Below are 69,655 nucleotides of genomic sequence, written 5' to 3'. Positions count from 1 at the left end.
AACTTCAGACAGGCCTGTACATGAACCTTCTTGAGCAGAGGGACTTTGCGGGCACTGCAGGATCTCAATCCATTACGGCGAAGTGTGTTACTAATGGTTTTCTTGGTGACTGTGCTCCCAGCTCCCTTGAGATCATTGACAAGCTCCTCCCGTGTAATTCTGGGCTGACCTCACCTTTCTCAGAATCATTCTTACCCCACGAGGTGAGATCTTGCATGGAGCTCCAGAGCGAGGGCGATTGACTGTGTGTCATCTTGTATTTCTTCCATTTTTGAATTATCGCACCAACAGTGGTCTCTTTCTCACCAAGCTTCTTGCTGATGGTCTTGTAGCCCATTCCAGCCTTGTGCAGGTCTACAATCTTGTCCCTGACGTCCTTTGATAGCTCTTTGGTCTTGCCCATGGTGGTTGAGAGATTTGAATGGAAGAAACTGATTCTGTGACAGGTGTCTTTTATACAGGGACAGGACTAATTTGTGTGCCTCATGGGCACATAACCGATCTGTGGGGGTCAGAATTCTTGCTGGTTGGTAGGGGATCAAATACTTATTTCCCTTAATTAAATACAAATTAATTTATAACCTTTATTTAATGTTTTTTTTCTGGATTTTTTGTTGATATTCCGTCTCTCTCTGTTAAAATAAACCTTCCATAAAAATTATACACTGTTCAAGTCTTTGTAAGGGGGTAAACTTACAAAATCAGCAGGGGATCAAATACTTATTTTCCCCACTGTATATACGTATATACTGTATATACAGTGGGGCCAAAAAGTATTTAGTCAGCCACTGATTGTGCAGGTTCTCCTACTTAGAAAGATGAGAGAGGTCTGTAATTTTCATCATAGGTACACTTCAACTATGAGAGACAAAATGAGAAAAAAAAATCCAGGAAATCACATTGTAGGATTTTTAAAGAATTTATTTGTAAATTATGGTGGAAAATAAGTATTTGATCAATAACAAAAGTTCAACTCAATACTTTGTAACATAACCTTTGTTGGCAATGACAGAGGTCAAACGTTTCCTGTAAGTCTTCACCAGGTTTGCACACACTGTAGCTGGTATTTTGGCCCATTCCTCCATGCAGATCTCCTCTAGAGCAGTGATGTTTTGGGGCTGTCGCTGGGCAACACGGACTCCACAAATTTTCTATGGGGTTGAGGTCTGGAGACTGGCTAGGCCACTCCAGGACCTTGAAATGCTTTTTACGGAGCCACTCCTTCGTTGCCCGAGTGGTGAGTTTGGAATCATTGTCATGCTGGAAGACCAAGCCACGTTCCATCTTCAATGCTCTCACTGATGGAAGGAGGTTTTGGCTTAAAATCTCTGTTCATTCTTCCCTTAACACGGATCAGTCGTCCTGTCCCCTTTGCAGAAAAACAGCCCCAAAGCATGATGTTTCCACCACCATGCTTCACAGTAGGTATGGTGTTCTTGGGTTTTTCTTCTTCCTCCAAACACGATGAGTTGAGTTTTTACCAAAAAGTTCCATTTTGGTTTCATCTGACCACATGATATTCTCCCAATCCTCTTCTGGATCATCCATATGCTCTCTGGCAAACTTCAGACGGGCCTGGACATGTACTGGCTTTAGCAGGGGGACACGCCTGGCACTGCAGGATTTGAGTCCCTTACGGCGTAGTGTGTATACTGATGGTCCCTTTGTTACTTTGGTCCCAGCTCTCTGCAGGTCATTCATCAGGTCCCTCCGTGTAGTTCGGGATTTTTGCTCACCGTTCTCATGATCATTTTGACCCCACGGGATGAGATCTTGACCCCAAGGGAGATTATCAATGGTCTTGTATGTCTTCCATTTTCTTACAATTGCTCCCACAGTTGATTTATTCACACCAACCTGCTTGCCCATTGTAGATTCACTCTTCCCAGCCTGGTGCAGGTCTACAATTTTCTTCCTGGTGTCCTTCGACAGTTCTTTGGTCTTGGCCATGGTTGAGTTTGCAGTCTGACTGTTTGAGGCTGTGGACAGGTGTCTTTTATACAGATAACGAGGTCAAACAGGTGCCATTAATACAGGTAACGAGTGGAGGACAGAAGAGCTTCTTAAAGAATAAGTTACAGGTCTGTGAGAGCAAGAAATCTTGCTTGATTGTTATTGACCAAATACTTATTTTCCACCATAATTTACGAATAAATTCTTTAAAAATCCTACAATGTGATTTCCTGGATTTGTTTTTCTAATTTTGTCTCTCATAGTTGAAGTGTACCTATGATGAAAATTACAGACCTCTCTCATCTTTCTAAGTAGGAGAACCTGCACAATCAGTGGCTGACTAAATACTTTTTGACCCCACTGTATATATATATATATATATATATATATATATATATATATATATATATATATATATATAAAATTATACATATATATATATATACTGTATATATATATATATATATATACAGGGGTTGGACAAAATAACTGAAACACCTGTCATTTTAGTGTGGGAAGTTTCATGGCTAAATTGGACCAGTCTGGTGGCCAATCTTCATTAATTGCACATTGCACCAGTAAGAGCAGAGTGTGAAGGTTCAATTAGCAGGGTAAGAGCACAGTTTTGCTCAAAATATTGCAATGCACACAACATTATGGGTGACATACCAGAGTTCAAAAGAGGACAAATTGTTGGTGCACGTCTTGCTGGCGCATCTGTGACCAAGACAGCAAGTCTTTGTGATGTATCAAGAGCCACGGTATCCAGGGTAATGTCAGCATACCACCAAGAAGGACAAACCACATCCAACAGGATTAACTGTGGACGCAAGAGGAAGCTGTCTGAAAGGGATGTTCGGGTGCTAACCCGGATTGTATCCAAAAAACATAAAACCACGGCTGCCCAAATCACGGCAGAATTAAATGTGCACCTCGACTCTCCTGTTTCCACCAGAACTGTCCGTCGGGAGCTCCACAGGGTCAATATACACGGCCGGGCTGCTATAGCCAAACCTTTGGTCACTCATGCCAATGCCAAACGTCGGTTTCAATGGTGCAAGGAGCGCAAATCTTGGGCTGTGGACAATGTGAAACATGTATTGTTCTCTGATGAGTCCACCTTTACTGTTTTCCCCACATCCGGGAGAGTTACGGTGTGGAGAAGCCCCAAAGAAGCGTACCACCCAGACTGTTGCATGCCCGGAGTGAAGCATTGGGGGTGGATCAGTGATGGTTTGGGCTGCCATATCATGGCATTCCCTTGGCCCAATACTTGTGCTAGATGGGCGCGTCACTGCTAAGGACTACCGAACCATTCTGGAGGACCATGTGCATCCAATGGCGGTGCCGTGTATCAGGATGACAATGCACCAATACACACAGCAAGACTGGTGAAAGATTGGTTTGATAAACATGAAAGTGAAGTTGAACATCTCCCATGGCCTGCACAGTCACCAGATCTAAATATTATTGAGCCACTTTGGGGTGTTTTGGAGAAGCGAGTCAGGAAACGTTTTCCTCCACGAGCATCACGTAGCGACCTGGCCACTATCCTGCAAGAAGAATGGCTTAAAATCCCTCTGACCACTGTGCAGGACTTGTATATGTCATTTCCAAGACGAATTGACGCTGTATTGGCCGCAAAAGGAGGCCCTACACCATACTAATAAATTATTGTGGTCTAAAACCAGGTGTTTCAGTTATTTTGTCCAACCCCTGTATATATATATATATATATATATATATATATATATATATATTAGGGCTGTCGAAGTTAACGCGATAATAACGCATTAACGCAATCTCAATTTAACGCGATTTAAAAAAATAGTGCCGTTAACGCAGATTCTAGTTCATGTTGAGACTTGACTGGTAGAACTAACGTTTTAATGTCGGACTTGCCACCGTTGTTCATTTGCGGTTTGTTAAAATAATATAACTGAGCGTCGTAGGGATGCACTTGCATAATAAAGAAATAAATACACGCTATATTCACAAGTTGTCGGGAGCAAAACACTTTATTAACTTAATCTGTTACGGCACTGAATACCGGAGTCAAGCACGCTAGTCCATGAACTATGGAAGCCCCAAAAGGGTCAAAACACACTCACTTCGTGTAGAAACGTCCACTTTTCACATTTCACTTAAAAAACCTTGTTTTCTATAACATTTACACAGATTTTATTTAATGCGATTAATCGCGATTAACTATATGAAATTCTGAGATTAATCGCGATTAAAATGTTTAATCGTTTGACAGCCCTAATATATATATATATATATATATATATATATATATATATATATATATATACAGGTCCTTCTCAAAAAATTAACATATTGTGATAAAGTTCATTATTTTCCATAATGTAATGATAAAAATTAAACTTTCATATATTTTAGATTCATTGCACACCAACTGAAATATTTCAGGTCTTTTATTGTTTTAATACTGATGATTTCAAAAAATTAGCATATTTCATCCGACCAATAAAAGAAAAGTGTTTTTAATACAAAAGAAGTCAACCTTCAAATAATTATGTTCAGTTATGCACTCAATACTTGGTCGGGAATCCTTTTGCAGAAATGACTGCTTCAATGCGGCGTGGCATGGAGGCAATCAGCCTGTGGCACTGCTGAGGTGTTATGGAGGCCCAGGATGCTTCGATAGCGGCCTTAAGCTCATCCAGAGTGTTGGGTCTTGTGTCTCTCAACTTTCTCTTCACAATATCCCACAGATTCTCTATGGGGTTCAGGTCAGGAGAGTTGGCAGGCCAATTGAGCACAGTAATACCATGGTCAGTAAACCATTCACCAGTGGTTTTGGCACTGTGAGCAGGTGCCAGGTCGTGCTGAAAAATGAAATCTTCATCTCCATAAAGCTTTTCAGCAGATGGAAGCATGAAGTGCTCCAAAATCTCCTGATAGCTAGCTGCATTGACCCTGCCCTTGATAAAACACAGTGGACCAACACCAGCAGCTGACATGGCACCCCAGACCATCACTGACTGTGGGTACTTGACACTGGACTTCAGGCATTTTGGCATTTCCTTCTCCCCAGTCTTCCTCCAGACTCTGGCACCTTGATTTCCGAAAACAGTACTTTGGACCACTGAGCAACAGTCCAGTGCTGCTTCTCTGTAGCCCAGGTCAGGCGCTTCTGCCGCTGTTTCTGGTTCAAAAGTGGCTTGACCTGGGGAATGCGGCACCTGTAGCCCATTTCCTGCACACGCCTGTGCACGGTGGCTCTGGATGTTTCTACTCCAGACTCAGTCCACTGCTTCCGCAGGTCCCCCAAGGTCTGGAATCGGCCCTTCTCCACAATCTTCCTCAGGGTCCGGTCACCTCTTCTCGTTGTGCAGCGTTTTCTGCCACACTTTTTCCTTCCCACAGACTTCCCACTGAGGTGCCTTGATACAGCACTCTGGGAACAGCCTATTCGTTCAGAAATTTATTTCTGTGTCTTACCCTCTTGCTTGAGGGTGTCAATGATGGCCTTCTGGACAGCAGTCAGGTCGGCAGTCTTACCCATGATTGCAGTTTTGAGTAATGAACCAGGCTGGGAGTTTTTAAAAGCCTCAGGAATCTTTTGCAGGTGTTTAGAGTTAATTCGTTGATTCAGATGATTAGGTTAATAGCTCGTTTAGAGAACCTTTTCATGATATGCTAATTTTTTGAGATAGGAATTTTGGGTTTTCATGAGCTGTATGCCAAAATCATCAGTATTAAAACAATAAAAGACCTGAAATATTTCAGTTGGTGTGCAATGAATCTAAAATATATGAAAGTTTAATTTTTATCATTACATTATGGAAAATAATGAACTTTATCACAATATGCTAATTTTTTGAGAAGGACCTGTATATGCTGTCATAAAAAGGCATAGGACTTTTCCCCTGCTTACGTCATCGGCCCTGCATGGGAACGCGGTATTCCACAATGCAGTGCGCCCATTGCTGAAACAGTAATATAGGCTAAAAACAGGTTAATGGCTGAACTGTTGTAAAAGCGTTTACGTACAGTGAGATGTGTTCGGTGTAATGTAGGGCATAGTGCATTTTGTGTAGTTTTGTAAAATTACAGATAAAACAGCTGCTACTGCCACTGGATCACTGAGACAACAGCGGTGCAACTGGGGCTGACGTTGGAAGGGAAAACGCAGCAAGTGCTTCGGGATCGCGACAGTCTTGCGGCAGTCTCGCCGCCCTTACAGTGGCTTTACAAAGGCGGTTTGGTAGCATCCCAATGACAGAGGTCCACCAGGGGCGCTGTATGAGCGACGTCACGCTACAAACAAGCAGCTGGTTTTAGTGGCGAATGTGCTCACACTAGTCTGGCAAGCTTACCCCCGCTTTACCGCTGACGTGCAACAAGAGCTGGCACTCAAAGTGTTTGTGAAAACGATCAGTCCCGAAGCTCTGCACCGTCATGTACAGCTGGCCAATACTGCGACGCTCGCCCAGGTGGAGGCGGAGCAAGTGGAGACCATTCTCTTGCCCTGTCCTTGCGCCCCTGGCCTATCAGACAGATGTGCCTTTGCGGACGATGTGGAAGTTGCTATGGTTTTAGACAAGATAAAGCTTACGGATAGAGAGTTACAGCTCGTCTATTGGCAATGTAGGGAATTTGGGTACAGGGCGTGTGACTGTCACACCCCCCAGCCTGCGGAAAATGACAACAAGGCCGACCACTAAGAACAGGTAGGCTCCAGTCTTGGATGTGGAAGCACTGCCATCTAGTGGCGGGATGCGGTCACTTTGCGGGTCACAAAATCGGCATGCATTGTGGGAGATGCAGTTTATGTATGATTTTACAATGTATTTAGGACTATTATATGTTTTTTAAGCTCTTGCGGGCCACATAAAATGACGTGGCGAGCCGGATTTGGCCAGTGGGCCTTGAGTTTGACACATGTGGTTTAGAGTGTATGTCTACTGGCTGCTGTGGTTCCAGGAGCCTGAGGGGCAGGTGGCATGCTGGCTGGCGGTGTTGCAGGAATATAAATTCAACATCCAACATTGTGCCGTCCGTTTGCATGGCAATGCTGATGTGCGTTCTTAACAACCATGCCAGGAAGAAGCATGCCGTTATTGTGAGAGGCTGGACACTGCTCAGAGCTATGTGAAGAGGTGTGCTTCGGTAGACATGGCGGTGGCTAAAACAGTGAGTGTCAACTCGGCTACGGGCCCGACCAGTGCCAGCACAGTCAGAAGCCGGGTGCCCAGGTATGGCTGTTTAACCCAAACACTGTAAAGGGCTTAACTCCAAGCTTCAAAGCACTTTGAAGGGCCCTCACACAGTGCTTGAGCATCTTTAGGAGGTCATCTACCATGTCCAGATGTGATAGACTGGCACCATATTGGCCATGATTGGCTGAGGCCGAGTCCAAGCCCAAGCTCCCACCAATATCAGCGGGCTCCACTATGCCCGGAGCAGTGCCTGCCCTAACATCTCGCTGACTTTTGAATGTAGAGATTGTTGTGATGTGCCATAATGTTGCATGCTTGAGTTGTTATTTGTTGAGATGTCTTGCGTGTTTGGGCCACCGGGACGGCACTGTGTGGTAAGCAGCCGGCTCGCCGTCATAGAAAGGCAGGGGACGTACCCCCTGCTTACATCATCGGCTGTGGGAGCATGATATCCAACAATGCAGTGTGGTGATGGCCGAAACAGTAATACAGGCTAAACACGGGTTAATGGTTGTACTGTTGTAAAATCGTTCATGTTCAGCGAGACGTGTTCAATGTAGTGCATAGCGCATTTTTTGTTTATTGTAGAGATTGTGTATTTGTAGAGATTGTGTCACCGTTAAGTGTTGCGTTTGCTGATTTCTTACTTTTGCACATTAAGTGGTAGGGATCTGCCGTATGTCAGATCAGGCCTTTTTCCACGCTCTTGTTATGTACACGAAAAGGAGGAGTCGGTTTTGCTGTTGCGCCACAAGAGGGCAGTAAAGAGCCGCAGGGCTGCAAGTTGCCGGCCCCTGATTTAGGTGCTCACTGGAGTTTTAACTGGGACTGATTGCGAACAGACCACCAGGATGGTTGGTCCTTAAAGGGCGAGGTAAGGTGATTACCAGCGCTGGTTTCTTGGACATTATTATTATATTCGCAAATTTTCACTTTTCACAGTCCACGGTTTTTGTCGTAGCATCACGAAATTCAGCACAAATGTAGATGAATAGCATAGTTGTGCTTTTGGGAAAAAAGTTTTTGTTTGGTCAAGAAGGTAATTAAAATTAGCAATGGTTTAATGACAATAAAAAATGGCAACGATATAATGACCATATATAATTATTTTTCACAAAATCCACAAAATACAGAAAATTTGTATGCAGTATTAAAAAAAACAACTAAAAAAGTTGTAAGCTGAATATTGACAATATTTAGTATGACCTCCCCTTACACTTGGGCAAGAGCAGGAACCTGGCTCTCCTAAACCTTAATGAAATGAAACCCTAATTCAGAGCCTGCCTGTGGCATAGGCAGAATGCTGGGAGTGCCGTCCTGAGGTGCTGAAGGAAAAAATAATAATTCAAAATTTTACTATTTTTTTTAAAACAAATTCTATTTATGATAATTTTTCTCAAAATTACAAAATGTCTACAACATGATGACTTCATAGTGTAATAATATAAACCCTAAAATGTTTTCTTTTGATGAGTGCATCGACTGTCTGGCATCCAAATGGCACATCAACACCCCAAGCTCTAGTTAAACTTACTTACCTTTGAGGTAGGGGCGCCGGGAGCGAGTGACAGCATGTGATTAATTGTAAACGCAAAGTTTAGCCAACAGCATAAAGCCCAAAGCCTTCTGGTGCCCAGGGGAAGAAAAAGAATACTGTGTTTAATATTGATGATGTTTAATAATTATTGATGAATGAATGATGCAAGGGCCACTATGCAAAATCTTGCCCAAGGTACCACATTGGTCACACTGGACTCTGCCCTAGTTAATGTCACTGCTAACACCTGTATTTGTCCTACTATTTCAAGTCAAAATTGCTGCTGTGAAAAAAGTATTTTACACCAGGCTTGTTCAAGACATGCTTGAGAAAACATACACATGTTGTATGAATTGAATTTATTCGGAAGCTTGCTAATATGTATAAGACCAACTTTCTATCACATTCCTTTTAAAATGCTAAAGATCACAGAATTTGAAAGACATTTTGCATTAGCAAGGCCACACGCAAATTGAAATTAGCAAACAAATTGGATGTGGTATTCAAGCTGTTATAAAGAAATTTGAAGAATCAGGAGAGGTAAAAAAAATGACAAAACATTGGATACATTGAAGGGCAGGTGCTCTGGAATAATGAGTCAAAATTTTAAATATTTGGTTGTAACAGAAGGCAGTTTGTTCCCCGAAGAACTGGAGAGTGGTACAATAAGGAGTGTATGCAGGCAACAAGCGAAGCATGGTGAAGGTTTCTCTTTTGTTCATTCACTTTGCATTTTGTTAATTTGTAATTAAACTGTTAACACAACAATTTTTGAAAGCACACCTGCTTAAAACTTCTGACTAAAACTTCAGAATTTTGGTCATTTAGTTGGACCCACCATGACAGGGCGGCACGGTGGCTTAGTGGGTAGCACTGTCGCCTCACAACAAGAAGGTCCTGGGTTCGATCCCCAGGTGGGGCGGTCCGGGTCCTTTCTGTGTGGAGTTTGCATGTTCTCCCCGTGTCCGCGTGGGTTTCCTCCGGGTGCTCCGGTTTCCTCCCACAATCCAAAAACATGCCACCAGGCTAATTGGAAACACTGAATTGTCCTATAGATACCTAGCCGCTAGATGCACAAACCAGTGCATTGTAGTGCGGGATAAAATAGGGAGGGTTGTGTCAGGAAGGGCATCTGGCGTAAAAATTGTGCCAAATCGATGTGCGGATCATGATCCGCTGAGAGCTGACCCCGCAACCGAACGGGACAAAGGCCAAGGAAAAGAAGTTGGACTCACCATGACCCTGATCAGAATAAAATGGTGATAAAACAGACAGTGAATGCATAAATACAAACTGTGTAAATGATAGTAACCAAACAAAAACACCATAAAAAGCAATAAACAGGAATAATTAGCAATAATTACAGCAATCACAATACTAAAACTACTTCTGCTACTACTACAACTATTACTAATAAAGAACTAAATTTGTATTCTCCCTTGTTATATTAAGGTTTGTTTATTAGGATTTTAACGTCGTTTTTTTTACACTTTGGTTACATTCATGACAGAAACGGTCGTTATTTGTTACACAAGATTCATCAGTTCACAAGTTTAATGTCAAACACAGTCATGGACAATTTTGTATCTCCAATTCACCTTACTTGCATGTTTTTGAACTGTGGGAGGAAACGGAGCTCCCGGAGGAAACCCACGCAGACACGGGGAGAACATGCAAACTCGACACAGAAAGAATCCAGACCGCCCCACCTGGGGATCGGTAAATATAAAATTTTACCATGAAATATTAAATACCTAAACAGCTACAATGCCATTCATTATATTAATATTTTCCTATTTGAAGAGTATATATTTTAAGTTTTTTTGTTTGTTTGTTTACAGTATAGTAACTGTACTGTAATAGTAACTAATTGATATAGTAACTATCAAAGTATGTTATGCCAACATTTTTTGCACGCACCATTGTCTAAAAAAGAATACACACATTATCTCGCTTACAAGAATAACCTGAATAACGTTATTTAGCCAGCTAGCCACAGTTTAAGTATGACCCTTTTCGTCATGAGTGAACGGCATTACGTCGAGCCGCCTCAAACGCCTCCGTTCAGACTCCGTATTAAGCAGAAACAGGAACGTTAGGTTTTCTATTAAAATGGTCGAATGATATTAGCAACGCGCGAGTGTTCCAGGTTTTTACATCTAATTGCCAAAAGGCAGGACAGACTAGCGCATAAGCCAAAATTCGCACAGTAGGTTCGTACAGTACGCGGCCTCCAAGACAAGATTTGGCAAACGGGCAAAACCCCGAGGTAAGCAGGCATACTTTGTGTTTACCGGTCCGTTACCGTGCTATGGTTTTCGCTTCTTTTAATCTAGCAATATCTCTAACAGATGCTGGAAATAACTGACAGAATAAGCTACTGCTAAATCAGCTTTTAATTATAACGCGAGCTTTTTTACTCGAATTCGCCATTTTGCATGTCTGTTTAAAAAAAAAAAGGGACGTCGCCGGTGTTCTCTGAATACGGGTTCTAAACAGGATAGGTAAAGAAGAAACATTTACATGTTATGAGTGTGGCCAGTAAAACGTAAGTGTTCGTAGATTATCTTTGCTTATTGCTCTCTTGTGTCCTTGTTTTTACTCCTTTCCTGCATATTCTCTAATTCGTCATTACCAGACTGGGTGTTATTGGCCACACACGAAACTCGGGCGATTAGAAACTTGTAAGGATTCTGTCACATCTCACACCCCACGTGGGTGACCGCGGCTCAAGCGTTCGCATTTGCAGGTAGGTGTGGCCTTTTAGAAAAAAACGACTTAAAATGATTAGCTCTACAATATCCATAGAACACATGGCATTTAACTAAATCTGTTCCACACCCCGTGTGAGACTAAAAAGGGGACGTCACACACTGATCATATCGCAAACTTAATTGTCATCCACTTAATAATTTTATATATATTGTCCTGTTGTCTGTGTAAAATTCGGCAAATATTTCCAGCAGACTCAGAAATACCTCCAGTTTCTGACCCCATAAGTAATTTGATACTTTAATACTGATTACAACAATTAAAAATGGCATATTTAGACATGGGATATGTGCAAGCATGTTGGCATGAGCTGGACATTGTGGTGTCAATGTAAAACTTTAAAACACTGACAGGGGACACAAGTGCCTGCTGTCAGTAACAATTACCAACTGCACTTTCAGTGTTGGAAGGGCAATACTTAAGTCATAGCTATATTCATTACATAGCCTGAGCACCTAACAAACCTACTTTCACAGGCCTGTCTCACATTAAAATATTTGGAGTGTTATAAAACACAATACTCACATACAAAAAAGTGGACTTTGGACTGTACAATATACCAAAAAAGTCCAATTTGAGCCCTATGGTGGCTGTAGCCCACTTAATGATAATAAGTCTGTTTGTATTGTATTGTGATGCATGATAGCAACTCATCCCACCTTTCATTTAGACACGGCAGGTGACATTTGGTCAATAATCCAGGACATTTTAACTTTTTCTGGTTTTGCTGATATGTCACATGTTACTGCCTTGTAGTGTATAGACTAGGGGGTGTTTGGAACAAAATATCAATATAAACGCATTGTCTATTTGCAGTTTCTATAAAATTAGGAAAAGTCATGAAGTGTCAAGCTGATTAAAATATTTTGTAAGCTGTTAAAGATGCTCTTTAGGTCTCAGGGAGCCCAAACAGAATAAGAGGATTAATTTTTTGGACTTGCTTTCGTGCTTCGGATCATTGTCACCCAAATGTGCTTGAGCTTTAGGTCACAAACTGACAGGCAGACATTCTTGTTCAAGTTTTCTAACATAATTCATGGTTCCATCAATTCTGACAAGTCATCCAGGTTTCGTGGAAGCAAAGACCATCACACTACCACCACCTTGCTTGGCTGTTGTTATGATGTTCTTATGGTAGAATGTGGTTTTAGCTTTATTCCCGATGTAACGGGACATGTCTTTCGAAATGTTTCACCTTTGGCTAATTAGGCCACATAATATTATCCCAAAAGTCTTGGGGGTCATCTAAATGCTTTTGGCAAATGTTACTTGAATGTTACTTTTTGTTAGCACTGGTTTGCACTTTGCAACTCTAATATGAAATCCATTTTGCCCAGTGTCTGTCTTATTGTGTAATTGTGTATATTAACCTTAACTGAGGCAAGTAAGCCCTGCAGCTCTTTAGATGGCAGTCTGGGTTCTTTTGAGACCTCCTGGTTGAGTCATTGATGTAGTCTTGGTGAAATCTTGTTCTAAATTTCTCCATTGATGGATAATGGCTTTGTGGTTCAGTGGAGTTCCAGAGCATTGGGAATGGCTTTGTAATTCTTTCCAGACTGGTAGATTTGTATGACTTTGTTTTGCATTTGCATTTGAATTTCTTTAAAATGTGGCTTTTTACGCTGCTTTTTGAGACCTTTTGTGCTTTACATTGCCAGACAGGTTCTATTTAAGTTGTGTTAAGATTCAACAGGTTTGACAGTGATCATGCCTGGGTGTGGCTTGTGAAATGAAACCCAATTGTCAATTGAATTTGGTTAACTGATTTATTTGATTTAGTAGTTCGTTAATCTGAAAACAGAGGTGTGACAAATATGCAAAAAAAAATTTTAATTGGGAAAAGTTATTTACCCTGAAATACCCTTAGTACAGTCGACTTGAACTTGAAAAGTAAAAAATATGACGATTTTTAAAGTGTGCCCAGTCAGCTCTATGTATATGCTTCTTTTTCCCTTCCCTAATATTTTTCCCTCAATAGATCAGTTGTTTATGAACAGGTTTTTGGGCGTAGCAGAGGAGGACAGCATCAGGAGCAAGCATTATAAAAGTGTAAAAGAGCACACAAGAGGGTGCTGTGGAATATGGATGTATACGGACTGCCCGTTATCAACTCTCTTGAAGTGTTTAGCTCATTTGCGTACACCAAGTTGCCTGTTGATTGCTAGGCAGTTTGTAGCCTAAAACCTATTTAATCCCATTCCACAACTCTCATACCTTGCCTCACCGCAGATTGTCCTCCACTTTTCTTCTGTAGTGTCCAAGTTTCCAAGAGGGGGAAGTAATATTAATTACAAAAGCATTTAAACTTTAAATGCAGTGCCATCTGAGAAATCAAATATCATGGGCATTTAATATTGGTTTTTAGCCTTGCCCTTACACACATTTCTCTTAATCTTTTAAAATGCTAGTGACTATTTTGCAAAAATGGGAATATTGTAAAAATCTCATATTTGTTTATTATTTATTTAGGAGGAACATTTTCATAAATTGTATATTCGTTCTGTGTAAAGTGAAATATTTTCATTTATACACTCAATACTTAATTGGGGCTCCTTTATGACAAGTTACTGCATTAGTGTAGTATAACATGGAGGCAAGTAGCTTGTGGCACTGTTGAGATGTTACTGAAGCCCAGGTTGCTTTGATAGTGGCCTTCAACTCATCTGTATTGCTGGATCGGGTGTTTGGCACATTCGTCTTGACAATACCCCATAGATTCTTTATGGGGTTTAGGTCCAGAGAGTCAGCACAGTAATATCATGATCAGCAAACCATTTTGTAGTAGTTTTGGTAATTTGGGCAGATGCCAAGTTCTGTTGGAAAAAGAAATTGGCATCTCCATGAAGCTTGTTAACAGGTGGAAGTATGAAGTGCTCTAAAACTTCTGGTAGATGGATGTGTTTTTTCTTCTTAGCCCATTGTAAAGCAATTTTGCCATTGTCTCAGGAGTGGCTTGATATTAGGAATGTGACAGTTGTAGCCCTCTAAACCCAGAGATACAGTACATAGTGTTTATACTGTTATTTATACTAGTAATTTACTTACATTTAAAATGACATATTTTTATCATTTGAGGTATAATTTCAGATTTTAATGAGCTTTAAACCATACTGATTACATTAAACATTAAAACAAAAAGACTTACATTATGTCACATCACAGTTTACCTTTTCAAAATGAATTATGAAGCAAATTTATTTTTACAATAATTTTTTTCTCTGTTTTTCTCCTATTCTTGCTTTTAAAAGATTGTGCCTTTCATTAAACCACTGAATCCTCTTACTCCGTAGTACTCAGTAGTGGCATTGCTAGTATTCTTAAGCTTGTGTTTTCACACAAAAGACAAATTACTTTACACTGTACAATTTTTTGCTTTCTGTTTTTATTTGCACTTTATTTACTAAACCATTTTGGAATCAAAGATGTATATTGTTGTATAATGTATAGCACGTTTACCAAATTTTATAATATAAAATTTTCTTATTTTATTATATTTTTGTGTGCGCCCATATAGACATGAACTCCTTCAGTGGTGCCCATGTCTTTAAGCTAGCTTCTGGCATATCCAAAGGATGCTTGTGTGTGTGTATGTGTGTGCATGTGAGTTTATGTGTCTGAGTTTGAGTGTGCATGTGGTTTTTATAAAAGTTTCAGCTGTAAAGTGACAAAAGTTATTAATGTAATCTGAGCATTACTATTCTTTAAAACCTTACTTACTATATATTTTATTTGCTGACCCCTAAACAGCTGGATATGTTCCAATAACATTTTAATTACAATAACATTTATTTAATTCATTCATTCACTGTTCATTTTACCACTGCTTAACCCTGGCGAGGGTCACCGTGAGTCCGATTTATTGGGTGAAAGGCATGAAATGCCTCAGACAGGTTGCCAGTCCATCAGAGGGCACACACACACTTGGGGCAATGGGCAAAGCTACAGTTGGAATGACTGCATGTTTTTGGACCTGTGTGAGGAAATCGGAGCACCTGGAGGAAACCCACGTAGACACAGTTTGTGTGCGCAAACTTCACACAAAAAGGACCATGCTTAATTTTACCCTAATAAATACCAGTCAATACTTATAAAACATAATGTTGATTAACCTAATGCCTCCCTGATGGGAGGCCCATATATCATTTAACCAGTATTCCATAAATTGATTAGTTATGCCTAGGGACAGGTCTTAATCATTTTAGTCCGAGATCTAGCCTGTGATGTAATTCTTTACCGCCACACATGAAATAGTTAGCAAGTGATGGTGGGACTAAATGAAGAGGTTTCATGTCTTGGCCTATTTTTCAAAATTAGCCAGTATGAAATATAGGGCTGCACCTAACGATTATTTTCTTATCGATTAATCTAATGTTTTTTTTTTTTTCGATTAATCGATTAGTCTAAACTTATTTACTGTTTATTTTAAAGGGGTTTATGTTTGCGCTAACATAAAATAATGAAAAACAGAATTCATCTTAATGTTTCAATATTTTCTCTAATCTTTTCTTAACACAATATGCACTTCAGGGCAGTATGCAAAAAAATACCTCCAGTAATAGGTACCTTTATTTTAATGTCAAACATTATATCTCCCATTATATTAAAGGAAGAGCTTGTAAAATTCAAGTAAAGGAATATAGAATGCCTTTATTTGTAATATATAATATACACATGTGCAGTACAACAGGAATTCTTTCTTTGCATATTCCAGCTTGTTTGAAAAGTCATCCACACTTCTTTGCTTGACCCTTAAAAAGAGAAACAAAGCTTATCAGAATTACAGTAATGGGGGCATAATGACTACTGTGTTATCAGATGTCTCATCAGAAAAACACTAGACCCCAAATTCAAATTGCTGCAACTCTTTACCTGAAATATAGAATTAATGTTCTACTTAAAAACTAGACTTCAAACTTAAAATGGTTATATAACTGGGAATTACTTCATTCTGGTGTAATATGTAGTTACGGTAAACGAGGCTGCAGTTAGTTACTTATTCGCGGCTTCCGATTCGTTTGGTTACTTATTCGCAGCTTCTTATTTAGCGGCTGAAGTTGGTTCCTTATTCATAAAGGGAGCGTTCGCCATGGATATTTGCTGCACACTTTATATTTTACCGACATAAATCAACTAAATGAAGACGTGAACATAAATTTTTTTGGCTGATTCTCATCGTGATATTGTCAATGTAAAAATGTGATTCAAATATAATTAAAATATTTACTTTGTAAAATATTTTTTCAATTCATTCTTTCAGGCTGCATTTCCACTGTAAGGAAAACCTATTTTTATTCAGAAGCATACTGGTGGCATAATTCATGTCGGGCCAGACAAATAACAAATCCATCATACAGAACTGGTCCCTCTCTGTAAGAAAAAGTTGATTTTAGACTGGCCCAAGTTCATTCTATACCTAAAATCTATAGCCAACATGGCACACTCAGCAATGGTGCACATGAAAATTGATTCAAAGGGGCAATTTCAGAAGCATACTGGTGGCATAATTCAAGTCGGGCCAGACAAATAACAAATCCATTATACAGAACTGGTCCCCCTCTGTAAGAAAAAGTTGATTTTAGACTGGCCCAAGTTCATTCTATACCTAAAATCTATAGCCAACATGGCACACTCAGCAATGATGCACATGAAAATTGATTCAAAGGAGCAATTTCAGAAGCATACTGGTGGCATAATTCAAGTCGGGCCAGACAAATAACAAATTCATTATACAGAACTGGTCCCTCTCTGTAAGAAAAAGTAGATTTTAGACTGGCCCAAGTTCATTCTATACCTAAAATCTAACTGCCAACATGGCACACTCAGCAATGGTGCACATGAAAATTGATTCAAATTAACTGGCAACATGCTACATCTAGTGCAATTTAAGACTGTATTTTAAAGACGTTTAAAAGCTATACTGAAGGCATTATTCATGCATAGACAGACAAACAATAAGTCCATCACCATCAGGTTTTTCCCTGTACAAAAATCTTGTTTTACACTGACCTGCCAATTGTGATTCCATTCATCAAAAATGTATTCCTCAAATTCAATTTCCATTGGTATTTTCAAAGCCTATTTCAGCATCTGGCCAGATCTAGCCCTCTTCTCTCAAAAAGGACAACTAATTTCATACCTCCAAATCAGATATCTTGTGCAGAGGAATATTTTTTTTAATTCTCTTTGTAGGTTGAAACAAATGTGAAATATTTAATACATTGTTTATGTATCCTCTTTAATCATCTTGTTTTAGACAGACCGCTGTACCTCAACATGTTCTTACCTAGCATTGGGAAATTGTCTGGTAGTTATGGCTATTCTTTTTGATCGTTTTCTTCCCCTATACAACAATAGAACTAGCAAATGACTACCATTATTTCTTCTAAAGCAGGCTTTACACAGTTCAACTTTCCAGTAATTCTGGTTGCTTGAAACGTACCTTAAATTAAATTGCACTTTAATTTAAGACTGTAAAGTGCAATGTCAAGTTGCACAGAAATTATGCTACATGCAAGTAGTTGCATGAAAGTTTCACCATCCAAGAAACATCTAACCATCTTTACTCTTCACTCAAGTTCACTTCCTAAGTTGAGAGAGCAATATTCAAGAGAATATGACTAGCCAAGATAGTATAAAATGGAACATTATTTATCAAATACAGTATGCAACAAAATGTGCATCTTTATAAACATAGAACAGTCTACACATTACTCTTTCAATGAAAAGGAATGAAGCTTACACATTGCTTTATTTATACAAAATAGTCTAAAATCAACTTTTTCTTACAGAGAGGGACCAGTTCTGTATAATGGATTTGTTATTTGTCTGGCCCGACTTGAATTATGCCACCAGTATGCTTCTGAATAAAAATAGGTTTTCCTTACAGTGGAAATGCAGCCTGAAAGAATGAATTGAAAAAATATTTTACAAAGTAAATATTTTAATTATATTTGAATCACATTTTTACATTGACAATATCACGATGAGAATCAGCCCAAAAAAAATTATGTTCACGTCTTCATTTAGTTGATTTATGTCGGTAAAATATAAAGTGTGCAGCAAATATCCATGGCGAACGCTCCCTTTATGAATAAGGAACCAACTTCAGCCGCTAAATAAGAAGCTGCGAATAAGTAACTAAACGAATCGGAAGCCGCGAATAAGTAACTAACTTCAGCCTCGTTTACGGTAATCACTGGTAAATGTATTTTTACATCGATGAAGTGCAAATAAGAAATAAAACGATTTACAGGCTGTAGAGACAGGCTGTAATGTTAGTTTAATCTATTCTCTTTCTCTAACGCGCCATTAAAGTAAACAGAAAAAATATAAAACGGGTGAATAACAATCTTACACAATGCACGCTGCTACATTACGTAACCGCAACTGCAACGGTGCAGAAATTACTTCAATTGGTAGATTTATTTTACTAACATGGGGCGATGAAGACAGATAATCTACTACTAACAGCGACTACTTACTAACATTAGCACCTGAGCTACATGTGTTAATAACCCTAATATATAACGCTAGGGTGAAGAAGTAAATGTAAACAAACTTACCGGCGTGTTTTGCTGACGTCATGAAAATGCGCTTCGGGATGCTTGTGTTTCATGTGCATACAAGTCGTACAGCTATAATAAACCATCTTCACTTTCAAGTTTACAGAGCACCATATTGTTGTATCTTTGTGAAAAACACTCCTAAACTTTAGATGCTCGTGGTAGAGTTTTTTAGCCGCAGCTTCCCCAGAGAAATCTGTTTTTAGTGGGCGTGGCCATCTTTGCGACGCGTCGACGCACGTTTTTACAAATCGAGGTATTTTCGTAATCGATTACATCGACGCATCACCCCCTAATTAAATAATGTCAGTGACAGGCAACAGATCTGACATCAAGTTACTTTAAAGTGATGCTTTTAAAAGTGCTCCATTTGCTTCAGGAATAGTAACTCAAAAAACAAAGTGCAAATAAGTAGAATCATGTGGTTTTTGAAACTGGGACATTACCAGCAGGTTTTATAACATCTTTATGATGTCCAGTTCTAATGCCTGCATGCTAATTGCTTGCCAGTTTTCTTTAACCGATGATCAACCATCATTAATTGATGGTTATCATTTTATCAAAAGTTTTGTGTCAACACAGGTAGCATGGCAGTAATGTAGAACAGTAACAGGAACATGTAGATTTTAAACAAAGAATGTTTGTAGCTAAACAAAGGTGGAGGGGTGCCAAGAGGAGAGAAAGAAACCCTGAAAGAAGCCCCCACTGAAGTGTGTAAAGCAGCGTTTAACAACCTTTTTTGCACCACGGACTGGTTTTATATAAGATATAATTTCACAGACCGGCGGGGATGGGAGGATTTAATATTACTTAATAGTAGTGCTCACAAACGATGTAAAATGAGCTGCAACAAGACGCTGCTCCCACCTAGGGGTGACAATAAGACAATAACACCTGAAACAGAAGCAGTGAAAACTGCTTTCTAGCAATCTCTAATTAGTGTGATTGCAGAATGCAAGCACACTATTGTTATTGTTATTTTCGTTTTCAATATATTATTGCCATTCCGCCCGTTTTTTGTCTCCCTTTCTTCGTCCGCAATTTTCGAGATATCGACCCCGTTCCAGTGCCAAATCGTCCGGCCCATACGGGAATGGACTGCTTGTATACAGCTTTTGGATCGAACCAACACTGTGGGCACAGTGCCCGTTTTAAGGTGCCCGTTTTAAGGTGCCCGTTTTGCCCCATTGACTCCCATTCATTTTGAAACAAATTTCGAGCTATAAATGCCGTTCCAACTCTTGATGGACCGGGTCATTAATTAGCGCCCAAATCCAAAAAATCATCTGGATACGCCCATTTGTGTGGCATTTATGCCCGTTTTTGCCCGAATTTTGAGAGAAAAATTTTGACACCTTTGGCCTTCCATAACACGTCAACGTGATGACGTAGGCAACCACCTCGGACTGTTCCGAAAAAGCAACATGGCTGCCGATTTGAAAACGAACTTATTTTGGTCTGTAACTAAAGTATTAGTGATTTTTAAAGTAAAAATGCTGCACAGAATGAAATTATACTTCAGTTAGACTTGGCAGTGAGCGTCAAATCGATCGCGTTGCAACAGAAAAAAAGATATTTCTATCCGTTAGCTTCAAGGCTAACGGATGCATTGAAATCAATGGGAATTGCTAAATGCTAAAAGAGGGACCGAAGTCTGAGTGCACTATGCCTGAAAGCTGTAAATGAGACACAGCCGATCATAGATTGCGCAATACCATGGCCCCTGCAGTGATAATCACATGTAAATGAATGAGTACTGATTTGTAAGCAGTACAAACGTGCAGAAATGCATTTTTTTACAGGTTTGGCTTTTCAAACACACCCAGAGTGAACTTGTGCTCACACCACAGCTTGTGCACAGATACAGTGGCCTGTCTGGGAGAAAGTATTCACACCCCACGCACCGCACCACTTCTAAACACATGCGCACCCCCAACCTGCGCACGCTTGCCGACCGCCACACGGCAATCACACTCGCATTTTCTCCGGAAATGCACTCTCTAGTTAGTGTGATTGCAGAATGCAAGCACACTATTGTTATTGTTATTTTCGTTTTCAATATATTATTGCCATTCCGCCCGTTTTTTGTCTCCCTTTCTTCGTCCGCAATTTTCGAGATATCGACCCCGTTCCAGTGCCAAATCGTCCGGCCCATACGGGAATGGACTGCTTGTATACAGCTTTTGGATCGAACCAACACTGTGGGCACAGTGCCCGTTTTAAGGTGCCCGTTTTGCCCCATTGACTCCCATTCATTTTGAAAAAAATTTCGAGCTATCAACGCCGTTCCAACCCTTGATCGACCGGGTCATTAATTAGCGCCCAAATCCAAAAAATCATCCGGATACGCCCATCCTTGTGGCATTTATGCCCGTATTTGCCCGAATTTTTGGACTAAAATCTTGACACCTTTGGCTTTCCACAGAACGTCAACGTGATGACGTAGGCGGCATCTTCAGTCCGTTCTGAGAACAGAAAATGGCCGCCGCCAAAAAATCTGACTTATTTTGGTCTGTAACTAAAGTATTAGTTATTTTTAAGGTGAAAACACTGCACAGAATGAAATTATAGTGCAGTTAGACTTGGCAGTGAGCGTCATATCGTTCGCGCTGCAACAGAAACAAAGATATTTATATCCGTTAGCTTCAAGGCTAACGCATGCATTAAAATCAATGGGAATTGCTACATGCTAAAAGAGGGACCGAAGTGTGAGTGCCCTGTGCCTGAAAGCTGTAAATGACACACAGCCGATCATAGATTGCGCAATACCATGGCCCCTACAGTGATAATCACATATAAATGAATGAGTACTGATTTGTAAGCAGTAAAAACGTGCAGAAATGCATTTTTTTACAGGTTTGGCTTTTCAAACACACCCAGAGTGAACTTGTGCTCACACCACAGCTTGTGCACAGATACAGTGGCCTGTCTGAGAGAATGTATTCACACCCCACGCACCGCACCACTTCTAAACGCATGCGCACCCCCGACCTGCGCACGCCTGCCGACCGGCACACGGCAATCACACTCGCATTTTCTGCAGGAAATGCACTCTCTAGTTATTAGTGTGATTGCAGAATGCAAGCACACTATTGTTATTAGTGTGATTGCAGAATGCAAGCACACTATTGTTATTCGTTTTTTCGTTTTCGTATTTCGTTTTTTGTCTCCCTTTCTTCGTCCGCAATTTTTGAGATATCGACCCCGTTCCAGTGCCAAATCGTCCGGCCCATACGGGAATGGACTGCTTGTATACAGCTTTTGGATCGAACCAACACTGTGGGCACAGTGCCCGTTTTAAGGTGCCCGTTTTGCCCCATTGACTCCCATTTATTTTGAAAAAAATTTCGAGCTATCAACGCCGTTCCAACCCTTGATCGACCGGGTCATTAATTAGCGCCCAAATCCAAAAAATCATCCGGATACGCACATCCGTGTGGCATTTATTCCCGTTTTTGCCAGAATTTTTGGACAAAAATCTTGACACCTTTGGCTTTCCATAGAACGTCAACGTGATGACGTAGGCGGCATCTTCAGGCCGTTCTGAGAGCAGAAAATGGCGGCCGACAAAAAATCTGACTTATTTTGGTCTGTAACTAAAGTATTAGTGATTTTTAAGGTGAAAACGCTGCACAGAATGAAATTATAGTGCAGTGACACTAAGCAGTGAGCGTCATATCGTTCGCGTTGCAACAGAAAAAAAGATATTTCTATCCGTTAGCTTCAAGGCTAACGGATGCATTGAAATCAATGGCAATGGCTAATGCTAAAGGAGGGACCGAAGTGTGAGTGCACTATGCCTGAAAGCTGTAAATGAGACACAGCCGATCATACATTGCGCAATACCATTGACTTCCATTCATTTTTTTTAATGGTTATTTAATGGTTATTTCTATAACCTTTATTAACCTATACGAGCCCCATTCACTTCCATTCATTTTTTCAAAGTTCGAGATATCAACGCCGTTTCAACTCTAAATTGTAAAGCCCACTGATGTAACCCCGACTCAGATACAGCATGGGGACTCCAACCCACGCCCACCTGCCACGCCCGGTTTTCAGCCCCATTTTCTTCCATTCATTTTTTGAAAATTTCGAGATATCAACGCCGTTCCAACTGTAAATCATCCGGGCAGTTAATGACACCCCAACCTGGATACAGCATGGTCATACGCAGCCCCGCCCGCCTGCCATGCCCACTTTTTTAATATTTCGAGATATCAACGCCGTTCCAACTCTAATTTGTTTAGCCCACTGATGACACCCCGACTTGGATACAGCATGGTCATACGCAGTCCCGCCGCCTGCCACGCCCACTTTTTTAATATTTCGAGATATCAGCGCCGTTCCAACTCTAATTTGTTTAGCCCACTGATGACACCCCGACTTGGATACAGCATGGTCATACGCAGCCCCGCCCGCCTGCCACGCCCGTTTCTGAGACGTCCGGATGTCGACGCTGTTCCGACTCTGAGCCGTCCGGCCCGTTGACGCTGCTCCCAGCTTAGATACGGCGTTCGGATAAGCGCGCACGCACGCCGACCGGCACACGGCAATCACACTCGCATTTTCTCCGGAAATGCACTCTCTAGTTGTTATTTTCGTTTTCAATATATTATTACCATTCCGCCCGTTTTTTGTCTCCCTTTCTTCGTCCACAATTTTCGAGATATCGACCCCGTTCCAGTGCCAAATCGTCCGGCCCATACGGGAATGGACTGCTTGTATACAGCTTTTGGATCGAACCAACACTGTGCCCACAGTGCCAGTTTTAAGGTGCCCGTTTTTCCCCAATGACTCCCATTCATTTTGAAAAAAATTTCGAGCTATCAACGCCGTTCCAACCCTTGATCGACCGGGTCATTAATTAGCGCCCAAATCCAAAAAATCATCCGGATACGCCCATCCGTGTGGCATTTATTCCCGTTTTTGCCCGAATTTTTGGACAAAAATCTTGACACCTTTGGCTTTCCATAGAACGTCAACGTGATGACGTAGGCGGCATCTTCAGGCCGTTCTGAGAGCAGAAAATGCCGGCCGACAAATAATCTGACTTATTTTGGTCTGTAACTAAAGTATTAGCGATTTTTAAGGTGAAAACGCTGCACAGAATGAAATTATAGTGCAGTTACACTTAGCAGTGAGCGTCATATCGTTCGCGTTGCAACAGAAACAAAGATATTTATATCCGTTAGCTTCAAGGCTAACGGATGCATTAAAATAAATGGCGATGGCTAAATGCTATAATAGGTACCGAAGTGTGAGCACTGTGTGAGTGCACTATGCCTGAAAGCTGTAAATGACACACAGCCGATCATAGATTGCGCAATACCATGGCCCCTACAGTGATAATCACATATAAATGAATGAGCACTGATTTGTAAGCAGTAGAAACGTGCAGAAATGCATTTTTTTTACAGGTTTGGCGTTTCAAACACACCCAGAGTGAACTTGTGCTCACACCACAGCTTGTGCACAGATACAGTGGCCTGTCTGGGAGAAAGTATTCACACCCCACGCACCGCACCACTTCTAAACACATGCGCACCCCCGACCTGCGCACGCCCGCTGACCGCCACACGGCAATCACACTCGCATTTTCTCCGGAAATGCACTCTCTAGTTCATTCTTTCTGTGCGGCCCGGTAATTAATAGCCCATGGACCGGTACCGATCCGCGGCCCGGTGGTTGGGGACCACTGTGCTAAAGGAAACAAATTCAAAGGCTCCAAGCCTTGGGGAAATAATGTTTTGTTGAATGGGGCAACAAAAAGTTAATTTTGCTCCTAATCACAGTTGTAGTCACTTTAGTTTTACCTGACAGGACTTGACAGGTAGGTGGGTCTGTTGACCGGACCTGACAGGTGGATGGGTCCGGTGACAGTAATGGAGAGCACAACAAACATTTTGTCAACATCATAGTCCCTGGAATGGGACTAGCAGGCAAAAACACAAGGACAATCCATGTTGTTGTTCAAAAAATGGGAAAAATAAATGTTTTCCTTTGTTATAAGAAATTTGTTTTTGTTTGTTTTTGAAATTTGTAAATATTTTCATTTAGAATGCTGAATTGGTTCTAGTCATGCTATCTTTATTCAAGTTATTTTTTTAAATTACTGCCATGTTTTTAGTTAATAAAAGCATAATGCATTAAGCTGTGTATGTGAAAGTCATCATGTTTTTTTTCCAATATTTTTTGGGACTTTTTGGGGGGGTAATTTTGTCGGTTAAAGCTTAACTATCAACTAATAAAATGTACCAGTTAAAAGAAATAAATTGAATGTGCATTCCTAGTTAACACAGTCACTGATTTGATATGGACATCCTTACAGAACGTCTTTTATGCAAGTAAGTTGTACAGTTTATTAAATGGATTAAAAACAAAATTGTTGTGCCAGTCAACATCACACACAGACACATCATAAAATATGTTAGTAGAACACTTTGGGGAATCAAGTGAAATCCAATCTCATACCAATTCAATAGCTAAATAAATAGAGATATGCAGTTTAAATAAACAATGTATGATAAACGATTAAGTTAAATATGCTATAATATAATTAATATACAGTTCTGCAAAAGTTTAGGCAGGTATGGAAATATGCTGCAAGGTAAGAATCCTTTTGAAAATTGAAGTGTTAATACTTTATTTTTGTCAGTTAACAAAATGCAAAGTGAATAAACAAAAGAGAAATTTAAATCAAATCAATATTGGGTGTGACCACCCTTTGCCCTCAAAACAGCATCGACTCTTCTAGGTACACTTGCACATAGTTTTTGAAGGAACTCTTTTCTAAACTAACCACAGATCCACAGGAATTTGGGTTTTAATGTAGATCTGTGGATGTAGACTTGCTCAAATCCTTCTGTCTCTTTATGTACAGTTGTGTTCAAAATAATAGCAGTCCAACATCACTAACCAGATCAATCACTGTTTTTGGTAGAAATTATATTTATACATGGCAAAAAACTTACTAGTAGGTGTAATAAAGTAATAAAAAACCAACAGACCCAACCATCATGACATGCATGCTGCTGATTCTGTGTAATTGAATAAGTAACTAAAAGGGGCGTGTTCAAAATAATAGCAGTGTAAAGTTCAGTTAGTGAGGTCATTCATTCTGTGAAAACATGGGTGTCAAACAGGTGGCCCTTATTAAAGTATAAAAGCAGCAGATGTTGTACATGCTGGTTATGGTGCAAATGGGTCGTTCCAGACATTGTTCAGAAGAACAGCGTACTTTGATTAAAAAGTCGATTGGAGAGGGAAAAACATAATGAAGTGCAGAAAATTATAGTCTGCTCAGCTAAAATGATTTCAAATGCTTTAAAATGGCAACCAAAACCAGAAAGACGTGGAAGAAAATGGAAAACTACCATTCGGATGGATTGAAGAATAGCCAAAATGGCAAAGACTCAGCCAATGATCAGCTCCAGGGAGATCAAAGAAGGTCTAAAGTTTCCTGTGAGTACTGTGACAGTTAGAAGACGCCTGTGTGAAGCCAAGCTATCGGCAAGAAGCCCCCGCAAAGTCCCATTGTTGCAAAAACGACACGTGCTGAAGAGGTTACAATTTGCCAAAGAACACATTCACTGGCCTAAAGAGAAATGGAGCAACATTTTGTGGACTGATGAAAGCAAGATCGTTCTTTTTGGGTCTAGTGGCCGCAGACAGTTTGTCAGACGACCCCCGAACACTGAATTCAAGCCACAGTACACTGTGAAGACAGTGAAGCATGGTGGCGCAAGCATCATGATATGGGGATGTTTCCCATACTATGGTGTCGGGCCTATTTATCGCAGACCAGGGATCATGGATCAGTTTGAATACATCCAAATACTTGAAGAGGTCGTGTTGCCTCATGCCAAAGAGGAAATGCCCTTGAAATGGATGTTTCAACAAGACAATGACCCCAAACACACCAGTAAGCGTGCAACATCTTGGTTTCAGACCAACAAGATTAATGTTATGGACTGGCCAGCCCAATCTCCGGACCTTAAACCAATAGAAAACTTGTGGGGTGACATCAAAAATGCTGTTTCTGAGGCAAAACCAAGAAATGCAGAGGAATTGTGGAATGTGGTCCAATCGTCCTGGGCTGGAATACCTGTTCACAGGTGCCAGAAGTTGGTTGACTCCATGAAACAGATGTGAAGCAATTCTCAGAAACAGTGGTTATACAACTGATTATTAGTTTAGTGGTTTACAGGAAAGCTAAATATTGAAGCATTTTTCAGTTTAAACAGTAAATGTTTGAGTTTGTAAAGAAAAATGCAGACACTGCTATTTTTTTGAACAGCCTAATATTCCCTTTTCTTCACTTTCTGTAAATTAATAACACATTTGATCAATTTTAATTCATGTTTTGATTTGGAAAAGAATGTGCAGTGTTCTCAATGCATTTGTGTGTATGAAAATAAAAGCTATTATAAGAATTCTGAGCTTTATTCACTTTTTTAAACACACTGCTATTATTTTGAACACAACTGTAATCCCAGACAGATTCAATGATGTTGAGATCAGGGCTCTGTGGCGGCTGTGTCATCACTTCCTTGATGATAATGCATAATGGAAAAGTGTCTGCTGTCTAGAACACCTTGCTTAATAGAACTTTGTCAGTTACATCAGTTTTTTACTGAGTATTGTGAATAGAAAGTGTAGGGTTATATTTCTTGTAGTCAGCTGTAACTCCTTATACCACACCCCTTTCAGTTCATGCCATGCATCATCTCCCAACAACAGATCAGGGATAAAAGTCTAAAACTAAAAAAAAAAAATACAATCTAAGAGTCAAAAGGAAGATCTGAAACAATTTTTTTTTACTTTAATAATATGTACTAAAATTATAAAACTAAAAACATGAAATCTGATAATAAAAATATTAAATATACTTGAAAGTGAAAATAAATGTATCCAAAAGAATTTCAGATTCAAATCAAAATTATATTTAAACAAATATAAAAAATGACTTTTACCCATCAATCTACACTTAATTAAAGTGTAATCATTACACTTAATGAGTCAAAAACTCAATCTCTTGTGTACAAAAGTATTCAGATCCTTTATTCAAGACTTTTGAAAAAAGCAATTTTGGCAGAAATTACAGCTCAGTGTACATTATATCTGCCAAATACCATATTTTACTAATGTTTTAATAACATTTGATACTTTAAAGGTTTTAATTCTGAAATAAAATGTTTTTTAAAAATTGTCACTCATGTAAATCTAATTTTGAAGGTTCCTTTAGCCATGAATTCAAAGATGTAACTTTCTGTAATTTTCTGTATCCCTTCTAGTCATCACCCTTCATTATTCACAAATGAGCCCCTTATTTAGGGTAAGAAACATGCATTATTAATAACATGAAATGTTGGATCAGTGACTTCTTGTGAAATCCCAGCATTTCTAAAATATTGCAATATATATTGCAAAAAAAAGATACTGCAATGTCATTTTTAATCACATAGTTGATCTGTTTTCTGTGTTGCAGAGTTAGAGGAATTGTCATGTCAATTTTGTTAGTCTATTGGTTTGTCCACTGCCATCATGTAGGTTGGGCCTAGGCATTAGATGAATCTACTTGTCTGGAATTGCACACTCGTAAAACTTAGTGTGGCCATAGAGATCGGACCAAAGTTGAACTGTAAACCGCATTATGCATGTCATCCTGTTTGTCAGCTGAGTCTGCTTTTACTGTGTCAATAACTTTAGAATTCTTTGTTCGTTTTTTAAAAATAGAGAAATTACATATGCCCATGGAGTGCAATCAGCAGAACCTCAGCATTAGAATTTAAGCTTTGTTGTACTTGGATTGTATTTATTAATGCTAGCCAATAAGGAGAGGTTCAGGCTAGCATGTGCCCCTGCCAACATGTACAGTCACTGGCCGCTTCTTTTCAGTGGATTCTCACAGACAGCCAGACCAAATCATCCATCATTGTGCAGGCCCCTTGACCAGGCAGCAGAGGTCACATTTCTGCAGTTGCAATAATGAGAAATCCTGGATCTTCCTCAGGCACAGCCAGTTGTGCCTGTTAGACACCCAGCCAGGTCAATAGGACCCCTGAGATTTGAAGCTCAAGCTCTCTGTGGTGATGGAATAGCATATTAGACTACTGATCCACCTTAGCTCCCTTAATCAATTTTACTAAAATATGTACAACAATTATGTACCGTTTACATTTATGGCATTTAGAAGACAAAAGCCACCTACAAATGTGACGAAATAGAGATTGAGGGTTAAGTGCCATGCTCAGGGGCAGGGGCAGCTTGGCTGTTTACTACTGTTTACTAGTCAACTACCTAACCGCTACGCAACCACTGCCCACTGTACCAAGCTTACTGGTAATTTGCATGTTTATAACATTCAAAAATAAATGCACTTGCATCTAATCAAACAGTTTAATAGTATGACATATCTTTTACTGGACTGACAGTTTCTAAATGGAAACTATTTCCCTGTGTTTGCTTGCTTTGTCTTAGGTAATTCCTGCAAAGACAGGTCAGACAGGAAGAAAAAAGGCCGTCCTCGCTTGAATATGCAAGAGCTTCGAACTATTCCTGTGAGTCCAAATCACTACTCATGCTTAGTTTTGTTTACATGTTTTAGGTGACTCAGATTTAACAGTGGTGTGAAAAAATAATTACCCCTTTCAGGTGTCATACTAAATAATTTCATATGATAAAACATATTACACCAAGGGAACTTTAGCTCAAAACACAATTTCATATACCACCTAGTTTTGGGAAAAATGGTTAGGAATCATCCGGGTACTTTTTTGCAAACGTCAGACAAGCACTGATATTTTTTGTATGTGTTTAGTGATTCTTTTAGGACTTTTTGTACGAGTTGTCCCAGATCCTTTGGAGAAATTTCAGCAGGTCAACCAGTTCTAGGTAAAATAACAACTGTTACAAGCATCTTCCATTTGGAGATAATGGATTTACAGTTCATTGTGTGGGCTCTCGAAAGTTAAGAAACCTTTTTGAAACTTTTTCAAACTGAACATTATAATGAAATCTGAAATTTTCTTAGATTGTGGTATAGTGTTTTCTGTCAAAACTTAAAATCAACTGCTTGACAATAATGCTAAAGTTTAAGTGAAGTCAGTGTTATATACAGTGGTTTTTACAATGAATATTATCTCAAAGCAGCTTTGCAAAAGTCCATTTCAAAAAATATAAAAAGCCAAGCACAGCAATGGCAAGAAGCAACTCCCTGACTACTATTAAAGGGACTTCTTGAGTGGTCTATAGCATAGTTAGATTTATTACACATTTAAAGCAGGATTAAGAAGACAAAAAAGGTTCTGCCTCATATATGTGGGAAGGTATATGTTAAAAATACCTCAAGGTTAAAAATGGAGGATGAGGTTAAAATATGATAGAAAATATTCATAACGTAGTCACAGACTATAGTATGAGTCTCTGACTTCCTTAATTATAACAGCATAACTAAAAGGGAAAACCAGAAGGTACTATAGTCATAAAGGATCTGTCAGGACAGCAACCCCACATCCTGAACGCAAATCTCATAAGGAGCATTAGGTAGTGCTGATGACCATTTCTGCTTTCCAAATAATTAAATTTCACCCTTTAAGATGTCCTTTAAAAACACTCCTGAGGTTTACAACTTAAAAAATTTCTGGCGCATAAAAGTCTGTCTCCCTTATAATTTCAACGTGATGGAAGCAACCTGCTGATGCTGACTGTATACCATTGCCTGTAAAGCCAGAATTAAATTATTATTTTGCATGATAATAGTTATTTTTTGTATTTAGTTACTTTTGAGGTACAACTAGCACTGTTTTATCACCCAGTTGGCCCTATTGCAAGAGGATAGTAAGTGATATTTGGTGATTATTTAACCAGAACCTCTAACATGTACAAACCCAATTTCTGGAATTAATACATTGCTCAAAGAAATTAAGGAAACATTAATCATCACAGTATAACACCAAATTTATTAAACTTCAGGGATATCAATCTGTCTAGTTAGGAAGCATAAGTCATTGTGAATCAGTTTCACCTGCGTTGGTGCAAATTAAAGTGACAACAGGTGTTCTAGAGAGGCAACAGCAAACAACCCCCAAACAGGAAATGTTTTTTTAGGTGATGACCACAGACAACTACTTTTGCCCTATCTATCCTGATTAATTCTTCTTTAGTTTTGCATTTTGCTTGTGTCTTTGTCATTACTGGCAGCATGAGCGGGTACCTGCAGCCCTTTCAGGTTGCACAGGTAGTCCAGCTTTTCCAGAGTGGCATATCCATTGCAAGAAGGTTTGCTATATCTCCCACCACAGTCTCAAGAGCATGGAGGAGATAACAGAACAAGAAGAGCTGGACATGGTCATAGGAGGACTTCAACCCAGCAGCAGGACAGACTTCATGAGGACCCGATGTCTTCAAGTGGGACCTGTGCTTGAAGCCCAACATTGTGCTACTCAGTTGCCATTTGCCAAAGAACACCAGAATTGGCAGCTCTGCCACTGGCACACTGTTCTCTTCACAGATAAAAGCAGATTCACACTAAGCATGTGTCGGATGTGAAAGAGTCTGGAGATGCCATGGTCAGGTGTCCGAATACTTTTTGCCATGTAGTGTATATCATTACGAATCTTTTAAACTTATTTCTTAGTGTTTTATCAGATTTTAGTTTAACTGTAAAAGCCATTAAAATGAAGCTTGTAGGTTACAAATATAGTTGTTTTAATGGCTGCTATGTCCCTGGTTTGTATAAATGTTTGTTTTAAAACCACTTGCACTTGGGATGCTACGAGTCCTTGCTTAAGAAGCTGTTATGGGCAATTAATGCAGTATTTCCTGCCTTAACTGTTGTTGTACATAAGATATAAAAACACACCCCTTTACATTGGCATCAGTTCTACTTTTCTTCAAATATGCACATCTTTTTCAATGTATTTAATCTGCATCTATATTATTAAATGTATTTATTTAAACCAGTTGCTGTAATGTTCTGGTTTTTTTTTTTTTGCCTGATTGTTTTGGCAATGTACAAGTTCATAGACTTATTATTTCCTGAAAAAATATTACTAAAACTGGTCCTAAACTGATGTGTAAAGAGATTTGCTAACAGTAGCTTGTGTGTGTGTATGTGTGTGTGTACATGCTTGTCTTGCTGTAGGCTCATATGATGATTCAGTGGAAAGAGGAATTTAGGACTCGAACTCGTGTGAAGTGCCCAAGTCCAGGCTGCTGGCTTGAGTTTCCCAGTATTTATGGGCTTAAATACCATTATCAGCGTTGTCAAGGGGTAAGTTTTTGGTTTTGCTAAAAGTTCTGTTTACAAGGTAAAAGCACAATTTGCAGGTAAAAGGGTCTAGACACTTCGTGACACTAGACACTTACCATTCGGTTGGTCACCCCAAAACACTATTTAGTTATTATTTTTGTTGTAGTTATTACAGTACTTACAATGTGTTATATTGTTATCTTTCAGGCAGTTCTTCACATATTTCCATAATGGTTTCTTTTCATAAGGCCTTGTCAATAAATTCAATGTATGAACGCCATTGCTGTCTTTCTTTGGGTTGGCCAATAACAAGCAACTCGTCCCAGATCCTTCTTGGTTTACCTTCGCATTTTGCGTAAAGTTTCTTCACTTTAGTCCTCACTTTACTCTTAACTGTAACCCGAGAATTTCTGGGGTGCATGCTTGCCTTGTAACTTCAGTTTCATTTTTTATCAATGGGGATTTAAACAAAGGCTATCTGAACTTGGGTACCATCAAAACCTATGCCAATCCAGGTGAGGCCCATTGACATTGACATTGATTTGGTATAACAAAGGCTATACAACAAAAGCACCATCAAAAACCACACACACCCAGGTGGAGCCTACATGCTCAATAGCTGGACCAGGGGGGGCTCACACTGACATTGATCTGGGGCAGCAAAGATAATCTGAACCACAGCTGCTGGAGGGTGCATGGGAGAGGATCCATAGAGCGAACACTGCGATCAATCGAGGTGGTCCCACAGATTTTCATTTGGTTCAAGTCTGGGGAATTAATGGGCCAGGGTAGTACTTGGAAGCTCTTTCTAGCTGTGTGACATGTCGCATTGTCTTGCTGAAAGATCTAATCCCCCCCAGGGAAGATAATCAGCACGTATGGGTGTACATTATCTTACACTTCACAATTGCACAGTTTCAGAAATACTGCTACCCTTGCCCTGAAAGCCAATAATCATCCCTTTTACCCATGACAGCAATGAGGGATATGTGTGCAGACAGGCTATTGCACACTTTATATACGAAACGTGACTTCTTTCATGAGCTATGAGCTGCCGCCATCGAAAGTAGGAAGTGGTCATAATAATGTAACTCAACAGTGTATAAACACTCACATACCTAATCAAAAGTCTTAAACCCCACACATTTAGAACACCCTAGCAACCACTTGTTTTGTCATAGTAACCACATTAAATACCTTACTAACCACTTAGAATACCATAGCAACACTTTACCAACACCCTAGCATCCACCAGAAACATCATAGCAGCCACCTGGAATACTTGAGCAACCACTGTAAACCCTGTGGCAGCCACATAAAACACCAAAAGTATTTACCCCACATACAGAACACTTTAACAACCACCTGTATAGCTTTAGCAATGTCCCTGTTATACCTTAGAAACTATATTAAACACCAGTTAGAATGTCATTGCAACCAAATGAAACACCATCACAACCACTTTGTAATGCTTACAAAAATCATTAAAATCCCTCGATTGTAGAAGACCACAGCAACAACTCCTATTGTCATAGAAACCACCTGGAACACCATATCGGCTACTTGCTATGCAGTATTAACCACCTACCAGCACCCCACTGACAACATAAAACACCACAGACTACAAACCAACACCTTAGCATCAGCGGTAGCTGTGATAGTTGAGCCGTTAAGGTACTGAGCTAGTATTTAGAAGGTTCTTTGCTTTAGCCCCAGATCTGCCAGGTTGCCACTTTTGTCCCCTTGAGCAAAGCCCTTTACCCCAAATTGTTTGAACTACATATGGTAACAATTGTCGCTTCAGATTAAAGCGTCTTCTTAATTCCATAAATGTGAATGTAAACTTGGGTAATCATAGCAACCACCTACAATGTTATTGAAACCACTTGTTAACACTCACCAAAATATTTAACCCCAACTTTTGGAACACTGTTACAACCACTTGTATTGTCATAGCAATAACCTTAGCCATACATTAGCATAACATAGCCATGCCTTAGCCACCACATCGAACACATTAGCAACCAACTGGAAGACCCTAGCAACCACTTTTGTTGCCATAGCCATTACATGATGCACGGGTGGCTAAGTGGGTAGAACTGTCACAGCAAGAAGGTCCTGGGTTCGATCCCCAGGTGGGGCGGTCTGGGTTCTTTCTGTGTGGAGTTTGCATGTTCTCCCTGTGTCTGCGTGGGTTTCCTCCCACAGTCCAAAAGCATGCAAGTGAGGTTAATTGGAGATACTAAATTGTCCATGACTGTGTTTGATATAACCTTGTGAACTGAAGAACCTTGTGTGAAGATAAACTACCGTTTCCTGTCATGAATGTAACCAAAAGTGTAAAAACATGATATTAAAATCCTAATAAACAAACAAACAAACATGATGCACCCTAGTATCCACCTGGGACACCTCAGCAAGCACCTGACACATTACAGTAATCACCACCAAACACTTATGAAAAGTATAATTTAAAAAAAATATGAAATGTAATTCTATAGCAGCCACTCCTGTGATTTTAAAGGTAACATCTAGCAACCATGCAAATTTATAGTTAACATTTAGCTAATTCAAATCTTTTTATTATCGTGCTTACAAAACACTATATTGCTATCCTTAACATTCTTTTTATGATTATTATTATTCACATTTGTGCGATTAAAAACGCCATAGCAACCATTTTGAATACCATAGCAACCATTTACAAACACACTAGCAAACACATAAAATACTATAGAAACCAGCTATCATCACCCTTTTAATCATCTGGTGTACCACAGCAACAGTTAACGCCATTCATGCAACCACCTTGAATAACATAGCAGCCTGTTACACCTTTTTTTCTTTGCTTCATGGTTTTAATTTTTATTCTTCCACACATATGTGTGATTGATACAGCCCAAACCTCTTAATGTACAGACACCATTTTAAGTTTGCTACACAATCAAATTGTGAGCTGTGCTATGTATTTTTGTGGATGATACAATTATTTGTTGGGTGGCATGGTGGCTAAGTGGGTAGCACTGTCACCTCACAGCAAGAAGGTCCTGGGTTCGATCCCCAGATAGGACGGTCTGAGTCCTTTCTGTGTGGAGTTTGCATGTTCTCCCCGTGTCCGCGTGGGTTTCCTCTGGGTGCTCCGGTTTCCTCCCACAGTCCAAAGACATGCAAGTGAGGTGAATTGGAGACACTAAATTGTCCTGTGTTTGATATAACTTTGTGAACTGATGAATCTTGTGTAATGAGTAACTACCCTTCCTGTCATGAGTGTAACCAAAGTGTAAAACATGATGTTAAAATCCTAATAAACAAACAAACAATTATTTGTTATGTAAAGATTTACATTTAAAATTTTAAATGCATTGACAGAATGTTTAAATTTAAATGTTTAAGTTTAAATGCTTTCAACCATCCTGCTATGGATTGCTGTTTTTTCCAGGGTGTGTTTCAACCTTGCAACCACCTCAATGATAAGAATAAATTGGTTACTAATGATAAAATAAATGAACTTTGTGTGTGTGTGCCAGGAAACCATAGAGAAGTTAAGTCATGGCTGCCCTTATTGTGAGGCTGCATTTGCCACTAAGCTGCGCCTCCGGAAGCACAAGCTTTGGAATCATCCAGAGAAAGTCAGCATGGAGAGCACAGCCACAGTAAACATGAAGTTTAGGGCGAAGCCAAAGGCCAAACTCGGTCTACAAAAAGACTCAATAAAAGTAAATGTCAAAAGAAGGTAAGATGCTCACTGTTATGGCCTGGATTTTCACCTTTAATGCCAACAAATGTTATTAGAACTCCTATTAGTTCGTCTTGAATAGCCCAACTTGATCTTGTGTTGAGAATACACATTTAGGGAAAGTCTTCGCTATTCGATCTTAGTTTAAACTGCAATACAATGAGTGTGGCTCACACATGACTCGTATGTTTTCAACTGTCATTTTATTTATCACATTATTAATCTTACTTAATATTTACACAGCAGAAAAAAGAAATTCCCAGATAACCTCTTTTATAACTCACTTAATGATGGATGGAGCATACCCAAATAACCCAAATGCCTCGAAAACATGATGAGGTCTGTCTTCCATTCATCCTTTTGTCTTACCCATATGAGGTTATTGCAGCTGCATAGAGACTCAAGGGCCAAATTTATTAGCATCAAGGGGGTTCTTGTCCATGATTTTGTTTAGACCCTAATAATTGATGCAGGGATGCAAGGGCCCATCCTTTATCCCCATGAAAAGGAATTGTTGCCTCTACAGGTGAGTTGGAGGTTTGGATGAACCGGAGGACCAACAAATCTCTGATGTTCTTCTCCTTGGCCTGCTTATTGGGCTTGGAGAGACAAAACCTCCTTGCCTGAGGTGGACCCTGGATGAGGGTTTATGGCAGAATTATAGGGCATGTGGGGAAGAAAAAGTTGTGCCTTGCACCAAGTGCTCTTGCACTGCAGATATTTCCTGCTTTTCCCAAATCAATAAAGGCTTTCCAGCAAGAATTTAGGCAAGAGCTACTCTAGGAAGGACCTTTGAGTCATATCCGTTCCATCCCTCTTCCTCTGATGGACCTTGTCTTTCGGGGGCTGTTCAGGACAAGATAGATGAAAGTGCCCTAACCCTCCACAGTACAATCACTTACATTCCTGCATATCACAAGCTTGATCTGAACATAATGAGAACACTAGCATATACGAAGTGGGGAGCTGCATTCCCTATACTGATGCAACTCTACAAAGCAATAATACAATCTAGACTGGACTATGGGTGCCACATTTATGGAGCAACAAGAAAGTCCTACTGGCAACCAATGAAAACAGTCCACCATCAAGGACTAAGGCTGGCCCTGGGGGCCTACAGGACATCACCAGTAGACAGCCTATGCATTGAAGCAAATGAGCCACCGATCCACATCAGATGGCAACAAATTGCTTTAAAATATGCAATAAAAACATACTGCAACAAACAAAACCTGGCATACCAATCCATCTATGAAAATAGGTTTCAACATATGTACGAGGCGAAACCCAACTTCATACAGCCTTTAGGAATCCGCATAAAGGATGATTTGAAAGATTTAAAAATAAACATGTATACACTTGCAAAATCCCAAGAACCGCTCCCCCCATGGAACCCTCGGAAACCAAAGGTTATTCTGTCACTCGCAGAAAACAGGAAAAAAGGAACAGAACCAATGGAATATCAGGGAAAATTCCTTGAACTAAGAGAAAAGCATCCAAACCACAGAACAATATATACAGATGGATCCAAAACAGAATCACACGTCGCAGCAGCGTTCTTTACTGCAACACACAACCACAGCATCCGTCTCGCAACATTCTGCTCCATTTTCACAGCCGAAGCCTACTCGATATTAATAGAATACATTCAGAAAGAGAAATACAAAGACTTTCTTATATGCAGTGACTCAAAGTCTTGCCTACAGGCAGTGGACTCCATGGACACAAACAATTCAATAATAACCAAAATTTTGATCAAAGACAAGGAACTGAAAGATAAACAATACAATATAAAATACTGTTGGATACCAGGACACTGGAATACAGGGAAACGAAAGAGTGGATAACATCGCCAGATCGGCCAGAAGTCAGGACATAACCTTTCTCCCCATCCCAGTCACAGATACCATCCCAATAATAAAAGCCTTCATAAACACAAAATGGCAAGAGAAATGGGACAACCAAACCAACAACAAATTCCAAGAAATCAAACCTAACATAAAACCGATAGGTTACAAGATGGAGAACCGATACCACCAAGTCATCCACACAAGGTTGTGCATAGGACACTCCCAATTGACGCACAAACATCTACTTACAGGAGATGAACCCCCTACCTGCCAGAACTGCAACGTGACCCTGACAATTAAACATATACTGATTGAATGCCCTAGCCTGCAACGACCAAGACAGCAACACTTCCGTGCAGACAACATCAAAAATCTCTTCGAAAAGACCTCACCAGGGAAAATACATAATTACTTAACTCACGTCAAACTAGTACACTTTATGTAATAAAAGAAATGATGGGAGTACCAAGCCACACCCCGCCCTCTAAAAACTTTATCAACTTTATTTGAAACAGAAACTTCACATGCCACGTATATAGCCGTAATCGTGCTGACGTGGCAATAAATCCCAGCTATCATCATCACAAGCTTGATCAGAAGCAGGTTAAAAATTTACCATAAATTTGCAGTGAACTTCCAGTCCAGTAAAGCATAGTGCCAGCTGGTGTTTCCAAATAGCTGTGACACACTCAAGTGCTTCACCCTTCAGGTGGAGCTTATGGCTAGGAAACATTTTAAAAAATACCTTGACAGCATTGGATGCAACACGTCAGCTACTCAGTTCACCAGCATACCACAACACAACAGATTCACACTGAAGCAAGGTATGCCTATTCTCCTTTTACTTTTTTCTTTCTTTTCTTTTCTTTCTTTCTTTTTTCAGACATACAACGGCAGGACTCAGGAAAACTCAAGACAATAACTATCAATTATTGGCTTGTGACATGCAAAGTTTTATCAACAAGCTGAGTTTCAGACACACTCATGAGGCTTGCATGCAAGGTGTGTGCAATACCACCAGTGAGCATACAGCATGCTGTGAAGTGTAGTTCTGATAGGACTTGTAGCAGTGAGACTCTCTGTCCTGAGCAGTCCCAGCTGGTCATGGTGTTACAGTTTATACATGTTAAACTAGGTTTACTAAGTATATATATCATTTGTAATCCTTATTCCCCCTTTTGTTTCTCCAAATGTGTGTTCTCATAGCAAGATGATGCCTGACATTTAATTTCTCGAGTCTTAAGATTTTAGTAATTGTTTCAATTGTTTCTCCATTAAAGTTTTGTGAAATTTCAAAGTGCGTTAGGTAAAACAAAAGCTCCAGTAGTCACAAAGTAAGACTAATTTGTTTATTTATTGACCTCTCATCCATTCCCATGTACACAAATAATTCAGAATTTATTTTAATTTAGTTTTTTCTGCAAGCTAGCTGAACTCTGCTTGGTTAAACCTTTAAATTTACCACAACCACATCTTGTAAAATTTTGAGAACATTTATAAACAAAACATAATGCAATCTTAATATCAAAATGCATCAGTTTACCTCCCTTAACTGGCAACAAGGAATCTTTATTCTCTTTGTGCTAAAAAAGTGTTAGTCCAAAGTTAAAGACAAATGATCCTGTTTTGTTTATTCTGTTTTCATATTCTTAAGATCAGTACTGTTTTCTGTTTAAAGCAAATGAAAACACTGGGTGTGTAAACCCGGATTCTTCTGTGTTTTCCTTAAATTAGAGGAATGTCTGTAATAAGAAAACAAACAACAAAGCCATTTACAGACTGACATTTTTCACACTACTGTACAACTTTACCAAGTTTTATTGTTCTTAATTTATTTAAAAGACTTACAAGAGCAGTACAATAGGATTAATTGCACCAAATCTCTAGTTAGCATGGCTAGCTAATATTAAGCTAGTATTAAGATTTGACTACAGTAATAGTGTACTTATGGTCTAAGGCCTACAGAAATCAGCCCCCACTGTCCAGTTCCTCTAAAGATGAAGAAGACCCAGAAAATGTCCCAGTCTTTTCAGAACAGGGAATATTCCACCCAGATGACAGACAAAAGCCAGCAACAACTGAGGACACTTTCAGAAGCTGGGAAATGTGTGCCCACAACTTTTTCTGAGGAACACCCTGAGAGGATGAAGCACAGTAAGTTTAGCCCACACCTACTCTACAATCATGTTTTAATAACACATAGTCAAATAGCTAGTCTATAAGGCTTTTAGATGTGTAGAAAAGAAAAAAAATACTGTAGATTAAAAGTGATATTTCTAAATAATTAAAATAATGGGCAGGGCAGCTGTAGCCTAGTGGTTAAGATACTGGACTAGTAATCAGAGGGTTGCCAGTTCAAGCCTCACCACCACCAGGTTGCCACTGTTGGGCCCTTGAGCAAGGCCCTTAACCTTAAAAATGCCTAGAGTGTATACTGTCACAACAGTAAGTCGCTTAGGTTAAAAGCGTCTGCTAAATGCCGAAAATGTAAATATAAATGTGAAATAATATCTAAGTCAATATGTTTTTGTTTTACATGTTTACCCTAATAAATACATGGAAACTGGAAACACCTTCATGTCCTTGTGCCATACCATACCTTAAATCACCAGTTTTGGCTTCATACAAAACCACATACAGCTGCAAAAATAAGTATTTTATATTAGTGTGCTACCCATTGATGTCTGTAGTTTTCTGTTCTTCACTGTGCACTCATTGTGCAATCGGACTCAGCCAGGTAGTATAGTCCACTAATGTAAATATTAGCACATTCCATGTAATTTTAGCAACATTAATTATTAACAAGTTTAGTGGATGTTTCAAATTAAAAAAACATAGCCCAAGATAGTGAAATCTTCTAAGTTAGATTAATGAATCATCATGGTAAGTCATTTTAAGTTCTGTAAAATGACCTCATCAGCATTTCAAGCAACCCCTCATGGGGTCCGACTCCAAAATTAAAAGCTGTAGCTTTAAACTGTTTTAGTAGCATTGTGTAGCAATGCTATTGCTATTGATTAAATAGATGATTAGTCATGTCATGTAAAAAGATTTCATAACCATCTAATGAATTAAAGCAACATGAATTCAATGTAGGTAAATTATGCTTGATAATGCTTGATAAATTATGCTTGAATCGATTTGCTTAAAGGAATAAAACAGCCTATTTCACAGCTTTCTATTAATGGGTTTTCATTTATTTTGTTACAAAAAGGGTTGACAGTTTATTCTCAGAACAGCAACCTCAGATTGCTTCTTAGTCAGGATGTTGATCCCTATCGCAGCCCTGTGTAAAGGGATACAAATAAGAGGGGAAAAGGATGGGTGTATTTTAAGCTTATGTACAACCCCAAATCAGAAAAGGTTGGGACAGTATGGAAAATGCATACAAAATAAAAAAAACAGTGTTCCTTACATTTACTTTGATTTTATTTGATTACAGACAGGATGAACCTGAGATATTTCATGTTTCTTTCTGCTTAACTTCATTTCTTTTGTTAATATACCTCTGTTCCTGCATTTCAGGCCTGCAACACATTCCAAAAAAAGTTGGGACGGGGACAATTTAGGGCTAGTAATGAGGTGAAAAAACTAAATAATGATGTGATTCCAAACAGATGATGTCAATAGGTGATTGTAATCATGGTTTGGTACAAAAGCAGCATCCAGGAAAGGCTGAGTCTTTGATGAGCAAAGATGATCAGAGGATTTCCAGTTTGTCAATAAATGCGTGAGAAAATGATTGAAATGTATAAAAACGATGTACCTCAAAGAAAGATTGGAAGGGATTTGCATATTTCTCCCTCTACAGTGCATAATATCATTAAACGATTCAAGGAATTTGGAGGAATTTCAGTGCGTAAAGGCCAAGGGTGCAAGCTTAAGCTGAACACCCGGGATCTTCGATCCCTCAGACGGCACTGCATCAAGAACCGCCACTCAACAATAGCTGATATAACCACATGGGCAAGGGATTTTTTTGGCAAACCTTTGTCAAGCACTACAATACAGAGTTACATGCACAAACGCCACTTAAAACTTATATAACATATGCTGCCTTCAAGACGTCATCTTCTCCAGGGGGCGTCCATGCATCTTTCAACAAGACACTGCAAAACCACATGCTGCACACATTACAAAGGCATGGCTGCGGGAGAAGAGGGTATGGGTACTAGACTGGCCTGCCTGCAGTCCTGACCAGTCCCCAATAGAGAATGTGTGAAGAATTTTGAAACGAAAAATGCGACAATGACGACCCCATACTGTTGCACATCTTAAGACGTGGTTGCGGGAAGAATGGGACAAAATAAAACCTGAAACACTAAATCGCTTGGTATCCTCGGTGCCAAAACGTCTTTTAAGTGTGGTGAAAAGGAATGGCAACATTACAAAGTGGCAAATGCTTAACTGTCCCAACTTTTTTTGGACTGAGTTGCAGACCTGAAATGGAGGAATGGATGGTTATTAATAAATGAAATGAAGTTGAGCAGACAAAATATGAAACATCTCAGGTTCATACTGTCTGCAATGAAATAAAAGTCAAAGTAAATGTAAGAAACTCTGTGGGTTTTTTTTTATTTGCATTTTCCATGCTGTCCCAACTTTTTCTGATTTGGGGTTCTACTAAATTATTGGGCTTATTAACAGATCAAACATTTGTTAGCTGTCTATGTGCCCCCACTCCAGAAACCTTACCCTGGCTGTGTGGAGGCTTCTTGGTGCATTTCTGCCTAGTTCAGCCTTTGTTTGGAGGGCCTCTCTAATAGTCTCCTTCAATCCCCGTCTTCAAGGGGTCATAATACAAGACACAGGGACTGTAGGTTCACCTTAGCTCTGGACAGAGGAGGGTTTCCATGTCTGGAGAGGACATTGGGTTTGTGGTTCTTTGAAATGAGTTGCTATTAGAGAACAAATTCTAACCGGCCAAAGAACCTAGCCTTTCTGGCCTGGCGTTCATAGCATTCTGGATAGATGACAAGTTATTGTGTTCAGTCTATACCAGGATCAATACCAACTCCTGGTATAGACTGAACACAATAACTTGTCATCTATCCAAAATGCTGTAAACGCCAGGCCAGAAAGGCTTCCAACAGTGACTCCACTCCACTCCAAGACTAGTTTCACTGCTAGGAATTTCCTGTTCCCAAATTCATAGTTCTGTTTACTGGAAGTGAGACAGTGATAAAAAAAAAAAAAAGGCACAGAGGAGGAGCTTCTGGTTTAGATTTTTGAGTGCTGAGACAATATCTCATATGTATCTCATATGTATAAGATGCTATTGGGTTTGTACAGTTTTGTCAGTCATAATTGCTAATTATCTTAATGTCTGGTGTTTCAGTGTTTGATCTGTTGCTGTTCTCTATTCGCCATTGAGCTAGGGAGAAAACAGAAAATGCCAAAGAAGTTCACTGGGGAACAGCCCTCCATCTCTGGGACATTTGGTCTGAAAGGTAGACTACATAGGCTGTACATACTATTTCTTTGTTTCTTTCTCTTTTGCGGTTTAACTTTTACATTAGTATTTTTTTCAGTGCTAAGTGCTGCAATTTTCTTGACACACACTACCTAAATACAAAGCACAGTGCAGTCATTGCTTTGTATATCAGATTCCAAGAGTTAATTTTTGTCAGGGATGTCCTTTCAATCCTTTCCTGTTTAATATTTACAGTTGATCACTTAGCTAATGCCTTTTGCTCACATTAAACTGTATATAAAGCTACATATGCTCAGGAATTTGTTTTTGATTCATAATTTTTCCAGTCTACTCAGCTATGTATCTAGTGCTATATAGTCTGTTTCCTGGTATTGGGTTATGTTATATTCTTTATGGTGTGTTGTGTGCAGGAATTAGTAAGGTGGAGGAAAAACTAAAGGCAGGCAGGACAAAGGGACCAGAGGGAGCATCCTTTAACAAAGAGTCCCAGAGAAAGCAACAGACCAGAAAAGAAATGCCATTTTATAGCCAAAGTAATGTATTTTCTTTCAATCTATGTTTTTCTTGTTGTTGCTCACTCATTTATCAGATTTACAATGGAGTATGTCATTCCAATATAAGATGTTTTATTATTCTTAGTGGCTTCTCTTGAATCCCAGAGGCAGGAGCCCAGTGAGGAGTATGATCCTAATTGCTCCAGTGTCACCAACAAGGCCATCCCTGGCATCACAAAGCACAATGATATGTGGCAAAAGGTCAGAGGTCTAGCTAACTCTTAGTTAATCTACTCACACAAAATAAATTTCTCTTTTTATTTCCATTCGTACAGTGCATCTGGAAAGAATTCACAGCTCTTCACTTTTTCCAATTTTTGTTATGTTTCAGCCTTATTCCAAAATGGATTAAATTTATTTTTTTCTCAAAATTCAACACACAACACCCCATGATGACAAAGTGAAAAAAGTTTGTTGAAAATGTTTGCAAATTTATTAAAAATAAAACAGCCTTTGCCGTGACACTCAAAATTGAGCTCAGGTGCATCCTGTTTCCACTGATCATCCTTTAAAATTTGATCATCCTTTAGAACCTCTACAACTTGATTTGAGTCCACATGTGGTAAATTCAGTTGATTGGACATGATTTGGAAAGGCACACACCTGTTTATATAAGGTCCCATAGTAGACAGTGCATGTTAGAGCGCAAACCAAGCCATGAAGTCCAATTGTCTGTAGACCTCAGAGACAGGATTGTATCGGGGCACAAATCTGGGGAAGGGTACAGAAAAATTTCTGCAGCATTGAAGGTCCCAATGAAAATTGTAAATAAGAAGCAGTTCTTAAAAAAAATTAGCACAGTGGCCTCCATCATCCATAAATGGAAGAAAGTTGGAACCACCAGGACTCTTCCTAGAGCTGGCCGCCCGGCCAATCTGAGCGATCGGGGTAGAAGGGCCTTAGTCAGGGAGGTAACCAAGAACCCGATGGTCACTCTTACAGAGCTCCAGCATTGCTCTGTGGAGAGAGGAGAACCTTCCAGAAGGACAACCATTTCTGCAGCACTCCACCAATCAGGCCTACCACAAAACCAAGAGAGAAATTGCATCTACAAACAAAATAGCACTCACTCTTCCAGCAGTACTGAGCATGACATATAAACAACACACACAGTATACAGATATCTACAACAAACTGTATACAAGATATAATCTAATTCACAAGAGAGTGCATGAGCGTGAGTAAAAAACGTTTCTTTTCTTTCTATACTTTGGCTTTTGTTTATTTTTGGATCTAGAGTGTGGGTGTGTGGCTGCAAATCTCATTTGCTAAAACACCTAAGCTGGACTCCATACAACAGGGTCATTAAGCAGTGCCCTTGTATTTCCTACACACTTATTACAACCCCAAATCAGAAAAAGTTGGGACAGTATGGAAAATGCAGATAAAATAAAATTGCAGTGTTCCTTACTTTGACTTTTATTCGATTGCAGACTGTTTGAACCCAAGATATTTAATTTTTTGTCTGCTTAACTTCATTTCATTTGTTAATATACCTCCATTCCTGCATTTCAGGCCTGCAACACATTACAAAAAACTTGGGACGGGGCAATTTAGGGCTAGTAATGAGGTGAAAAAACTAAATAATTATGTGATTCCAAACAGGTGATGTCAACAGGTGATTGTAATTATGGTTTGGTACAATAGACTGCGGTTTCTTCAGTTTACCTCGGAATACGGGTAGAGCCGGAGGAGTTGCGGTGGTTTTTAAACAGCGTCTGAGATGCCAAATGCTGAATATTGGGACTTTTAAAAGCTTTGAAGCACTGTTTTTTAAATCTCACTCTGTTCTTCCATTACTCTGTGCACTAGTATACAGACCTCCAAAACCAAACAGCGACTTCATCACTGAGTTTGCTGAATTCCTTGCTATGATTGTACCTATGTCTGACAGCATTCTGCTTCTTGGTGATCTCTGATCATATGCCAGTAGTCTTTAGCTCAACTTTAACTGCACATTTCCCTGCTCCTGTTTTAGGGCACTGGTCAAGGATTATCACTTTGTCTACATCTAACGATTTTTCCAGAGCCTTTTCTGACATGTTAAAATTGCCCAACTATGGTCAGACTCATGTTAATGTGGATGAGTTAGTTACTTCTTTTAATTATAACTGTTCAACTGTTGCCCCTATGAAATTTAAACGCTTAAAACCAAAAGTCCACACAGGAAATTAGACAGGCTTGTAGAAGAGCGGAACGGAAATGGAGAAAGGACAGATTGCAAGTAAGTTTGGATATTTTTAAAGGTTGCCTGGAAGACTATCAGCTAGCTGTTAAATGTCTGCTAGAGAGGCATACTTTTCAAGCATAATTGCCAAAAATTACAACAGACCTAAAGTACTGTTCAGTACAATAAATTCTTTACTTAAATCATCACCCAAAGTTGGAAATGTTCCTTCTCCTAGAGTATGTGAAGAGTTTTTAAACTTTTTTGTGGAAAAAACTGAAACAATTAGGTCTGGCATTACTTACTTGGGTATAGATTCTCCACTTCCACCGCCGTGCCCAGGTGTGTTTAAAAAGTTTGAGGCTGTTTCAATCTCCGAATTTACAGATTTGGTGCTGAAAACAAAGCCAACAACCTCCCCACTTGATGTGATGCCCCCACAGATAGTTAGGGAGACATTTGGTGTATTAGGACCTTTTGTCCTGGATATCATTAATACTTCCCTAGCCACTGGTACTGTTCCAGCATGCTTTAAACATGCTGTAGTTACACCGCTGCTCAAAAAGCATAATCTTGATGCTACAGTGATTAGTAACTATAGGCCGATTTCTAAATTACCATTCTTGGCTAAATTGCTGGAAAAGGTTGTATATTCTCAGCTTTTACCATTTTTGAGTAGAGATGGTATGTTTGAGATTTTTCAATCTGGCTTTAAGTCTATGCACAGAACTGAATCTGCTCTTCTGAAGGTGACAAATGACTTGCTACTTACTGTTGATGAGGGTAATTGTGCCATCCTCATTTTATTGGACCTTAGTTCTGCTTTTGATACTGTTGACCGTCATGGTACTTGTTGGTCACCTGGAAAAGTGGGTGGGGTTACAGGGAGAGGCCCTGAATTGGTTCATATCTTATTTTAAGAATAGAACCTTTTAAGTGAATATTAGCAGCTATTTCTCTTCTTCTGCTGATGTCTCTTGTGGTGTTCCACAAGGGTCCATACTAGGGCCCCTCCTTTTTTCTCTCTATATGCTGCCATTAGGTCAAATAATTAGGAAGCACAATGTCAGCTTTCACCTGTATGCTGATGATATACAGCTTTATCTTCCCATTAGACCGAACGACAATGGCTCGTTAATGTCTCTTAGCAGTTGTCTTGAGGACATAAGGAGGTGGATGGCTGACAATTTCCTTCAGCTGAATGAAAGCAAGTCAGAGGTTATCATTTTTGGGGGTCCTCATCACATCAATAATGTCTCCAATAACCTTGGTCACTTGTCTACATGTGTCAAAACATCTGTGAGAAATCTTGGTGTTATCTTTGACTCTGACCTCAGATTTGATAAACAAATCAACTCTGTAATAAGGAATAGCTTCTTCCAGCTCAGAAATATTGCGAAGATTAAGCCTTTTCTCTGCTATTCTGACCTGGAAAAAGTTATTCATGCATTCATTTCTGCAAGAATTGACTACTGTAATTCTCAGTATATTGGGATTAATCAGTCTCTGTTGCGGTGCTTACAGGTAGTCCAGAATGCAGCAGCAAGGTTACTTATACCAAGAAAAGAAACCATATTACACCCGTCCTTGCCTCACTACATTGGCTGCCTGTTCAGCACAGGATTCATTTTAAAGTGCTTTTATTTGTTTTTAAAGCGCTTAATGGTCAAGCCCCGGCTTATCTCAGTGGTATGCTTTCTCCCACAACCACACAGCGATCTTTAAGATCAGCCACTCAGAATTTGTTGACTGTTCCTAGGGCTCGTTTGAAGCTAAAAGGTGATCGTGCATTTGCAGTTTATGCTCCGAGGCTATGAAACACTCCTAATATTCAACAAGCACCTTCGGCCGCTGTTTTTAAATCGCTCCTAAAAACATACCTTTATAAGCTGGCATTTGAACAGTGAGGAGCCATTATAATTGTTTAGTCTATTTTTATCTGTTTTATTTTGTCTCTTACTCTTTTACTTTTTTAACATAATGTTGTCTTATGTATGCTTGTTCGATGTACAGCACTTTGGTCAACGTAAGTTGTTTTAAGAGTGCTTTATAAATAAAATTTACTTACTTACTTACTTACAAAAGCAGCATCCAGTCCAAGAGTCTTTGATGAGCAAAGATGGCCAGAGGATCTCCAGTTTGTCAACAAATGCGTGAGAAAATTATTGAAATGTTTAAAAACAATGTACCTCAAAGAAAGATTGGAAGGGATTTGCATATTTCTCCATATACAGTGCATAATATCATTAAACGATTCAAGGATTTGGAAGGATTTCAGTGCGTAAAGGCCAAGGGAGCAAGCTTAAGCTGAACGCCCGTGATCTTTGATCCCTCAGACGGCACTGCATCAAGAACCGCTGATATAACCACATGGGCAAGGGATTACTTTGGCAAACCTTTGTCAAGCACTACAATACGGAGTTACATGCACAAATGCCACTTAAAACTTTACTGTTTAATAAAAAAGAAGCCTTATGTTAACCATGTCCAGAAGCAGCGTCAACTTCTCTGTGCTCGGAGGCGTCTTGGATGGACCATCACACAGGGGAAACTTGTATTATGGTCAGATTAATCAGCATTCCTGGTCTTTTTGGGAAAAAATTAACGCTGTGTGTCACCAAAGGTGAAAAGGACCATCCAGACTGTTATCAGCAACAAGTCCAAAAGCCAGGGTCTGTCATGGTATGGGGCTGTGTCAGTGCCTTTGGCAAAGGTCATTTACACTTCTGTGATGGCAGCATTAATGCAGAAAAGTTAAAGCAACATATGCAGCCTTCAAGACGTCATCTTTTCCAGGGACGTCCATGAATCTTTCAACAAGACAATTCAAAACCACATGCTGCACACATTACAATGGCATGGCTGCCTATGAAGAGGGTACTTCCTGCCTGCAGTCCTGACCTGTTCCCAATAGAGAATGTGTGGAGAATTTTGAAATAAAAAATGCAACAACGCCGACCCCGTACTGTTGCACATTTTAAGACGTGTTTGCAGGAAGAATGGGACAAAATAAAAGCTGAAACACTAAATCACTTGGTATCCTCTGTGCCAAAACGTCTTTTAAGTGTGGTGAAAAGAAATGGCAACATAACCAAGTGGTAAATGCTTTACTGGTATTATTGGTGTATGGTATTATTATTAGTGTAATTGCAGTAGGCAATCACACTTGTAATCCGAAAGGTTTATTATTTTTCTTCTTTTTAGCTATTGTTATCCGATAGTCTTATTATTTTTGTTCTTATTATTTTGTGTTTTATGCAGTAGGCAATTACACTATTCTTATTCATTACTCTTATATTGGTGTGATTGCAGTAAGCAATCACTTCATTGTTGTTTGTTGTTATTATTATTATTTCACCCATTTTTTTGTTTTTTCTTCATCCGCAATTTTTAAAATATCGACATTCCAACTGTAAAACATCTGTACCATTGACACCATGGCTTGTATACAGCTTTTGGATATGCACACCTTTACAACTTTTTTGTCCCTTTTACGTCCATAAATTTTTTGAAAGGCACATTGATCTACTGTACTTCTGCTTGTCCCTATGTTGGAGAAGGCCCTTTACCACAAATTTAATGTTGTTTTGACCCACACTTGTTTATTTTTCTGTTTTTCTCATCTTCCCTTGTTCCTCCCATTCACCTGCCTGAGCAAAACTATTCACATGCATAGTCACCTGCATGACCAAAAGTATTTGGATGCCACCAACTGTGTGCTTGCACCAACACACAGTCACCTGTTCGAACAAAAATATTCACACCCTTACCAACTACATGCTTGCACACAAACACAGTCACCTGCATGACTAAAAGTGCAGTACTTGGACCCCCACCAACTGCATGCTTGCACAGACATACACAGACACTTACCTGAGCAAAAGTATTCACATCCCCACCACCTACATGCTTACACTTACAGTAACCTACATGACCAAAAGTATTTAGACCCCACCAACTACATTTTTGCACACACCCAGTTTTGTATTCAAGTATTCAATCCCACATATACTATACCACTGCTGAGCTGCAGTCACACTCGCATTTTCTTAAGGAAATGCACTTCTCTAGTTATTCTTATTATTATTATTCTTATTATTATTATTATTCCACTTGTTTTGTCTGGCTTTCTTTGTCCGCAATGTTCAAGATATTAACGCTGTTCCAACTCTAAAACGTCTGTCCTGTTGATGACACTATGGCTTATAGCTTTTGGATATGCGCACCCGTTTTATCCCCTGTTTTGTCCCATTCCCTTCCATTTATTTTTTTAAAAGACACCATGTTCACCTGAATAAATGACATATTCTTGTTTTATTGCATTTTACAAAATTTGTGGTTTGTGTGCATTACACCTGACACATATACATAGTAAACATACATTGTTTTATTCTTGTGTGACAAAATGACAGAAATAAGTTGTAAATCAAATTTATAAATTGAAAATGAAAACAATATAATTTATAGATTTTAAATAATCACCTTGACAGATGCTTAATTTATTACAAATATAATTACTATGACACGTTATATTTCCTTTAATCACTGGTTTTAATGTTTAATGTAAATCGGTCCACTGTTTAAGAAAACACCACTAAACTGGCCCTTTATGAACTTTTCCAGACTCCCATTAGTAAGGAAGTGAAGTTGGACAGCAGTAAAGGGAAAGAAAAAGAAGAGTCCCAGGCAGAAAATGTGAAATTGCACACAGTTCAAAAGAAAAGCCTGGAAAAAAATAAACATAGAAATGAGGAGATGAGCGAGAAAAAGAAGAAGAACAAGGTGGAGGCTGAGGAGGATCTGTTGGACTTGGAGCGCACACCCAGTGGCAGGGTGAGGAGGCGCTCAGCTCAGGTGGCTGTTTTTCACCTACAGGAGATTGCAGAGGATGAGCTGGCAAAAGACTGGGGTACCAAACGCCGTATCAAAGATGATCTTGTGCCTGACATCAAGAGGGTGAGAAATTATACTCTGATATACCCTGTTGTAGGCTATTGATATGATTTTAAACACTAATCAAACTTGCATATTAATGATTTATTTACTGTTATTTTGTAGGTTTGGCTACTAAAGATATAATGGGAATATATATGAATATATAATAACATATAAAATAAACATTTAATTGGTAAATATACTATATTGCCAAAAGTATTCGCTCGTCTGCCTTCACACGCATATGAACTTGAGTGACATCCCATTCTTAATCCACAGGTTTTAATATGATATCGGCCCACCCTTTGCAGCTATAACAGCTTCAACTCTTCTGGGAAGGCTTTCCACAAGGTTTAGGAGTGTGTTTATGGGAATTTTTGACCATTCTTCCAGAAGCGCATTTGTGAGGTCAGGCACTGATGTTGGACGAGAAGGCCTGGCTCGCAGTCTCCGCTCTAATTCATCCCAAAGGTGTTCTATCGGGTTGAGGTCAGGACTCTGTGCAGGCCAGTCAAGTTCTTCCACACCAAACTCGCTCATCCATGTCTTTATGGACCTTGCTTTGTGCACTGGTGCGCAGTCATGTTGGAGCAGGAAGGGGCCATCCCCAAAGTTGGGAGCATTAAATTGACCAAAATCTATTGGTATGCTGAAGCATTAAGAGTTCCTTTCACTGGAACTAAGGGGCCAGATGTAGAAGCGTGATTCGTCACTCCAGAGAACACATCTCCACTGCTCTAGAGTCCAGTGGCGGCGTGCTTTACACCACTGCATCTGATGCTTTGCATTGTGCTTGGTGATGTAAGGCTTGGATGCAGCTGCTTGGCCATGGAAACCCATTCCATGAAGCTCACATACGCTCTCTAGTTAATCTGAAGGCCACATGAAGTTTGGAGGTCTGTAGCAATTGACTCTGCAGAAAGTGATTGACAGAAAGTTGGCGATCTCTGCGCACTATGCGCCTCAGCATCCACTGACCCCGCTCTGTAATTTTATGTGGCCTACTACTTTGTGGCTAAGTTGCTGTCGTTCCCAATCTCATTCACTTTGTAATAATACCACTGACAGTTGACTGTGGAATATTTAGTAGCGAGGAAATTTCACAAATGTTTGTAGAAGTAGTCTGAATGCCTAGGTGCTTGGTTTTATACACCTGTGGCCATGGAAGTAATTGGAACACCTGAATTCAATGATTTGGATGGGTGAGTGAATACTTTTGGCAATATAGTGTAGCTTTAGAAAAGACAGATACTTTAAAATAGGGGCAATTTAGTGCATATAATACATCTGCTATATGTTTTAGGAAGGAGAGAAAAACCGTAGTAACTAAATGAAACCCTCATGGACCATTTCAAAGTTCTTTCCTTAGTAGCAGATAGACTGGAACTTGGACAACTGAGGGAATTCAGTTTCCTTTAAATCAGATTGACACTTTTTTAAACATTATTTGGGTAATGATTGTGGGGTTTTTTTTTTATAGTCTTTCATGTTGCACCTGTCTAGAGGTGATTTGTGGTTCCATTAAATTTTTTTAAATGATCGACCACTTGATGAGGAATGTTCAAGGTTTTTGCTGTGGCTTTATGGATTTTTCCATTTTAATTTGTTTAATAACTTTGTCAATTAGAACTTTAAAAAAGTCTATAATTAAACCAGCAGAAATATGTATTAATTGATTTATTTATTCATTGTCTGTTTTGCCAATGATTTATCCTGGTCAGGGTTGCAGTGGGTCTGATTCATTGGGCATAATGTAGGAAATACGCCAGTCCATCACAGGGCAGACACACAAACATTCACACACACTCAAATTCTAAGGTAGCTTTATTGGCATGACAAATATAGACATTCCTATTGCCAAAGCTCAGCTTTAGAATTAGGAAACAGATTAACACATCAATTCACATCTGAAAGCAATTGGTTTAATCACTGATTCAAGAATTTTGAGCCACATTTGAACTGGAATTTCTATAAATGTTTGTCATTTTATGGTGTAGAAAACCCTGCAAGCTTTTTCTCTCAGGTCATTCACAGCCAGGTTAAAGATTTCTGACTAACTTATTTTCAGTCCTAGGTAAGTATATTTTTAAAATGCTACATTTCACGTGGACCTGAACTAAATTTGTTTGTAGCTCTCTAAGAGCTGAATCTTTCTGCGAAAAATATTTTTGGTCATTTTGAGAGTGACTGTCAAGACCCAGCTCTGACAGAGTAGTAAGAGATTGTAAAGGGGGAATTTGAATGGCACAGAGGAGAGAGTTTGCTGTGATGACAGTTTTTTGGATTTTTAGCATTTTTAGAGTGCTTATTACAGTGTGTAAATGTGGTTTGTACCAGATGATGAGACTTAAATAAGTGTCTGGCCCTGGCGAACCCAGTTTTAGGGAGGGTTATAAAATGTCTGTATTGTTACTGGGAAAGTGAGTGCTATTTACAGCATTGCAGAATGTTTCCTGAAGAATGATGATTTTTTTTTTTATATTCGTATGTGTAATTAAGTGTGTAGGCCAGGGGTGCCCAATACTTTCGTGGCTTGAGATCTACTATTTCAGTCGACAGGTCATCTATTTTTTTAAATGGTTGGCCTCATCATTTTTTAAAAAAGCTTTGAAGCTTTTCTAAATGCATTTCAGTGGCCTATATTGATATTCAGCATTACAGGGCAAGCGACTGAAAAATCACACTAACCTTATTCTGATGATGTGGCCTGAGGTTTATGTAGTCTGGACTATAACTGCTGATGCCAAATCTTAAGCAGGCTTCCAAGTGTTCATCAGTAGGGGTTGACTGATATTTAGACTTAATTATTTTCATGTGGGAAAAGGCTGAGTCACACAAGTTGGTTGATCCAAAAATGCTGTCAAATATGTGGCACATTTTCTAATGTTTGGATATTTTTCCTCAGGCAAAAAGTTCTTGACTTTCATATAAATGTCAGATTGTAGGGTTTTTTACACCTTTTTATAAGAACCAGCATGAACTTTTTGAGCATTTGAGCTACAGTAGCTCGTCTGTTGCATCAGACCACATGGGTTTGTGGGTGAGTGTTTTTTGTGTGATAATTCTTTGTCTCTTTGGGTTTGACTGTGGGTGTCACAAGTCTCTCAGACTTCATGCAGAGTGTTTGCTGTGGGGGTTATTCTTTGATTTTGAGGGCTTGGGAGTGGGCTTGGGAGTGTGTTGGTGTCCTGGATGTGAGCTGTTGGCTGGATATTTTTGGTTGATGGACTATTCTCAGTCCAGCAGTGACAGTGAGGTGTTTAAAAACTCCATCAGCATTGCTGTGCCTTATCCACTCATACCAGCACAACACACACTAACACACCACCAACACACCACCACCAGTGTCACTGCAGTGCTGAAAAATGATTCAACACCCAAATAATACCTGCTTTGTAGTGGTCCTGGGAGAATCCTGAAAGGTGTTACGCATATATAATACACATATGTAATACACATCTTTAATATAACTGTAACTATTTTAATGGTTATTATTTTCTTATCTGTAAATAAGCTTGGCAATACGAATGTCCATATTTGTCATGTCAATAAAGCTACCTTTGAATTGGAAAAAAAAATTTGTGTGTGTGGGGGGGGATTGTGTGTACATGCTTGGTTGTGTGTTGGTGATTTATTTTGTTAATTTTTGCTAAAATAGCACAGACTTTGCACTGTTAAACAATTTTTTTTTACTGTAAACCAATTTTATTTAAGTCAATTAAACTACATTGTTTTCATTAACATGTTCCACTGATCTACAACTCATCTGCAACAGCCATTCAGAAATTATAACACACTGATCTACTTAAACTTTTAGCATTTTAAAAAATCATCTACTACTGCCACATCTAAAAACACTGTTTAAACACAATAAAATTTGCTTTATAAATGATAAATCGCTCACCTGAGATAAAGAAAATCTATCTTGTCCCGGCTTGGAGATATCTCACATCCTCAACGATTAATCCATTAGTGTTATGAAATAAAACAGACTAAACCGTTTCCCGTTTAGCCACAGATGTCCTCTTCAAAATCCAGCAGGGTTTAATAATCTAAAAACGTGACAGAACTTTAACGGAAAATCTCAACTCTGCGTCAATTCTAATTGGTCTATCGCATTTGATTGAAATCCACATCTTCCAATTGTAGACACTTTGGACGACACGCCATAAAGCAAGATGTGTCATGTGAACAACAGCTCGAACGTAAGTGAAAACAAAAATACTGCTAAATGTTCTGTGTATAAAAGTTAAAATAAAAACAGCAGTATGGCATAAGTGTGATGTTGTAGGTTCTGTATTTATTCCTTTAGAATATTTGTTTCACAGTCTGAGCATTGTTATTTAGATAGCTAGTTTAACATTGCATTGAGACATGTATTATTACTGCTTAGTTGTTTGAAAGGAGAAATGACGCTATTGGATTGGTATTGGTATCGGCAGATTTGCAGTATCGGTATCTGTATCGGTATCAGACATAAAAAAGTGGTATTGAGCCAGCCCTAGTTGTTATTGTATTAAATGTTTTGTAATATATTCATTCCACTTGAATTTAACAAGCTCTTGCTTTAATTTTATTGGAGATTTTATTTTTGACTGTTGAACAGAGGTTACCTGTAAACACGAACATGTTTTGTTGCAGAATAATGCCCTGAATTCCATACTGTGTTTCTAATAGAAGATTAAAGAAAATATTGAAATATTATGAGGGATATTTTCTTTATTATTTTATGTAAATTATTATTAATTGAGCACACACAAACCCCTTTAGAGTAATCAGTAAATTAGTTTTTACATTAGTCAACTAATAAAAAAAATAATCATATGAGTGCAACCCTAGACAAACGTTTTGGAACACCTGACAATGAGCTTGTTGGACATCCCATTCCATGGTCAATTAAATCAAATTGGTTTTGTTTGTAGCTTTATCATCATTCACTCTCTTGGGAAAGCCTTTCTACAAGACTTTGTAGTGTGTCTGTGGGAATTTGTGCTCACTGTCACTAGGGATGAGTGGGGTTGGGCAATGGCTATAGGACAAGAAGGTCTGGCTCTCAATTCAAGTTTAATTTATTCCAAAAGTGTTTGCTTTAGTTAAGTCCAGGGCACTTTGTAGGCAACTGGAGCTCCTTTGCACATAACTAGTTACACCATGTCTATGTGTAATCAAACAAAAATAAACGAAAGGCTTTTTATTTACCTCATTACCATTTAATTTTTAAATAGATGTTAGCAATGGATGTGGCCAAAACAATTTAATTCAGTCATTAGGAGGCATGTCCACATACCTTTGGCAATATAGTCTTATCAGCAACATTCAGAAATGCCATATTTTTCAGGGCTAAAGCTTATTTGAGATAAACTGATGCAAAATTAAAATGAGAAGGAAAATTTAAATAGAGAAGGTTATAAGGAAAGGAAGGAAAAGTATTATGCTGTTGTTGCTAAAATGTTGTAACATATTGTTATTATGGTTTCATTTCTTTATTAGTTATTTGCCTAATTTCTAAATCAAACTGTTTCAGGAAGTTAAGGGGGGTCTTGGAACATATTTTTCTCAGATAAGGGGTGTCAAGCTTGGCACATTTCATGTTTGGCCAAATTAGGCATCCGGGCAAGAAATACTGGGGCAACGTTTTACAATTCAGCAGGCAAAAACCACTGAAGGGGTTTCAGGGCAAGTATCTTAGCTAAAGCCCAGACTTAAACATTATTTGACCTCAGGATGACAGTTCATATATGCCAACTGACAGTTTAAAAGGATGGGCAGTGATAGCTTAATGGTTAAGGTACTGTAATGAAACATATTACTTCATATTTACTTCATTGTTATGGGTGATTAAGGGTACATGGATTGGGGGAATGATAATTATTTTGATTTAAAATCCACAATCATAGCATAAAGTGTGCAAAATGTCAAGGGGACTAAATACTTCCTATCAAACAATTATCTAATATCATAATTCTGTTGTCAGCTATTTTCTTTATGGTACTGATATTGTTTTTTCTATTTTTCTTTTAGTTAAACTATACTCGACCTGGCCTTCCCAACTACAATGCTGAAACTGTAGAGACGTGGAAAAATGAAGTTAAGGATAAAGGCTTTATCTGTTGCCCTAATTCTGTAAGACCTGGTTTTTGCTTTAATTGACAAAAAGTACTATTATTAATAAAAATCATTTAGAGATTCATTATCCTAAAATTTCAGCTTAAAAAATTTAATGTTTTTGTGGTCTCGTGTGAAATGACTTTTTCTTAACAGAGCTGTGAGGCCATTTACTCAAGTGTGTCAGGACTCAAAGCTCATTTGGCAAGCTGCATAAAGGTACATGGCTAGCTATGGCTTTAGTCCATGTGTTTCAGCTTAGGTTGTTCTGCCAGTGGTTGTCATTAAGTTTTTAAATGGATTAAGATAAGTGTGTTTGCTTACATGAGTGTCCATATTACATTTCTTCATACATCAAATTCATTGTATTGTCCACAATTAAAATTAAAAAATTATTGTGTTTTTATTTCTTAAACGTTCGGGCAGTAGGTAAAATATATATACCTGGTATATAAAATATTAAACCTGGTATAATGACAATAAAGAGATTCTGATTCTGACAATGCAACAGAAAGCAGTGATTTGGAAACTGTCTTTTAGAGGGATTTAATTAAATATTGTGCAAAGATGGTGTTTAATCCTTCACCTTAGAATCAAATAGATTTGTGTAAATATAGTCTAATTTGTGGAATGACCTGGAAGTTTGTGGAAGCTTTAACACAGGTGTAAACATGCCCCTGTAAACACAATATACAGTGGGGCCAAAAAGTATTTAGTCAGCCACTGATTGTGCAAGTTCTCCTACTTAGAAAGATGAGAGAGGTCTGTAATTTTCATCATAGGTACACTTCAACTATGAGAGACAAAATGAGAAAAAAAAATCCAGGAAATCACATTGTAGGATTTTTAAAGAATTTATTTGTAAATTATGGTGGAAAATAAGTATTTGGTCAATAACAAACAAGCAAGATTTCTGGCTCTCACAGACCTGTAACTTCTTCTTTAAGAAGCTCTTCTGTCCTCCACTCATTACCTGTATTAATGGCACCTGTTTGACCTCGTTATCTGTATAAAAGACACCTGTCCACAGCCTCAAACAGTCAGACTGCAAACTCAACCATGGCCAAGACCAAAGAGCTGTCGAAGGACACCAGGAAGAAAATTGTAGACCTGCACCAGGCTGGGAAGAGTGAATCTACAATAGGCAAGCAGGTTGGTGTGAATAAATCAACTGTGGGAGCAATTGTAAGAAAATGGAAGACATACAAGACCATTGATAATCTACCTTGGGGTCAAGATCTCATCCCGTGGGGTCAAAATGATCATGAGAACGGTGAGCAAAAATCCCAGAACTACATGGAGGGACCTGATGAATGACCTGCAGAGAGCTGGGACCAAAGTAACAAAGGCTACATCAGTAACACACTACGCCGAGAGGGACTCAAATCCAGCAGTGCCAGGCGTGTCCCCCTGCTTAAGCCAGTACATGTCCAGGCCCGTCTGAAGTTTGCCAGAGAGCATATGGATGATCCAGAAGAGGATTGGGAGAATATCATGTGGTCAGATGAAACCAAAATGGAACTTTTTGGTAAAAACTCAACTCGTCGTGTTTGGAGGAAGAAAAGGAACCCAAGTACACCATACCTACTGTGAAGCATGGGGGTGGAAACATCATGCTTTGGGGCTGTTTTTCTGCAAAGGGGACAGGACGACTGATCCGTGTTAAGAGAAGAATGAACGGGGCCATGTATCGTGAGATTTTAAGCCAAAACCTCCTTCCATCAGTGAGAGCATTGAAGATGGAACGTGGCTGGGTCTTCCAGCATGACAATGATCCCAAACACACCGCTCGGGCAATGAAGGATTGGCTCCGTAAAAAGCATTTGAAGGTCCTGGAGTGGCCTAGCCAGTCTCCAGACCTCAACCCCATAGAAAATTTGTGGAGTCCGTGTTGCCCAGCGACAGCCCCAAAACATCACTGCTCTAGAGGAGATCTGCATGGAGGAATGGGCCAAAATACCAGCTACAGTGTGTGCAAACCTGGTGAAGACTTACAGGAATCGTTTGACCTCTGTCATTGCCAACAAAAGTTATGTTACAAAGTATTGAGTTGAACTTTTGTTATTGACCAAATACTTATTTTCCAGCATAATTTACAAATAAATTCTTTAAAAATCCTACAATGTGATTTCCTGGATTTTTTTTTTCTCATTTTGTCTCTCATAGTTGAAGTGTACCTATGATGAAAATTACAGACCTCTCTCATCTTTCTAAGTAGGAGAACTTGCACAATCAGTGGTTGACTAAATACTTTTTGGCCCCACTGTAGCTAAAACAGGGTTTTTTCTTTCTGGGCATTTAAGACTTCTACTGATCGCCTGAGGTGCACATGGGGGATCCTATGCTCTATGAGATCTTTACCCTGGCAGGTGCAAAGAAGGGAATGGTGGCTGCACATGTATCAGAAAGGGTGCCTGACAGCCTTGGCCCTCCGCAATCAAAGAGGTGTCAGCAGTGACTGTATTGGGTGGAAAAAAAGAATTGATCAGAAATAAAATTAAAATAATATTAATCCCTAAATTATTATTATTATTTTATTTGTTCTAATTTAAATGTTATTATATTGCATCCAAAACAGTGATATCATAAACAGTTTGTTATGAGACTTATTGTATGACCAAAACCTTTTGTGATTAAAAAAGTTGCATTTACTGTGCTTTTGCTGTACTGTCTCAATGCTATAATTGTACTCCAAACAGGGAGGAGGCGTTGTGGGTAAATATACATGCTTACTGTGCCAAAAGGAGTTCAGCTCTGAGAGTGGGGTGAAATATCACATCGGCAAGATACACTGTCAGGTAACACACACACACACACACACACACACACACACAAACACACAAGACTAGCTTAACAGAACTGAATGTCAATTGCTTACTTCTTTTTGTACTTTCCCACCATTTTGATTTTGCCTTAGAATTGGTTTCGAGCATCTGACCATGTGCCTGACATCAAAAGCAAAGAGTTGCCAAGAAACAATCTGCAAAGAGGCATGAAAAATGGAGTTCCCTTAAAGCGAAGGGGGCGGAAACCCAAGGAGCATATGCCTGAGACAGCATCCTTTCCAGAGATGAAACTAAGTAGCACCCACAAAACAACTCCTCCTGCAACCAGTAACCAAATCCCAAGTTCAGAAACAAGCTTAACACCAAGTCTGATATCAAACCAGGATCCAGCATGTACCACCTTTAACAATATCCCCTCCTCAACAGATGGTGTAATCCAAATGAGGCACCTGCAGCCTCCTTTTAAGAAGAGGATTAAACCTAAGAAAGTGCAGCTTAAAGAATAATGTCTTTTACATATTTAAACACCTGACAGGATGCTATTAGTTGTTAACCAATAATTACAGTAAATATTGCAAAGTCATAAAAGATGATCGATTATACACAATAAATGCTGGAATAGAATTATATTAATCTTAAACTGAAATGAATAATGGTATTGATTTATTTTTGGTAATGATTTTTAAAACTTTTTAAAATACACTTTAGTGATAAAGCTGTTCAGACTAAAATGTTAGTTGTAATCAGCATATAGATCTAACACTTCGTTCTACATACACTAAAATGATAATGCTTTTATCTGCTACACCTGTCTGCTTACCATCAATTCATCTTTTAATGCAACCATGGGACCACCTCTGACAACAGCGATATTTACAAACCTCATTTCAGAAAAAGTTGCTACCTTTTGAAAAAAAATGCAATTAAAAGAAAAATCTATGATTTTGTAATTCACTTGAACGTTTATGTAACTGAGAAAAGTACAAAAAAATGGCTTGATTGTTGTCAACGCACTCAAAATAAGTTGGGATAGGGCAAAAAAAGGGTTAAACATTTATAGAATATCAAAGTTTTAAAACACTTCATGATAAGCAGGTGAATCGGTAACAAGTGAAGGAATCAGGATTGGGTATAAAATGCTTAGTTTTTGCAAGCAAAAATAGGCTCACCACTTCTTGCTAAATTTTGTCAGAGAATTGTCAGTCAGTTTAAAAAGATAATAATATGCAAACCATATGCAAACCTTTCACCATCTCCCACACATATTAGTCTGTGTAAGGAAAGGCTGGAAACCACTGTTCAATTTTTTTGTGAGATTTTAACCATCAGACATCATTGCATGACAAACTATTGTATGCTACTAAAACAAATATAGCCACATGGGCTTAATAGTACTTTGAAAAAACTAACTTACAGCACCAAGAAATGCAAGCTTAAAATCTTTTTCACAAAAAGAAATCTACAGTATATATCAATTATATGCTGTTAAGTTCTCTGGGCCTAAGCTCATCTCAGATGGACAAAAAAGGAAAAGTGTATGCCAAGTTCTCTGTGACAAAGATGAAAGAGACCACTGTTATCACAAATGGTACAAAAGTGAACATCTGTCATGTTAGGTGCTGCCTTTAGGTGGCTTTTCCTGGGATATTTGTTGTAATTTTAGCAAGACAGTGCCTTATTCTGCACTTGCTACATTGTTGACTATGGACTGTTGAGCAGCTAAAGTCGAGTGTCAATAAAAAATTTGCAAATGATCAATTAGCAAATAAAGTGTCTCTGCAATTCTGTGAAATTGTACTTCTTTTCTTTGATTACCCAAATTTAATTTGTAATTGGGTTCAATTGGACTAGACACTTCCAGCCATGTTAAATCTAAACAGCACCTTAATAAAACCTTGCAAGCAATTTTAAGTAGGGTAAAAGGCCTCAACAAGCAGTTGATGCTGTGATCAAAAGGAATTTCAGAACAGATAGATAAAAAGTTCTTTAGATATATCCATCTATAAATGGTTACAAAGCAATTTACAGAGCACAGGGACTAAATCAAATCACAGTAAGATTAATTATTTCCGAATAAAGAAAACCCAAGACAGTAGTGAATCTTTTCAAAAGTCTCCGGCTTACCAAAGACTTTAGGAGGATCTGCCATTAAGAATTGGTTAAACAACCTGTAGTGCATTCTAGCGCTATCTATTCCATGAATAAATCATGCGTGCCAGGCCATCCGCATGGTTTTGGGAAAAAAAAAAGAATTCATCAGACCAGACAATGTTTTCCATTGCTTTGATGTTCCTTTGGACTGTTTCAGAAATACATCATCCCATTCGTTGGGGTTTTAAAAATGGGCCCTTATGAAAGTTACTCAGGTTTTAATATCTGCCCATATCTGCTGCAATCAACACTTTTACTACAAGTAACAGTCCAGATTTTTGTATTTTTTGCCATATTTTGCGAAACAGGTAATAGTCATTTGGGAAGTGGTACTAAAGTTTTGCATGTTTCTATTTGGGAGGATAGCAAATTACATAAAACATTTATAACCTCTCGGGCAGCAGCACAAGTTTGACATGAGTTTAAAAAAACTTTAAATCCATTATCCACAAAGTTGAATCAGTTCATCTGGACACAAGTTTGTTGTAGAGATACGTTTCGTCACTCAATCCGAATGACTTCTTCAGTCTGAGCTGGTGTTGAATACCCCAACCTTATTGATTTGCATAACGACCGATCACCACCCATTGCATAACAATGGAACTGGTGATCAGGTCCATATGAAATTCACAATGACCATTAATTACAATGGTCATGTGTGTCATTCACACATGATTGGGGTAAAGCTCCAATTACGGCGTTGTATGATGGTGAGAGATGTACTCTCAGGCCCCCTCCCCGGTTCAGAGATGGTCGTTCCCTCTTCATGTAAATGGCCTCTTTGACTCCACGTTCAAACCAGCGTTCCTCCTTGTCAAGGATCTGCACATCTTCATCATTAAATGAGTGGCCGCTGGCTTGCAGGTGGGTGTAAACCACAGAGTCCTGGCCAGAAGAGGTCAATCTTCTATGTTGGGCCATCCGTTTCGCCAGTGGCTGTTTAGTTTCCCCGATGTACAGTTCCCGACAATCCTCCCGGCACCTAACAGCATACACTACGTTACTCTGTTTGTGTCGAGGAACCCGGTCCTTAGGGTGAACTAATTTCTGGCGTAGCGTGTTCTGGGGTTTGAAAGCAACTGAAACACGGTGTTTGGAGAATATCCGTCTTAATTGTTCCGATACTCCCACCACATACGGAATCACCACTGGTTTGCACTTAGACTTAGCGGTTGTTCTTCTCCTCCCTTCGATCCACTGGAGCTGTGTTTGGGCATTTTTCCCGCTTTTACGAATGCCCAGTTGGGATAACCACATTCACCCAGGGCCTTCTTGACATGAGATTTCTCTCTATCCTTGGCCATAGTGTCTGTGGGGATGCTGTTCGCCCGGTGGTGCAGTGTCCTGATGACTCCTAGTTTGTGCTCCAAAGGATGATGGGAGTCAAACCTTAAGTACTGGTCCGTGTGCGTTGGTTTGCGGTAAACATTTACTTTCAACCGTCCCCCATCTTTACTAGCAATTTCACAGTCTAAGAAGGCTAAAACGTTGTTGCTTGCATCCTCCCTTGTGAACTTGATGTGTTTGTCCACCGAGTTGATGTGGTCCGTGAAATGTGGTACTTCCTCTGATTTTATTTTAACTCAGGTGTCGTCCACATATCTGAACCAATGACTCGGTGGTGTCCCTGAGTAGGTCCTTAGTGCCTTCTTTTCCACTTCCTCCATGTACAGGTTTGCAACCATGGGTGAGACGGGGGACCCCATAGCACACCCATGTTTCTGTTTGTAGAACTGTCCTCTGTACAAGAAGTAGGTGGACTGAAGACACAGTTCTAGGAGTGTGCACACTTGGTCTGTGGTAAGGGTGGTCCTTGTGCTCCGGGTGGGGTCGCCTTGTAGTTTCCTACGGACCACCTCCACTGCCTCAGCAACCGGAATGCACGTGAAGAGGGATGTAACATCATACGAGACCATTGTTTCCTCCGTCTCAATGATGACGCCCTTCACCTTGCCCACAAAATCCATGGTGTTCTGAATGTGGTGTTCCGTGCTACCTACCAACGGGTTGAGAATCGATGCTAGAAACTTAGAAATGTTATAAGTCACAGAGTTAATCATACAAACAATGGGTCGTAAAGGTACATCCTGTTTGTGTATCTTAGGTAACCCATACAGACTAGGTGTAGCCTCCCCCGGATATAATTTGTAGTACAAAGCCCTGTCAATAGCATTGTTCTGTTCTAAAACTTTCAGACAATCTATCACCTTTTTCTTGAAGCTACTACCTGGATCTCGTTTCAGCAGCTCATAAGTGTTAGTGTCACTAAGTAACAACATCACTTTCTCATGATAGTCTATCTGGTTTAATAGAACAGTACATCTACCTTTGTCAGCAGGAAGTATGATGATGTTATTGTCCTTACTAAATGTAGTAAGTGCATACCTCTCGTCTCTGCTGATGTTGGATGGCGGTGGCTTTGCATTACTCAGGCAAGCTGACACTTTCATCCGCAACTGTTCCGCTTCCAGGTCGGAGATGTTGTTGTTGCGGATTGCTTATTCTGTGTCTGTGATCAGTTCCACCAGTGGGACTTGCTTTGGTGTAACAGCGAAATTCAACCCCTTAGCCAAGATGTCTTTCTCCGCTTGTGTGAGTTGTCTGTCCGACAAGTTCTTCACCCACTTGTCCACATCACCAGCGTGTGTTTGCCCTTCATTCCTCTTTCGGCCATCCATGGTCTGTTGGTGTTTCTGTCCTGCAGCAAGCAAGTCAAACTTTTTTCGCTGCCTGGTTTTTGACTTTTCATGTTGTCCTAGACGAGCCTTCTGCGTGAAGTTAATCACCTGTTGGAGAGTGGGCTCATCTAGACGTGATGTAAGTCTTTGTACAATCTGCTCCTCTCTAGTTTTTAAGACATCGATTGTGAAGTTAGTTTGTCTCACCCGTTCATTCAATAGCTGGTTCTGTGCCTTCTGAATGATCTTGCTAGCTCGGTGACCTTTGACAGAAGATCTGAGTTGCAGGCTCTTAGGTGTGATCCTGCTCTGTCTGCATCTGATGTTAAATCGCAGGTGGTTCCTGTAGTCAGCCATCTTACGTGCCGTTTTCTCATACTCTCGTACGAGTTTGAGGCAATCCTTGCCGAAGTGAGTCAGAATCTGTTGATGCATGCTCAATAATCCAGGTACACAAATCCACAAAGTTGAATCAGTTCATCTGGACACAAGTTTGTTGTAGAGATACGTTTCGTCACTCAATCCGAATGACTTCTTTAAATACATTAGGTCTTCACAGTGTTGACAGGGCTTGCTTAGTTGTATTGCTTTTCAATCTATTTCACTTTAAATTCACTTACCATGTTTAGGGTTATTTTAGTTTAAACTGCAACTGTATATTAATTTAGTTCACCCTTCATTAGAAGTTGGTTCACTCTCATCGTTTACTTACAGTTGGTTCACTCTTTAATAAATAAAACAAACTGCTGTAATCCTAGGCTGACCTTGTAATGCATTAAGCTTGTATTTTACTTTCTGTTCATTTATAGTCTATCCTGGCATATGTTTTTGTTCGTCTACAAAGAAACTGACGTTTTTTTTTGTTGTTTTTTTATATTTAAGCAGCTCATGTCCTGTAAAAAATAAATAAAATAAATTTTTTAAAGACAAATAAATAACAAAAAAACGATAAATAAATTTTGGCGAGTGGGGTTTGTAATGAGTCTGTAACTATGGTGATATTACGTCATCACGTCCCCACGTGTAGTACGTAGCGGTGTTGTGTGCATACTGCGTACTTCTGTACTGAAAGTATGTACTTCTTTACTGGCCGAGTAGTCCATACTTCCTCCAATCTAGTGCATACGCTGTAAGTATGCGATTTCGGACGCAGCTCGTGACTTAATTGTCGCATAGGCCAGACGTCACTCCCCGAGTTGCAAAAGTAGTAACACACAGTAACTTGGATAAGTAACTTTAATCTGATTACTGGATTGGAAATAGTAACTCGTTAGATTACTTGTTACTGAAAAATGTGGTCAGATTAGAGTAACGCGTTACTAAGTAACGCGTTACTGACATCAGTGAGGATATAGTTTATTGCTGTTGTGATGATGATGAAAAAAGCAATTGACAAAATGAGAAATGCAGGCCGTGTGTGTGTGTGTGTGTTGTGTGTGAGACTGCACACGCCAAAGGTAAAAATGACCATTCAGACTTTTATCAGTGAAATGTGAAAAGCCAATATCTGTCATGATATGGAGGTACATCAATGACTTGCATATGTGTGAGGGTACCATTGGCGCAGAGGTGTATATTTGGATTTTAGAGAGATATGACATGCTACATTGTTTACGGACAAGTCCATGATTATTTCAGCAAGCCAATGCCAGGCCTCATTCTGTACTTGCTACAACAGCATGGCTTTATAGACACAGAGTACATGTGCTTGACTGGCCTGCCTGCAGTCTAGATCTGTTCCCTACTGAAAATGTAGGGTGCATAATGAAGTGGAAAATCAGACAACGGTGACCACAAACTGTTGAGCAGCTGTATTCTTGAATAAAGCAAGAATGGGGAAAAAATCAACTTGCAAATCAGCAAACAATTAGTGTCAGTTTACAAACCATTAAAAAGTCTCATTAATAGATTAAAAGGTGATGGAACACAGTGCTAAACATGCCTTAGGAATATTGGGAGTGATGCAGGCATCAAATTCTAAATGTTTTTATATTTAGAAAATACAATAGACAAACACTGGCAATCTATTATACTTTTATCAGTTAAAGATTCAACAGAATTAACAAATTACACATTCTTTTTTAAATTTCATTTTACAAAATGCAGCAACTTTTCTGGAAATGGGATTTGTATATACAGTGGGGTCAAAAAGTATTTAGTCAGCCACTGATTGTGCAGGTTCTCCTACTTAGAAAGATGAGAGAGGTCTGTAATTTTCATCATAGGTACACTTCAAGTATGAGAGACAAAATGAGAATAAAAAAACCAGGAAATCACATTGTAGGATTTTTAAAGAATTTATTTGTAAATTATGGTGGAAAATAAGTATTTGGTCAATAACAAAAGTTCAACTCAATACTTTGTAACATAACCTTTGTTGGCAATGACAGAGGTCAAACGTTTCCTGTAAGTCTTCTCCAGGTTTGCACACACTGTAGCTGGTATTTTGGCCCATTCCTCCATGCAGATCTCCTCTAGAGCAGTGATGTTTTGGGGCTGTCGCTGGGCAACACGGACTCCACAAATTTTCTATGGGGTTGAGGTCTGGAGACTGGCTAGGCCACTCCAGGACCTTCAAATGCTTTTTACGGAGCCACTCCTTCGTTGCCCGAGCGGTGTGTTTGGGATCATTGTCATGCTGGAAGACCTAGCCACGTTCCATCTTCAATGCTCTCACTGATGGAAGGAGGTTTTGGCTTAAAATCTCACGATACATGGCCCCGTTCATTCTTCTCTTAACACGGATAAGTCGTCCTGTCCCCTTTGCAGAAAAACAGCCCCAAAGCATGATGTTTCCACCCCCATGCTTCACAGTAGGTATGGTGTTCAACTCAGAATTCTTCTTCCTCCAAACACGACGAGTTGAGTTTTTACCAAAAAGTTCCATTTTGGTTTCATCTGACCACATTATATTCTCCCAATCCTCTTCTGGATCATCCATATGCTCTCTGGCAAACATCAGACGGGCCTGGACATGTACTGGCTTAAGCAGGGGGACACACCTGGCACTGCAGGATTTGAGTCCCTCTCGGCGTAGTGTGTATACTGATGGTAGCCTTTTTTACTTTGGTCCCAACTCTCTGCAGGTCATTCATCAGGTCCCTCCGTGTAGTTCTGGGATTTTTGCTCACCGTTCTCATGATCATTTTGACCCCACGGGATGAGATCTTGACCCCAAGGGAGATTATCAATGGTCTTGTATGTCTTCCATTTTCTTACAATTGCTGCCACAGTTGATTTATTCACACCAACCTGCTTGCCTATTGTAGATTTACTCTTCCCAGCCTGGTGCAGGTCTACAATTTTCTTCCTGGTGTCCTTCGACAGCTCTTTGGTCTTGGCCATGGTTGAGTTTGGAGTCTGACTGTTTGAGGCTGTGGACAGGTGTCTTTTATACAGATAACAAGGTCAAACAGGTGCCATTAATACAGGTAACGAGTGGAGGACAGAAGAGCTTCTTAAAGAAGAAGTTACAGGTCTGTGAGAGCCAGAAATCTTGCTTGTTTGTTATTGACCAAATACTTATTTTCCACCATAATTTACAAATAAATTCTTTAAAAATCCTACAATGTGATTTCCTGGATTTTTTTTTCTCATTTTGTCTCTCATAGTTGAAGTGCACCTATGATGAAAATTACAGACCTCTCTCATCTTTCTAAGAAGGAGAACCTGCACAATCAGTGGCTGACTAAATACTTTTTGACCCCACTGTATGCAACATGCACAGGGTGTCTGAAAAGGTAGGAAACCCATATGAAAAGAAAAGGGTTTGGCAGATGTTGATCTAACTTTAGACACAAGGGGGAAATGGGGAAGCTGTTAGGGAATGTTGCCAACTTGGTGGCCAGCTTCATTGCCATTATCTTGGATTCATCTCAAGTTTTTTGAATAATAAGATAGAAGTGTGTGTGACATCAATCCGGTAGAGAATTTCACCAGAAATTCTGTGCTTCATGTTAGTGTTACTTTTTCTCATGTTAAACCAGTGATTATTCTTTTGTACAGTCAATATGAAGGATGGCGTGATCCCAAGCAGAATGTTCTGAAAGTACCCTTATTTCTGAATGAAGCTACGCACCATATCGAAAGATTGTAATCTATGCCACCCAAACAGGCTTTCTATTACCCACATTGCAGTTGCCAAACCTTTTGCCAAATCCGAGGTACAGGTTCTGTCATCAATAAACCAAAAACTGCTACAGGTGTAGCAATTGCTTTTTTTTTTTTTTTATTATTTTTTTTTTTTAATTTTTTACCCCTTTTTCTCCCCTTTTTTAGCACATCCAATTGTTCAATTAGCATCGTGCTTCCTCTCTGTCTATGCCGAACCCTGCCCTGATGGAGGTGATTGAAGCTAACCCGTATCCCCTCCGAAACACGAGCAGCAGCCAGATGCATCTTTGCCACCCACACATTGACGAGTGTGGCGCCACCTAGCGTTGCATGCGGAGAGACACACCCTAAGGGCACCCTCTCCCATCTCTGTGTAAGCGCCTCCAATCAGCCGGCAGAGAACGCAATCGCATTCTGACAGAGAGAGACCCACATCCGGTTCTTTGTCCCACCCCCCATATGAGCAACCGGCCAATCGTTGCTCATATAGCCACTCAGCTTCGAACCGGTAAAGCAAGGCTGGATTCGATACCACGTTCTCAGAATCCAGCCCTGGTTGCAGCGCGTTTCTTTTTACCGCTGCGCCACCTGAGCGGCTAGCAATTGCTTTTTTGACCTCGTTCAGCAAGAGCCAGCAAAGCACCATCTGTTGTCTGTTTATGGTTTGTGGGGTTAGCTGTGCCTTAAGTCAGCTGATTGACATAGAATTTGCAGAATGGGTCACACAGCAACTTCAGATAAACCTTTGTTTTCCCATATCTGGTGCTGTTTAGTGATTTTTATTGTGAATGGTGAGGTCAACAAACAAAATGAATAAAAACGATTGAACACAAACCCTCACTAGATTGATCTGTTTTAGAAATTAAATGAAAGTTGGC

General features: G+C 39.4%; 1 protein-coding gene, 1 long non-coding RNA gene and 1 pseudogene across 2 annotated transcripts; 1 reads left to right on the top strand and 2 right to left on the bottom strand.

Moving 5' to 3' along the window:
- The first annotated feature begins 10,700 nt into the window (after positions 1 to 10,700).
- znf512b (zinc finger protein 512B) lies at positions 10,701 to 61,584 on the top strand. The gene is made up of 14 exons (XM_063016048.1): positions 10,701 to 10,773; positions 11,369 to 11,428; positions 29,496 to 29,575; positions 32,161 to 32,289; positions 35,796 to 36,001; positions 39,812 to 40,008; positions 43,233 to 43,304; positions 43,699 to 43,821; positions 43,928 to 44,043; positions 50,633 to 50,965; positions 56,966 to 57,067; positions 57,206 to 57,268; positions 59,749 to 59,847; positions 59,967 to 61,584. The coding sequence occupies exons 1-14, from the start codon at positions 10,701 to 10,703 to the stop codon at positions 60,339 to 60,341; spliced, it is 2,028 nt and encodes a 675-aa protein (XP_062872118.1). The 3' UTR covers positions 60,342 to 61,584.
- Positions 16,079 to 19,204, bottom strand: LOC134333707 (uncharacterized). Its single transcript, XR_010015403.1, has 2 exons — positions 19,014 to 19,204; positions 16,079 to 16,199 (listed from the first exon to the last, which is right to left on the bottom strand). It is a non-coding gene; the product is annotated as an uncharacterized LOC134333707 (long non-coding RNA).
- Positions 60,736 to 65,099, bottom strand: LOC134333879 (uncharacterized; annotated as a pseudogene).
- Positions 65,100 to 69,655: the final 4,556 nt, after the last annotated feature.

Source organism: Trichomycterus rosablanca, chromosome 19, assembly GCF_030014385.1.
Source record: "Trichomycterus rosablanca isolate fTriRos1 chromosome 19, fTriRos1.hap1, whole genome shotgun sequence".
NCBI classification, from domain to species: Eukaryota; Metazoa; Chordata; class Actinopteri; order Siluriformes; family Trichomycteridae; genus Trichomycterus; species Trichomycterus rosablanca.
This window is presented reverse-complemented; position numbering and strand designations above follow the sequence as displayed.

What these genes read in the sequence shown, in the direction of transcription:
- znf512b (XM_063016048.1), top strand. Translation starts at nt 10,701, where the DNA reads ATGAGTGAACGGCATTACGTCGAGCCGCCTCAAACGCCTCCGTTCAGA. An exon ending in TCAAGCGTTCGCATTTGCAG is followed by an intron (nt 11,429 to 29,495) that starts GTAGGTGTGGCC and finishes GCTTTGTCTTAG; the next exon opens with GTAATTCCTGCAAAGACAGG. An exon ending in AAGAGCTTCGAACTATTCCT is followed by an intron (nt 29,576 to 32,160) that starts GTGAGTCCAAAT and finishes GTCTTGCTGTAG; the next exon opens with GCTCATATGATGATTCAGTG.